This window comes from Vigna unguiculata, chromosome 9 (genome assembly GCF_037176805.1).
Source record: "Vigna unguiculata cultivar grain cowpea cultivar isolate G323 ecotype 2 chromosome 9, ASM3717680v1, whole genome shotgun sequence".
Taxonomy (NCBI): domain Eukaryota; kingdom Viridiplantae; phylum Streptophyta; class Magnoliopsida; order Fabales; family Fabaceae; genus Vigna; species Vigna unguiculata.
In genome coordinates, this window is record NC_140800.1 from 40,675,590 (window position 1) to 40,743,482 (window position 67,893).

The following is a 67,893-nucleotide window of genomic DNA, read 5'->3' on the forward strand; positions in this document are numbered from 1 at the left end:
GTGGTGCAAGAAGAATCAACGATAAAGGAAATGAAAGAAAATGGAACAGAAGATAAATGTGAAGAGAAGAAATTCTTAAAATTTATATATATTAGAGCTTTATATTTTGTAACTTAGAATCATTATTTTCTATACTTATTATGTTATATATGTTTTCTTTTTCCTCACTATGAGAGTAAAAAAGAAGCGTGTTTCAGTTTAAATTTCAATACTTGTTGTAATGTAATACACATGAACTTATTCCATGAAGTGAAATAATATATTTTTTTATTTTATTTTTATGAAATCTTCTTCAAAACATTGAATATGAACATATGTGCTACTGTTTATTAATTTAAATCATAATAATTTTATGTTATCTATTTTAATGTTTGAATTATAAGAATTATAATTATACGTTCTTTGAGTTAAAAATAGGAGAAAATCATGAAATATATTCACTCAAAATAAATTCCATGAATTTATAAATCTATATATATTAATTTTATTAATTAACTTGAATCATAATACAAAAGAAGTTATATTAGTGTATTATGAATTAAAGCATTCAAATGATATTTGATTACATGATTAAATGTTTTATATGTACTTTTATGAATTAAAAAAGAAAAAAATAATTCATTAACTTAAATATTTCCCAATTAAATAATTAAGCTATCTTTGGATTGGAGAGATGTTATAGATACTTAACTATAAGCCACTATCACATGTAGAAGCACATTATAGTGTTTACTTAAAAAATATAATAAAATTATTATTATTATTATTATAAAAAATGTAAATGATTTTTATAATTTAATTATAAATTATTTTTATTTATTGTGTAGGTAATTTTTTAATTGTACATAATTATTTTAATTTAAAAATATGATTAAATTTAAAAAATAAATTAGATAAAAGTTTAGGTTTTCTTGTTAATGTTATAAATAATATTTATTTATTTTTTCGATTAAATAATGCAACCTCTCTATTTGAGCCAATGATGAATATGGACATGATTAAGTTCCCAACAATCTTACCGTTAGTACACAAATCTATTTTGCTAGTCATAACGAAAGTTATTCATAATATGGTCAAGGTTCCAACAATTTTATCATTATTGGTACGAAACTAGTTTTCTTTTCGCTAAGTCACCATGAAAATTGTTCAAAATATAATTAAATATTTTGTTATTGCATGTCCTTCAATGTGTGGATCACTGTGTTGGAGGGAAAAAATGTAAAGCAAAAAAATATTGGGGCTCACTCTGTATTTGTTTAGCAAAAGAAAAATGATATCATTTTCCTTGGGGCTCACTCTGTATTTATTAAACAAATTTACCATTTTGGATGGAGAAAATGTTATTTATACATCTCAAGTTCGTAAAAATTATATTTTATATATATTTCACTTTAAATTTTAATATAAAAACATGTATTAAATGTCAATGTTACGAACAATAGTAAAAACACATGCATTTGTTATTTTCTAAATAATTGTTATGAAAATTATAAAATTAAATATAAATAATTTTTATAACTTTTTATTTATATTGAAGATAGTTTTATACTTAAGAAAATGATTAAGTTAAAGAAAATGGTTAAATCACTGAAATTTAAAAAAAAAAAATTAATAAAATAATTATTTCAATTTAAAAAATATTTAAAGGATAAAATTAGAAAGTAAATGAAGATTAAAAAAAACTCTTTATATACTATCATATAAAGAGATGTATTCTTTGTACATAGACATTTTATATATAAATATATATATTTTGATTAATTTTATAGATAATTTTTATTATAAATAATTATTTTAATTTAGAAATATAATCAATTTAAAAGACAACCAAATTTTAAAAATAAAATTGATAAAAGTTTAGGTCTTTTTATTACCGTTAAAAATAATAGTTTCTTTTTATTTTGGTTAAATTATACAACCTCTGTTTGAGCCAATGGTGGATGATCCAGACATGGTTAAAGTCCCAAGGATTTTTTAGCATTGAAACTCATCAGCTGTTTTGTTTTCAACTTTCAAAATATTATTAAAGGTTGTGTTAGTGCACATCCTTCAACATGTGTATCTGCTTTGGACAGACAAAGATGTAAATCAAAATATTTTGAAGCCCATCCTATATTTCTTTGGTCAGAATATAGGTTTCAGAATATAGGTTGATTTTAATAACAAACCATATCAATATTATCGTTCTAAAGACAACTTTTCAAACAAATATTGCTTAGATAACTGTAATTTATTATGATGTTTTTTATAAATACTATTATGTTTATTATTATTATTTATATATTACCTATTTATTTATTAAATTTGCAATGGTTGCCATGAGTTTTATTAAATAAATTTACCATTTTAGAAGAAGAAAATGTTATTTATAAATCTCAAGTTCAGTAAAAATCATATTACATTATTATTTACTTTAAATTTTAATATAAAAACGTGTATTAAATATTGATATTATAAATATTAGTGAAACATATATGTATTATTTTTTTATAATAAAAATAATAAAATTTTATATTATTTATTATTATTATTATAAAAAATATATAATTTCCACAATTTTTATCATGCATTTTTATTCTTTGTCATGATTTCCACCCTCATCATCCATGTGTTCCTTTTGATTGGCTTGCTAATACGATATATTTAGAAAAGAACACGATCATTTCTGAATTTGAATCTTTCATAGAGTCGAGAAAAATAAATTAGAGAAGAACGCAAAATAAGACAAAGATGGAGGACACCACAATTTAGCAGATTGATAAGTTAAGTAGATGAAAAAGTTAATATTTGATAAGAATCAGAGTTCAACTTCAATAACCAAGAGAGTCCTCCCTCAAATAATGCAAATGCATATAATATAACTCAAAAAGTGTCTATATTATTTTTTTATACCTCTATACACAAGCACAATTTTAAGAAATACTGGAAACCTTCCAAAAAGACCTGAGCCCAAAAACATAAAAACATAAAATAATTTATAAAAGAAAGCACAAAGCTCAAAAGCATACAAACATAACTAATTTCTAAAAGAAAATCAAAGTCAAAAAACATAAACTAATTTTCCTAAAAAGTATTATTCAAATGTGTTCCAAACCATTATCTTTGTATCCTTTGAATTTTCAATTGCTTGTAGTATCATGAGTCTCAAATAGATTTATTCTTTCAATTTCTTGCTCCTTGCCATTGCCATAGATCATTTTAATTGTAAAAGTTCATCTTCAAGTTCTTCTTATATATGTAATCGAGGGATAATCTTTTATCATTCTCTCCTTCTTAAAAAAATCTGTCCTCAAATTCTTAGCACTTAAAGTTTAAAAAATAGTCTTTTATCACCAGGGATAGTCCTATATCATTCATTCTTGAAGAAATTTTATTCTCAAATTACCTATCACTTGCCTATAGGTCTCAACCTCACGATTATTTTACATTGTCCTTACAATTTATATGCCAAACAAATGAAAATAGTATAGTGATTAAGATTAAATTATATATTTCAATAGTAAGTTATATAAATTTCGGATTAAAACCTACATAAATCTTATTTTTGTATTCTCTTAGGTTTAAGTTTTATTTCTTGAATCTATTTATTTTAGGAGTTATAAAACTATAAAGAGTTCACCTCTTTTTTGACAAACTTCACTGACAGATATTTAAATTTTAAATAAATTTTATATATTAGCATTTTTTAATTAAGTCTTTTTTTTCAAAACAAAATATAATTACTCTGTATGGCAGTCCGAGTTGAATTTTATCAGGATTCAATTAAAAAAAGTTAGTTTTCATTATTTGATGATAAAATCACTAGTTTAAATATTTAATATGTCTCCAAAATACTTATAAAATTACACAATAAAACCTAAACTTTAGAAGAAGAAAAATGTGCTTGAGGAAGTAATTTCTAAATTAAGAAATTTAGTTGGATGACTTATTTAAAAGAATTCAAAATACAGAATTTGCATAACAATACAGTCTTAAATTTAAATAAGAAATAGTAAATCGCATGTACCTATATATTTTTACTACCAATATAAATAGCATAACAATACAAAATATACCTATTCTTTAATAAACTTCACCAACAAATTTACAATTTTTAATAAATGTCAGTTTATGAGAAAAAAATCTAATGATATTGTAAAGTTGTTTTCTATCGTTCTCCATTTATAAATCATCGTGATAATTAAATTTGAAAATATATATATATATATATATATATATATATATATATATATATATATATATATATATATATATACACACACACACACATATACTCTTTTCATTCCAAATCAATTGTCTTTTTAAAGTTCTCTTTCTGATTAAAAAAAACGATGTCGTACGACTTACTTGAAAAAATATGAGATTTAACAAGTTAAAAAGGTACTTTTAATTAGTTTTTTACTATTTAATGTTTCCTTCCTGATCAGTATATCAAAACAGTAACTTAAAAACCATTATTGATATTTTAACCGACTATTTTAATTCTAAAATTAGTATAGTAGAAAACTGTTTTAGACTATATCAATTAATTTCTGTGCATGTATTTCTAGAAAGTTTTGCATGAAGCTTCTCAAATCTCAAATTAAGACCGACAGAAAGCCATCGTTTATTTATTTTATTTTTATCAAATTATGTTAGCTAAAGTTTGCGTCAAAGTTTGCGTCCTTGGTCACACCAGAGTTTATAAAATTATTACACCCATATTGAAGAACTACGCTATATATTTTTTTCTTTTTTTTTTCATTAACACCATTTTCACGTTACCTCAATCATTAAGCTTTCGTTTCCTCTATTTTCATCCTACCAATTCAGAAACCTCACCTCTCATATGGTTCCCCAATTTCAAAAAGTCGCCACGATAATTCAACGATTGAGTAGCCTCCAAGTATTCGTTTCGTTCCAATAGATTGCAACCACCTTCGTGTTCCTTTCGTACCCCGTGTTCGCGTCGTGCGCGCAAAGTAGCGAATCGTAACTCCTCAAATTCTCCCTCAGTCGCAATACACGCTAGCGAGATCCGAACGAATAACGTGATTAAGATCATCAAGAGAAGCAGGTATGTTTCTCCAATCGAGATTCCTCCTTCGTCGATCCGATTCTGCAAAATCATCGATCAATTCGTTGAGACGGTTAGTTGCGGAATTGTTGGAGCGAATTTGAATCGTGTTTTTTTTTTATTATTAACAGGGGATGGCGAATGACAAAGTGATTGATGAAGGTGAGAAGAACGAGAGCGGTGGTACGAATTCCTCCGAGGGTGGGAAGAAGAAGCAAAAAAGCTTTTTGTCTCGAATTTGGAACGGGATACTTAGGTTACACGGTGATGATTTTGAGAAGAGACTCCAATACATTTCTAAAGAGGAGGCTCAGGTTATGACTAGGATGAACAGCAGATCACGATCCTGGAGGAGAATTTCCCGCCATCTTATTGTGTTTTCTGTCATATTTGAGGTGTGGTAATTGTTGATAATGTTTTCCTTCGCATTCAGCATTATTTGGTTTCAATCAATGATGCATATATACCTGGTTGCTTCTCTACGTTTCATTGTGAGATTAAGGTTTTTTTCAGTTTATCGTATTTTGTCGTTTAAACATGGATGATGATAAAACCCTCGGTTAGTTAAATTCTATAATTTCTCTACCGTCAACCTATATTATATTGAAGTTTAATTTCTCATTTGAAATTTATAATTATATGAAGACTTTCTTTTTAGTCCCGGTACATGCCATTTTAAATTCTTTAGTATTTGCATGCATCGTTTTAATTTTTCTTGAGATTTAAAATGGTACGTAAAGGAGTTAAAAGGGGTGATTTAAAGATAATGTTTTTGTAAATATAGGAAATAAATGAATAATTAAACCTTTATCAAACCTTATATCGTAAACTTCTCTACCGTAGTTACTTACACTTTTACAGAGACAGGGGGGGAATGATTACTCAGAGTGGTTATTCATTTTTAGTGATTAGCGAACTAAGAGGTTAATTAGTCTCTCTTCTCTAAATAAGTTGATCTTCTGGTCCCTGTTACTTAAAATAGTTTAAACTTTCAGGTTGTTGCTATAGTTTATGCTATTATGACAACAAGATCAATTCTTATGAATTGGAAAATGAGGGCACTGCGGGTTTTGCCAATGTTTCTTTTGCCTGCACTGTCATCCGCTGCCTATGCAGCATTTGTAAGCTTCACAAGGATGTGTAAGTATTTTAAGCTTTACCATTAACATGCATATCCTGCACAAGCTGGTCACATTTTATCTATATTTAACAATCAAAGTTTTGTGTGTTCGACCGTAATTGAGTGCTGAGTGTTGCATAATTTGCAGTTGTCATCTATGTTGATGGAATTTTAACTTTATGTTCCAAGTCTCAAATTGATGTAATTAGGTGGTCCTCTTTACGGTACGACTTACTACTGTAAAGAGTTTTAATTCATCTCTGCCATTAGAACTTTTTCCAATAAAATAGGATGGACAAGTTTCAATGTTAGTCTAAGCCAAACTTATTGATTCACTTCTGTGAGCAATGCTTTCAATAATTGATAGACCCAATCTAAAATCCTGTAGTTTAGTACTTCCTAGGTGAGTGTTTTGTATGAAAGAATATCGTATATTCTTCATGCTGTCGTATTCATAGCTCCATGCAAATACTGATCACAGTAGTATATAAAGTTCATTAGAAGTTCCTGCAGTTCATGTAATCATGTTCAAACGGTTCTAATGAAACTTTTATATGAAGAAAGATGCACGCTGGAGCAGCATTTGATACTAATAAGTAATTTCTCACTGGTAATAATTACTTATGTGATCTATTCTTCACAAATCTAATGATTTTATTATTGAATTCAAATTTATAGCGCAGTTTTTCACGCCCAACTAGTGCTCAAAATTTTATAACTCTTATGCCAACTGAAAATAAAATTCCCTTATTGTTTGAATTTTAAATTTATGATGTGTGATTTTACAGGTGATCGCAGGGACCAGAAAATTCTTGAAAGGCTTCGAGCTGAAAGGCAAGAAAAAATTGATGAGCTCAAAGAAAAGACAAATTATTACACTACACAACAGCTCATTCAGGTGATTGTTTGACGCAAGGCTTGTTACATGGTTCAATATCACCTATCTTTCATTTCTTGAAACGGAAGTGGACAAAATAACTTCGGGTTTGTAGTCTGGTGGGGTTCATTAATGTTGAATCTTAAGTTGAAAAGCATAGTACAGTATTTCAAATTTCAGAACCCCATCAAATTTGATGACATAGCTCCTAATTATCAGTTACGTTGAATATTTCTTTATCCATGACATTCAATACCCATGCTTCTATTTTTGTAAAGAATTAATAATGTCAGCATGTGAATGAATTCATGTGACTGCTGTAATCAAGGTTCATTTATTTCATTGATTTAAGCTGCTGTGCCAATGTGTATACTCCAAAGTGCATTACTGAAGAGCAACTCTTGATGGTATCTGTTTGTACGTGTCTTAATATTATTGTGTGTTATGCTTATGATCTATTCAGAGATATGATCCAGACCCAGCTGCAAAAGCAGCTGCTGCAACTGTTTTAGCATCTAAGTTGGGTGCAGATTCTGGTTTGAGAGTGTACCTGGAAGATCAACTCAGTCCCGGTGCTGCAATAGGGAAGAGCAACGATGTTGAACTTACGCAGTCCTCTGGACTTCGAAATCGGAGACAAGTTCAATCTAGATGCACTAGTCCAAGGGCAGCCACACCAAATCCTGGTGATCAACAAGTTGGTCTTGGGGGAAGTTATCAAACCCAGACTTTTGACGACAATCAGCCTGTTGTTGTTGAACATCACCAACCTCAAAGTTCAAACACACAAGACGGTGGATGGATTGCACGAATTGCAGCTTTGCTTGTGGGTGAGGATCCAGCACAGTCTTATGCTCTCATATGTGGTAACTGCTATATGCATAATGGTAAGGGGGCTATATTTGATTTTTTTTTTTTTTGTCTCATGTCCTTTTGCATTAGATCATGTTGATGTGTATTTTTATCTACTTATTTTCTTTCAGGTCTAGCTCGGAAGGAGGATTTCCCATTTATCACATACTACTGCCCACACTGTCGTGCCCTAAACAAACCTAAGCAATTGGATGAGCGTATTTCTAGTCTTACTTCTCCAAACACAGGGACTCCGAAAACAGACAATAGTTCCTCTGATGCAACTAAGAATATTAGGGCTTCTGCCGCTGAGAGTATAATCGCAGGCAGTAATCCTGGAAGTGCTTCTAGCTCTGAGATCGGGGAACTAACAGAAAGGGCAAGTGTGGATGAGAAAGTTGATTAAAAGAACGGCCGTTTTTTATGATTCAGCTGTTGGGATGACATGTCTACCCCCTTGTTTCGGACACAAACTGACTATATGTATAAAGGGAAGAACTTCGCTATTAGTTTCCTTGGTTGGCTTTGCAACAGGAAGAGTGCTGAAATACTTTGATACGTCTCGTGATCTGTGGTATAGAGTACACGTATTGTTTGAGTAAAGGCAATTTTGGCTTTATTTTACCTTTTTTGTGACAGTGTTCTAGTTTTAAAACTTGGACTGTAACTAAGAAATTTTGGGATCTGGATTTCTATCCGTTCTGTTTATGGATTTAAATTCAATTCATCCATGAGCAATAATTTCATTCTTGGATACCGAGTGAAGTAGCTGATTGTTGGATTCCAATATCTTGTTTATGATACTTTTGTATATATACAATATACGTTATAATTATTGTCCATTTGTTCAAATAGTTGGTTCCGACTGTATTCAGTCAAATCTGGATCGCTCCAAATTTAGCTAAATTCGGACCGGTCCTCTTGATGTTAAAATTGGTTGAATTAGTTTTAGAAGAAATTTGGTCAAGTCCGTCTCTGTTAAAATTTGGTTGAGTCGGTTACAATCAAATTGGTAGAGTTAGCATTGGTTGACATAGGCCGACCTAAGTTGAAAGGTGAGATTGTCTAACCTAGATCAAGGGTTTCGAGACTAGTTGGACATGCTGATGATCGAGATGAGTTTGGATTGTGTCGACCCAATGACACGAATTTTAAAATAATCATTTCAAATTTTTTTTATATAAGATGAATGAGTTGTTTTCTTTTTCACCTTCAACTTTCTTTTGTGTTTCTAATTTTTTTGTCTCCAGTTTTTTTCAAAATTATCGAATTTTTAAATTTTATTAAGAAATTATCGAATTTCAAAATGTGGTTCAAGATAGTCAAGGAATTTACTAGATTTTGAGATATGATATACACACGTTTTTATATTATATTATTTTTTTTGAAAAAATCATTTATGTATTAAGAAAAATAAATAAAACATCAATTAATTTGTAAAACTGAATAAGACAGAATAAATTGATTTGTGTGAAGTATTTATTATTAGTTCCTTCACTTATCATACATACTAATTTAAATTAGAGAATGATATTATTTTATTTTATTTTATTTTATTAAATTTATTTTTTCAACTAATTTATATATAATTTGTGCTAAATTAATGAATCTCAACTCTTTCTATTATTTTTTAAGTTTCCAACAATTTCTTTCCTATCAGGTTTTTAATAAAATAACTAGTTTTTACAAATATTTTAAACTTAAAAATAAGAACAAAAGACTATTCGTGTGAATCGTAACCATAGTGTCACACAAATATAAATGTGATATAATTTTAATTAATTTGATTAAGATTTTTGACATCATTTTAATAAGCATTAAACAAATATATTATAAAATTGTTTTAATCGATGAATTGTTGTATCACAGATATGTTTGTGACAAAAAATCAAGAATAGATCAAGGTTAACATAAATACATAAATATTTTGTTTTGTTATATTGATTTTTTTTTATCGTAAATTGTATCAAAAATTCATTTTACTTTAAAAAACTAAAATAATAAATTGTTAATGTTGCACGAACAATACAATAATAAATAAACTACAGATAATCTGTTTCTTAAAATAAAAAAATAAATGGAATAGAAAAATATATTACGAAACTCCATAATACTTGTCATAAAAATTTTGCACAAATTATGATAATAACATATTACACAATTATGTATATTTAAATATTCTATCATAAATGTTTATACTTTTATTATAAAATTCCAAAAATTAATATAATAAATAAATTATATAAAATATTCTTCAGAAACAAGTAAATTTTATTTTCTACTCATTATTTTTCTTTCTTTTTTAACACAAAAAAAAAACTTTATTTTCATTAAATTTTTTAAAACATTTTCACTTTCTAATCCATCGTAAGGATAAATATATTAAGTATATCACAATATATTATAAAAGAAATAATATTTGTTAAAAAAATATAATTAAAAATTAATGAAAAAAAAACATCAATTAATTTGTAAGTTTTAATAATATCACATTTTTAAACGATAACTCTAAAACATCGATCCTTAATTAATCCTAAAAGAGAAATTAGAAAAAAATGATAAAGATATAGAAAAAACATGAACTAAATAATTAATTACATTCGAAAAGTATATAGAAAATAATCAAATATCCTATTTCATTTTAAATTCTACATGTTTATTTTTTTTTCATTTCTATTTTTAAGATATTTTTCATTTGTCAAATTATTTATCTTTTATATAATTTTTACTTTGTTTTTTAATTTCAAGACCACTTAACACACAAATATACACGTATTTATAGACAGTGGATTAATATATTTACGATTTTATTATATTCATTAATTGCTTGATATCACGATTTCTACAAAAGTACATATTTCAAGACACTTTACATTAATTAAGGTTAATGTACTTTTGAAGCCTTAACTTTCAGTGGATCTTGGAATTAATCTATTTCAAAATTTTGGACCAATTTAGTTCTTCATCTTTCCAACTATAAGAATTTAGTCATTTTAATCAAATTTTATTAACTTTATTTCGAAATACGTTTGAAATATCAAATAAACCTGACAAAATTTGATTAAAATGACTAAATTCACGTATTTCAAAAGTGAAGGACTAAATTGGTCAAAAGTTTCGAAATTGACTAATTTCAAAATTCACATAAAGTTAAGTAACCAAAAACATATTTAACCTTATTAATTATTTTGATTTGCATTTAGATAGAAATAAAGCAAATACGAAGATATCATGTGCTTATACCTATTATATTCCTTTAGTTTTCTCGTTGAAACTAAATATTATTTTGATCATTGTGTTGATTTATTAATTTTGACTCGTTAATTTTCTGCATGTGATTTCTGAACCAACTCCCGATACTGATGAATAAGACAAAATGAATTGGTTTGTGTGAGATATTTATTATTGATTCCTTCACTTATCATACGTTGTAATTTAAAATAGAGGATGAAGTTATTTTATTTTGGTTTATAAAATTTATTTTCTCAAATGATTTATATTTTAATTGTGTTAAATTAATGGATCTCAATTCTTTCTCTTATTTTTTAAGTTACTTTTAAGTTCCTAACAATTTTTGTTTTTCCAACAGGATTTTTAATACAAAAATTGTTTTTTCTAAATATATTCAACTTAAAACTAGAAACAAAAGACTATTGATGTGAATTGTTGACTATTGTGTGACACCAGTAAAAATGTGATATTCTTGTAAGTAATTTGAGTAGAATTTTTTACATCATTTTAATAAGTATAAAAAAAATATATTATAAAATTGTTTGAATTGATGAAGTGTTACGTCATCGATAAGTTTTCGATAAAAAGAACAACAATTGATCAAGATTAACATAATTAAATAAATATTTTTTTATGTGTTCATTTTTATTTTAAATTAAGTTAAAAATTCATTTTATTTTAAATAAATAAAATAATAATTTGTTAATGTTACAAGAACAAGATAATAGTAAATAAACTATAGATGACATGTTTCTTAAAAGAAAAATAAAATAAACAGAGTATAAAAATATATTACCAAACCCCATATATGTAATACTTGTCATAAAATTGATAATGTTAATTTTTACCATTATCCAAGCTATATTTCATTAGCAAAATCATCTCTTCCAAAGCTTTTAACCACCTACTTAATCCTCAATTTTACCTTACTTTTGTAAATAAATACATTTTGGGTTACATTTATCTAAATATACCACTAATCCCCATTTTTTGTGTCCTTTTTGTAGATGGGAAGCTTTGTCCAAAAATCCAGACTAATGAGTGACCCGGAATAGCAAGGAGAAGAAGAAAAATGTCAACAGGAAGCGCCTGGCGACACGAAGCAAGCGCCAGGCGGAACAGACCGCCAGTCAAGCGCCAACCAAGCGCCAGCCAGGCGCCCTTGTTACGAACCGCCTGGCGGTAACTGGACACCGCCGGACGGTAGCTGTTAGTTTTGCCCCTGTTTGCTCGATACCGCCTGGCGTTGAGACCCTTCCACCAGGCGCCAGTGTTTGCTGATGTGACAAGTTGGCTCTTTTTCTTCTGTTTTCGCGAGGGGAAACAGATCTTTGGCATTTTGGAGGCACGAAGAACACATTTGGAGAGCTTGGAGGAGTGCTAGGGCTTGTGGGAACAGCTCCATCTTCCTCTTTGTATCTCTTTCTCTTCCTTTTCTTCCATTTTTAAGCTTGAGCTCTCCATGGCAATGGAGAGCTAAACCCATTTTTTGTTGGGGTTAGATGTAGCCACGAAACTCTTGTGTAAAGGCAAATGTTTTGATTATATATATGACTCTTTCATTAATTGCTAGTCTTCTTATTTCTTCACTTAAAGCTTGCATTGATTTAGCCATCTCTTGCATGATTTTTGGTTCATTGGGTGTGGAAATATCTTTGGGAACCTAGATTTGAAATAAGAAAACTCAATGGAGCTTGTACCTAGGAATGGGGCTTGACCCATTGGTTGTCTTAAACCTTTGTGCATAAAGCAAATTTGCTTATTAGGAGTTCAAGGAATTGACTTTTAATAAAGAAATTTAGGCTCAATTTATTAAGGAATTAGGGTTTGAGTAATATTGTGGGTTGGCATTAGCATATTAATGAAGAGGATGTTAAATTGTAGTTGCATGAGAGCATAGTGGTGAATTCTAACCCCGACAATATCAAGTCATATCATTTCTAATCTTTTCCATTCACTAAGTGCCTTTAACTTCCAAAGTTCAATTTTAATTATTTATGCAAAGTTTAATTTCATACATTGAAACTCAAAATATGGATTTATTCATTAGTTTAAATTAGTCACTAATTACGCAATTAATTAGTATACACGAGTCTTGGGAAACGATATCCCGGTCTTACCAGTTACTACTTGCGCGACTTGATACACTTGTCAAAGTCATAACAAAAATCTCTCTACAAATTACGATAATAACATATTACACAATTAAGTATATTTAAATATTCTATTATAAATGTTTATATTTTTATTGTAAAATTTCAAGAATTAAAATAATAAATAAATTTTATAAAATATTCTTAAAAAAAAGCAACCCTTTGTTTTTCTTTCTCTTTTTCTGAAAAAACTTTATTTTCATTAGAGTTTTTAAAATATTTTCACTTTCTAATCAATCATAAAGATGAATATATCAAGTGTATCACAATATATTGTAAAAAAAATATAATACTAAAAATTAATGAACAAAAACTTCAATTAATTTGTAAGTTTTAATAATCTCACATTTTTAATCGATAATTCTAGGACATCGATCCTTAATTGATCCTAATTGAGAAGTTAGAAAAAAAATGATAAAAAGATATAGAAAAAATATGAACTAAATAATTAATTACATTTGAAAAGTATATAGAAAATTATCAAATATCCTATTTCATTTTAAATTCTACATGTTTATTTTTTTTTTCATTTCTATTTTTAAGATATTTTTCATTTGTCAAATTATTTATCTTTTATATATTTTTTACTTTGTTTTTTAATTTCAAGACCACTTAACGTACAAATATACACGTATTTATCGACAATGGATTAATATATTTATGATTTTATCATTTATGATTTCTACAAAAGTACATATTTCAAGACACTTTACATTAATTAGGGTTAAATGTACTTTTGAAGCCTTAACTTTCAGTGGATCTTGGAATTAATCTATTTCAAAATTTTGGACCAGTTTAGTTCTTCATCTTTCGAACTATAAGAACTTAGTCATTTTAATCAAATTTTTTTATGTTTATTTCGAAATGCGTTTGAAATATCAAATAAACATGACAAAATTTGATTAAAATGATTAAATTCACGTATTTCAAAAGTGAATGACTAAATTGGTCAAAAGTTTCGAAATGGACTAATTCCAAGATTCACATAAAGTTAAGGGACAAAAAATATATTTAACCCTATTAATTATTTTGATTTGCATTTAGATAGAAATAAAGCAAATACGAAGATATCATGTGCTTATACCTATTATATTCCTTTAGTTTTCTTGTTGAGTCAAATAAATAATTGATATTTTATTTATTTATTTCATAATTTTGTTCCTCTTGTGATACTTATTAAATTATTTTTTTTGTTCTTTTAAAAAAGATAGAATACAAGATAGTAAATTAATGTAATGAAAAGGACATTAATATAAGCATGTTTTTTATTTTAAGCTTAATGAGAAATATTTTGAATGTCAAATAATATTAAAAAGTAATATAATATAAGAATACAGATAACTAAATATTATTTTGATCATTGTGTTGATTTATTAATTTTGACTCATTAATCTTCTGCATGTGATTTCTGAACCAACTCCCGATTCCAATGAATAGACAAAATGAATCGGTTTGTGTGAGATATTTATTATTGGTTCCTTCACTTATCATACATTATAATTTAAAATAGAGAATGAAGTTATTTTATTCTGGTTTATAAAATTTATTTTCTCAAATGATTTATATTTTAATTGTGTTAAATTAATGGATCTCAATTCTATCTCTTATTTTTTAAGTTACTTTTAAGTTCCTAACAATTTTTGTTTTTCCAACGGGATTTTTAATACAAAAATTGTTTTTTTCTAAATATATTCAACTTAAAACTAGAAACAAAAGACTATTGATGTGAATTGTTGACTATTGTGTGACATCAATAAAAATGTGATATTCTAGTAAGTAATTTGAGTAGAGTTTTTTACATCATTTTAATAAGTATAAAAAAAATATATTATAAAATTGTTTGAATTGACGAAGTGTTACATCATCGATAAGTTTTCGATAAAAAGAACAACAATTAATCAAGATTAACATAATTAAATAAATATTTTTTTGTGTGTTAATTTTTATTTTAAATTAAGTTAAAAATTCATTTTATTTTAAATAAATAAATTAATAATTTGTTAATGTTACAAGAACAAGGTAATAGTAAATAAACTATAGATGACATGTTTCTTTAAAGAAAAATAAATTAAACTGAGTACAGAAATATATTACCAAACCCCATATATATATATATATATATATATATATATATATATATATATATATATATATATATATATATATATATATATATATATATATATATGTAATACTTGTCATAAAATCTCCCTACAAATTACGATAATAACATATTACACAATTAAGTATATTTAAATATTCTATTATAAATGTTTATAATTTTATTGTAAAATTTCAAGAATTAAAATAATAAATAAATTTTATAAAATATTCTTAAAAAAAAAGCAACCCTTTGTTTTTCTTTCTCTTTTTCTGAAAAAACTTTATTTTCATTAGAGTTTTTAAAATATTTTCACTTTCTAATCAATCATAAGGATGAATATATCAAGTATATCACAATATATTGTAAAAAAAAAATTGTTAAAAAAAATATAATACTAAAAATTAATGAACAAAAACTTCAATTAATTTGTAAGTTTTAATAATCTCACATTTTTAATCGATAATTCTAGGACATCGATCCTTAATCGATCCTAATTGAGAAGTTAGAAAAAAATGATAAAAAGATATAGAAAAAATATGAACTAAATAATTAATTACATTTGAAAAGTATATAGAAAATTATCAAATATCTTATTTCATTTTAAATTCTACATGTTTATTTTTTTTTCATTTCTATTTTTAAGATATTTTTCATTTGTCAAATTATTTATCTTTTATATATTTTTTACTTTGTTTTTAAATTTCAAGACCACTTAACGCACAAATATACACGTATTTATCGACAATGGATTAATATATTTATGATTTTATCATTTATGATTTCTACAAAAGTACATATTTCAAGACACTTTACATTAATTAGGGTTAAATGTACTTTTGAAGCCTTAACTTTTAGTAGGTTTTGGAATTAATCTATTTCAAAATTTTGGACCAATTTAGTTCTTCATCTTTCGAACTATAAGAATTTAGGCATTTTAATCAAATTTTTTTATGTTTATTTCGAAATGCGTTTGAAATATCAAATAAACATGACAAAATTTGATTAAAATGATTAAATTCACGTATTTCAAAAGTGAATGACTAAATTGGTCAAAAGTTTCGAAATGGACTAATTCCAAAATTCACATAAAGTTAAGGGACAAAAAATATATTTAACCCTATTAATTATTTTGATTTGCATTTAGATAGAAATAAAGCAAATACGTTGTGTGAGATGTTTATTATTGGTTCCTTCACTTATCATACATTATAATTTAAAATAGAGAATGAAGTTATTTTATCCTGGTTTATAAAATTTATTTTCTCAAATGATTTATATTTTAATTGTGTTAAATTAATGGATCTCAATTCTATCTCTTATTTTTTAAGTTACTTTTAAGTTCCTAACAATTTTTGTTTTTCCTACGGGATTTTTAATACAAAAATTGTTTTTTCTAAATATATTCAATTTAAAACTAGAAACAAAAGACTATTGATGTGAATTGTTGACTATTGTGTGACACCAATAAAAATGTGATATTCTTGTAAGTAATTTGAGTAGAGTTTTTTACATCATTTTAATAAGTATTAAAAAAATATATTATAAAATTGTTTGAATTGATGAAGTGTTACATCATCGATGAGTTTTCGATAAAAAGAACCAAAATCGATCAAGGTTAACATAATTAAATAATTTTTTTTATATTGTTCATTTTTATTTTAAATTAAGTTAAAAATTCATTTTATTTTAAATAAATAGAATAATTTTGTTAATGTTACAAGAACAAAGTAATAGTACATAAACTATAGATGACATGTTTCTTAAAAGAAAAATAAAATAAACGGAGTACAAAAATATATTACCAAACCCATATATGTAATACTTATCATAAAATCTTTGCACAAATTACGATAATAATATATTACACAATTAAGTATATTTAAATATTCTATTATAAATGTTTATATTTTTATTGTAAAATTTAAAGAATTAAAATAATAAATAAATTTTATAAAATATTCTTAAAAAAAAGCAACCCATTGTTTTTCTTTCTCTTCTTCTGAAAAAAACTTTATTTTCATTAGAATTTTTAAAATTTTTTCACTTTCTAATCAATCATAAGGGTGAATATATTAAGTGTATCACAATATGTTGTAAAAATAATAATATTTGTTAAAAAAATATAATATTAAACATTAATGAACAAAAACTTCAATTAATTTGTAAGTTTTAATAATCTCACATTTTTAATCGATAACTCTAGAAGATTAATTCTTAATTGATCCTAAAAGAGAAATTAAAAAAAGTTGATAAAAAGATATAGAAAAAATATGAACTAAATAATTAATTACATTTGAAAAGTATAAAAAAAACAATATCAAATATCCTACTTTATTTTAAATTCTACATGTTGATTTTTTTCATTTATGTTTTTAAGATATTTTTATTTATCAAATTATTTATCTTTTATACATTTTTTTACTTTGTTTTTTTTTAATTTCAATATTACTTGACACACAAATATACACGTTTTTATCGACAATGGATTAATATATTTAGCATTTTATGATATTCATTAATTCTTTGATACATGATTTCTACAAAATTTTATATATTTCAAGACACTTAATATATTAATTATTTTGATTTGTATATAGATAAAAATAAAGCATATAATAAGATATCATGTGTTTATACCTATTATACTTCTTTAGTTTTCTCCTTGAGTCAAATAAATAAATAATATTTTATTTATTTATTTCATGGTTCCATTTTTCTTGTGATACTTATTAAATTAATTTTTGATTCTTTTAAAAAAGAAGAAGATAGAATACAATATAAGTAAATTAATATAATAAAAATGACATTAATATATGCATGTTTTTTATTTTAAGCTTAATGAGAAATATTTTAAATGTCAAATAAGATTAAAAAATAATATAATATAAGAATACAAATAACAAAATATGATTTTTATCATTGTGTTGGTTTATTAATTTTGGCTCATTAATTTTCTGCATGTGATCTCTGAACCAATTTTCTATTCCAGTGAATAAGACAAAATGAATTGGTTTGTGTGAGGTATTTATTATTGGTTCCTTCATTTATCATACATTGTAATTAAAATTAGAGAATGAAGTTATTTTATTCTGGTTTGTAAAATTTATTTTCTCAAATGATTTATATTTTAATTGTGCTAAATTAATGGATCTCAAATTTTCTCTTATTTTTTTAAGTCATTTTTAAGTTCCTAACAATTTTTGTTTTTCCAAACCGGATTTTTAATACAAAAAGTTTTTTTTAAAAAATATTTTCAACTTAAAAATAGAAAGAAAAGACTATTGATATGAATTGTTATCCATTGTGTGACACCAATATAAATGTGATATTATTGTAAGTAATTTGAGTAAAGTTTTTTACATCATTTTGATAACTATAAAAAAAAATATTATAAAATTGTTTGAATTGATGAAGTGTTACATCATGGATAAGTTTTTTATAATAACGATAACAATGGATTAAGGTTAACATGATGAAATAAATATTTTGTTTTATGTGTTTGTTTTTTTTATTTTAAGTTAAAAATTCATTTTATTTTAAATAAATAAAATAATAATTAATTAATGTTACAAGAACAATGTAATAGGAAATAAACTATAGATTATGTGTTTCTTAAAATAAAAAAGAAATAAACGAAGTATAAAAATGTAACGTCCCATTTAAATAACAACATAATTAAATGAAACATCATACATAATAATAAAAGAGTATTGTCATGGAGTGGAAATGTCACTTCTTATAATTGTCCAAAATACTTGAAATAGGAAACTAATCCACACCACAATGCCATTAACAAAACAGAATAAGAGTTCAACAGTATTCAAAATAAATGCTTAGAGAGCAAGTTATTACATGGACTACAACCCTAAAAGAAAAACTCTAAAATTTCCATCACCCTTTTGACGACCACGAGGAGTTCTCACATTTGTTCACATCAATAAATTGATGATCATCGCAAAAGGAGAAATACCACACACAAACATACAAGCAAACAGAAAGGGTAAAAAATTTTAGCATACAATTGAGCATGCAACTTAAAAGTCAAATATACATAGATCAACAAGCATGTGATGACCATAAAACAAGACACCAAGACTCAATTAGCCAGATACATATAATCAGTTGGATTCACTAGATTGTGGTGGCCTCTACTGCTCTACAGAGCCATTGCTGATGAGTTTCACCCTACCACGCACAAGGTTAGCCTTCAAACATATGAGGTCATTATCCTGCCAAAGACTAAGGTCTCTTGCTACTCTCACCACTTGAGTCAGTACACGCTACGTGAAACTAACTGACTATTTAGAGTGTCAGGATGCAATCATTGCTTGAATCCTTCCTAAATTATATAACGAGGCACCACCACGAAACCTTCGTGGAATTACGTCTTAACCATGAGTCATCACCATGAGTTCCCACTAACAGGGATCATGGAATTACGTTCTGACCATGAGACACCACCACGAAACCATTGTGGAATTATGTCCTGACCAAACGAGGCACCACCATGAGATCTCACCTAGAGATTCATGGAATTACGTCCTAAACCACACCAAATCATGTCTCACTAACCAAGCATAAAGTTATCATGCATACCGATTCCATACCAACATTTATAACCAACCATCCAATCAGGTTCCATATAAAGGTCATACCAAACTCATCAATTACAGCCCATACAATCAAATATTACATGCATATTCACATACTTTTTACTTTAAATAGAGCAAACCAACAAATCAAGCAACTAACAACAATTAAGTAGGAAATCAGCACGGCCTGCATCAAGTCTTGCTCAAGCTAGGAGTCTTCGCTTAAGTGAGAGAGGTAGTCTCGCTCAAGCTGCATACTCTCGCTTAGGCAAGACTGCGAACATAGGCCCTAGAAGGTTTTGCAAACTCTCACTTAGGCGAGGCCATCTCGCCTAAGCGAGATGGTTCGCCTAAGCGAGTGCTCGAGCAAAAACCCCCTGGGTGAGCTTCTACTACTCTCGCCTAAGCGAGACCAGCTCGCTTGGACAAAAATAATAGTTCTCCCTCACTGTTCCACGCCTGCAAAGCCAAATTTTCATCCAAAACAACAACCAATGCATATTCATTTCATCATGAACACCACACAATCACCAGAAATGTAAAGCAGAACCAAAAATAGACATGATAAATTTAAATCACGAAACCCTAGCTTCCCTTACCTATAAAATGTTAGACAAGGACTCGGACACCCAAACAGTTGAGCACTATAGCTCTAAGAGTAGATTCGAGAGCTGGAAAACAACGGAATAGATTTAAGACAAGCTCACTACGGTGAACCCTAATTGAAATCACGAAAATATGACCAGAGGAAAGAGGATACAGGTAGGAACGGAGTTGAGCTAGCTTGAAGATGAAGGAGGTCCAAATCCTAGCAAAGCTTCTGAAAGAAGTTTAGAGGGGAGGAGTAAAACACTGATTTTGCAAAGTGGGCAAAAAAAGAGAGGGTTAGGCTGATTTAGGGATTTTGGACACCCCATGGGCCAGCCTTAAGCCCAACAGATTAGGGCAAACCCTTGAACATTGAGACAGAATAATAAGTGAGCCTTATAACAAAAATATATTATCGAACTCCGTATATATAATACTTATCATATAATCTTTGCACAAATTACGATAATAACATATTACACGATTAAGTATATTTAAATATTCTATCATGTTTATATACATTGATCCTTAAATTTTACATGTTTATTTTATTCATTTCTATTTTTAAGATAATTTTCATTTATCAAATTATTTATCTTTTATATATTTTTTTATTTTGTTTTTCTTTAATTTCAAAACCACTTAACGCACAAATATACATATATTTATCGACAATGGATTAATATATTTAATATTTCATGATATTCATTAATTATTTGATATCATGATTTTTTACAAAATTTTATATATTTCAAGACACTTAATATATGTATTATTTTGATTTATATATAGATAGAAATAAAGCAAATAAGAAGATATCATGTGTTTATACCTATTATACTCATTTAGTCTTCTCTTCGACTCAAATAAATAATTGATATTTTATTTATTCATTTCATAGTTTCGTTTTTCTTGTGATATTTGTTAAATTAATTTTTTATTCTTTTAAAAAAGATAGAATACAACATAAGTAAATTAATATAATGAAAATGACATTAATATAAGCATGTTTTTTATTTTAAGCTTAATAAGAAATATTTTAAATGTCAAATAAGATTAAAAAGTAATATAATATAAAAATACAAATAACTAAATATTATTTTTATCATTTTGTTGGTTTATTAATTTTGACTCATTAATTTTCTGCATGTAATTTCTGAACCAATCTCCTATTCCAATGAATAAGACAATGAATTGGTTTGTGTGAGGTATTTATTATTGTTTCCTTATAAAATGTTCTTAACAAGCAAGTAAATTTTATTTTCTACTTATTGATTTTCTTTCTCTTTCTTTTTCTGCAAAAAAAAACTTTATTTTCATTAAACTTTTTTAAATATTTTCACTTTCTAATCAAGGATGAACATAATAAGGGTATCACAGTATATTGTAAAAAAATAATATTTGTTAAAAAAAATATAATATTAAAAATCAATGAAAAAAACATCAATTAATTTGTAAGTTTTAAGAATCTCACATTTTTAATCGATAACTCTAGAACAATGATCTTTAAATTCTACATGTTTATTTTATTCATTTCTATTTTTAAGATTATTTTCATTTATCAAATTATTTATCTTTTATATATTTTTTATTTTGTTTTTTTTTTTAATTTCAAGACCACTTAACACACAAATATACATATATTTATCGACAATGGATTAATATATTTAATATTATATGATATTCATTAATTATTTGATATCATGATTTTTACAAAATTTTATATATTTCAAGACACTTAATATATGTATTATTTTGATTTGTATATAGATAGAAATAAAGCAAATAAGAAGATATCACGTGCTTATACCTATTATACTCATTTAGTCTTCTCCTTGAGTCAAATAAATAATTGATATTTTATTTATTTATTTCATAGCTTCGTTTTTCTTGTGATATTTGTTAAATTAATTTTTTATTCTTTTTAAAAAAATAGAATACAGCATAAGTAAATTAATGTAATGAAAATGACATTAATATAAGTATGTTTTTTATTTTAAGCTTAATAAGAAATATTTAAATGTCAAATAAGATTAAAAAGTAATATAATATAAAAATACAAATAACTAAATATTATTTTTATCATTGTGTTGGTTTATTAATTTTGACTCATTAATTTTCTGCATGTGATGTATGAACCAATCTCCTATTCCAATGAATAAGACAATGAATTGGTTTGTGTGAAGTATTTATTATTGGTCCCTTCATTTATCATACATTGTAATCTAAATTAGAGAATGAAGTTATTTTATTGTGGTTTCTAAAATTTATTTTCTCAAATGATTTATATTTTAATTGTGCTAAATTAATGGATCTCAATGTTTTCTCTTATTTTTTAAGTCATTTTTAAGTTTCTAACAAATTTTGTTTTTCCAACCGGATTTTTAATACAAAAACTGTTTCTTTCTAAATATTTTCAACTTAAAAATAGAAACAAAAGACTATTAATGTGAATTTTGAGCATTGTGTGACACCAATATAAATGTAATATTCTCTAAGTAATTTGAGTAAAGTTTTTTACATCATTTTGATAACTATAAAACAATATATTATGAAATTGTTTGAAATAATGAAGTGTTACATTATGAAGAAGTTTTCGATAAAAATAACAATTGTTAACATAATTAAATAAATATTTTGTTTTACGTGTCCATTTTTTATTTTAAGTTAAGTTAAAAATTTATTTTATTTTAAATAAATAAAACAATAATATATTAATGTTACAATAACAATGTAATAGTAAATAAAGTATAGATTATGTGTTTCTGAAATTAAAAAAAAAAAATAAACAGAGTAAAAAAATATGATACCGAACCCATATTGCACTAATTACGATAATAAGATATATATTTAAATATTCTATATGTTTATATTTTTAGTATAAAATTCCAAAAATTAAAAAAATAAATAAATTATATAAAATGTTCTAAAAAAGCAAGTAAATTTTATTTTCTACTCATTGTTTTTCTTTCTCTTTTTCCGCAAAAAACTTTATTCTCATTAAATCTTCTTAAGTATTTTTACTTTCTAATCTTTCTAATCAATCCTAAAGGTGAATATATTAAGTGCATCAATATATTGTAAAAAATAATAATATTTGTTAAAAAATTAATATTAAGAATTAATGAACAAAAACTTCAATTAAGATGTAAATTTTAATAATCTTACATTTTTAATCGATAATTCAAGGACATTGATCCTTAATTGATTTAAATGAAAAATTAAAAAAAAGTTGATAAAAGATGCAGAAAAAATATGAATTAAATAATAAATTACATTTGAAAAATATATAAAAAATAATGAAATATTCTATTCTATTTTAAATTCTACATGTTTATGTTTTTCATTTCTACTTTTAAGATATTTTTCAATTATCAAATTATTTATCTTTCATATATTTTTATTTTGTATTTTTAATTTCAAGATCACCTAATGCACAAATATACACATATTTATCGATAATGGATTAATATATTTAGGATTTCATGACATTTATGAATTTTTTGATATCATGATTTCTACAAAATTATATATATTTCTAGACACGTAATATATTTATTTATTTGATTTATATTTACATAGAAATAAAGCAAATAAGAAAATATCATGTGCTTATACCTATTATACTCCTTTAGTTATCTCGTAGAGTTAAATAAATAATTGATATTTTATTTATTTATTGTATAGTTTCGTTTATCTTGTGATACTTATTAAATTAATTTTTTATTCTTTTAAAAAAGAAGAAGATAGAATACAATATAAGTAAATTAATATAATAAAAATGACATTAATATATGCATGTTTTTTATTTTAAGCTTAATGAGAAATATTTTAAATGTCAAATAAGATTAAAAAGTAATATAATATAAGAATACAAATAACTGAATATTATTTTTATCATTGTGTGGGTTTATTAATTTTGGTTCATTAATTTTCTGCATGTGATTTCTGAACCAACTTCTGATTCCAATGAATAAGACAAAATAAATTGGTTTGCGTGAGATATTTATTATTTGTTCCTTCACTTATCATACTTGTAATTTAAAATAGAGAATGAAGTTATTTTATTCTGGTTTGTAAAATTTATTTTCTCAAATGATATATATTTTAATTGTGCTAAATTAATGGATCTCAATTCTTTCTCTTATTTTTTAAGTCATTTTTAAGTTCCTAACAATTTTTGTTTTTTCAACCGGATTTTTAATACAAAACTGTTTTTTTCTAAATATTTCCAACTTAAAAATTGAAACAAAATATTATGGATGTGAATTGTTGACCATTGTGTGACACCAATATAAATGTGATATTCTTGTAAGTAATTTGAGTAAAGTTTTTTACATCATTTTGATAACTATAATAAAAATATATTATAAAATTGTTTGAATTGATGAAGTGTTACATCATAGATAAGTGTTCAATACAAAAAACAACAATCGATTAAGGTGAACATAATTAAATAAATATTTTGTTTTATGTGTTCTTTTTTATTTTAAATTAAGTTAAAATTTCATTTTATTTAAAATAAATAAAATAATATTTTGTTAATGTTACAAAAACAATGTAATAGTATATTAACCATAGATGATGTGTTTCTTAAAATAAAAAATATAAAATAAACAGAGTACAAAATTATATTACCAAACCCCATATATGTAATTAGGGATGACAAAAATACTCGTGCCCGTGAATATCCGCGGATAAAATTCGCAACGGATAGTTGATACCTGCGAGTAGCGGATATTTATTACGCGTGGGTAGCGGGTATTTTAATACCCGCTTATAAACGGGTCGGGTACGAGTATCATACTATTCGTACCCGCGGGTACCCGTTACCCGCAAAAAAATGAAAATGAAAATTTAATTTATATTTTATTAAGTTAAATTTAATTAAAATTAAAATTAGCAGTATATTTTATTATGTCAAATTTAATTATAATTAAAATTTAATTTAATTTATATTTTATTTATATAATTTTATATTAAAAAATTTATAAAATATAAATTTTTTAAATATTTGCAGGTATCGGGTATCTACGGGTACCCGTGGGTTTTAAAACTATCCGCGGGTATTTTTTAAGCGGATACCCGACAGGTAAACGGGCGGGTTTTTTTGTGGCGGGTCGGGTTGCGGATAGGCACTATCTGTGCCCGACCCGACCCGTTGCCATCCCTGTATGTAATACTTGTCATAAAATTTTTGCACAAATTACAACAATAACATATTGCACAACTAAGTATGTTTAAGTATTCTATCATAAATGTTTATATTTTTATGATAAAATTCCAAAAAATAAAATAATAAATAAATTATATAAAATATTTTTAAAAAGCAAGTGAATTTTATTTTCTACCTATTGTTTTTCTTTCTCTTTTTTTTTTCTGCAAAAAACTTTCTTTTCATTAAATTTTTTAAAATATTTTCACTTTCTAATCTATAATCAATCGTAAGGGTAAATATATCAAGTGTATCACAATATATTGTAAAAATAATAATATTTGTTAAAAAAATATGATATTGAAAATTAATGAAAAAAACATCAATTAATTTGTAAGTTTTAATAATCTCACATTTTTAATCGATAACTCTAGGACATTGATCCTTAATTGATCCTAAATGAGAAATTAAAGATGGTTGATAAAAAGATATAGAAAAAATATGAACTAAATAATTAATTACATTTGAAAAGTATATAAAATATAATGAAATATCCTTTTTTATTTTAAATTTTACATGTTTACTTTTTTCATTTCTATTTTTAAGATATTTTTTATTTATCAAATTATTTATCTTTTATATATTTTTTACTTTTTTTTTTAATCTCAATATCACTTAACGCACAAATATACAAGTACTTATCGACAATGGATTAATATAGTTTGGATTTCATGATATTCATTGATTCTTTGATATCATGATTTCTACAAAATGTATATATATTTCAAGACACTTAATATATTAATTATTTTGATTTGTATTTAGATAGAAATTAAGCAAATGAGAAAATATCATGTGCTTACACCTATTATACTCATTTAGTTCTCTTGTTGAGTCAAATAAATAATTGATATTTTATTTATTTATTTCAGAGTTCTGTTTCTTCTTGTGATACTTATTAAATTATTTTGTATTCTTTTAAAAATGATAGAATACAACATAAGTAAATTAATGTAATAAAAATGACATTAATATCAACATGTTTTTTTATTTTAAGCTTAATGAGAAATATTTTAAATGTCAAAGAAGATTAAAAAGTAATATAATATAGGAATACAAATAATTAAATATTATTTTGATCATTGTGTTGATTTATTAATTTTCTGCATGTGATTTCTGAACCAATTTCCTATTCCAATAAATAAGACAAAATGAATTGGTTTGTGTGAGGTATTTATTATTGGTTCCTTCACTTATCATACATTGTAATTTAAATTAGAGAATAAAATTATTTTATTATGGTTTATAAAATTTATTTTTTCAAATGATTTATATTTTAATTGTGTTAAATTAATGGATCTTAATGTTTTCTCTTATTTTTTAAGTCATTTTTAAGTTCCTATAACAATTTTTGTTTTTCCAACCGGATTTTTAATAAAAAACTGTTTTTTCTAAAAATAAAATACTATTGATGTGAATTGTTGATCAATGTGTGACACCAATATAAATATGATATTCTTGTAAATAATTTGAGTAAAGGTTTTTACATCATTTTGATAACTATAAAAAAAAATATATTATAAAATTATTTGAACCAGTGATGTGTTACATCATGGATAAGTTTTCCATAAAAAGAACTACAATTATTAAGATTAACATAATTAAATAAATATTTTGTTGTGTTGTGTTATTTTTTATTTTAAATTAAGTTAAAAATTCATTTTATTTTAAATAAATAAAATAATAATTTGTTAATGTTACAAGAAAAATGTAATAGTAAATAAACTTTAAATGATCTGTTTTTTAAAATAAAAAATAAATAAACGGAGTACAAAAATATGTGATGAGTCCCAAATAAGTTGTACTTCTCATAATTTTTTTGCACAAAATAAGTAGTAACAGTATTATACAATTAGGTATATTTAAATATATTTAAATATTCTATCATTAATGCTTATACTTCTACTATAGTGCTTGAAATTATTTTTTATTTTAAATTAAGTTAAAAATTCATTTTATTTTAAATAAATAAAATAATAATTTGTTAATGTTACAAGAACAATGTAATAGTAAATAAACTTTAGATGATCTGTTTTTTAAAATAAAATAAAACAAATAAACACGGAATACAAAAATATGTGATGAGTCCCAAATAAATTGTACTTGTCATAAATTTTCTGCACAAAATAAATAGTAACAGTATTATACAATTAGATATATTTAAATATTCTATCATTAATGCTTATACTTCTATTATTGTGCTTGAAATAATAAATAAATTATATAAAATTTTATTAAGAGGCAAGTAAATTTTGTTTTTTACTCATGATTTTTTCGTTTTTCTTCCCAAATCAACCTTCTTTTCATTAATTTTTTTAAAATATTTTCATTTTCTAATCAATGGCAAGAGGGAGTATATAAAGTGTATTGCAATATATTGAAAAAGAAATAATATTTGATAAAAAAAGTATAATATTCAAAATTAATGAGAAAAAACATCAATTATTTTTAAGTTTTTATAATCTCATTTTTAATCGATAAGTCTATGATATGGATGCCTTATTTGATCTTAAATGAGAAATTAAAAAGTTGATAAAAAAATATAAAATAATAATTAAATAATTATAATTAGAAAAAAGTTTAAATTTTACATATTTATTATTCTCATTGTTATTTTTAAGATATTTTTCTTTTATCAGTTTATTTATTCTTTTATTATTATTTTTTTTCAATACCACTTAACACATAAATATACAACTATACTTATATTTATAGATAATTGATTAATATATTTAGAATTTACTCGATGTTTATTAATCATTTAGTATCACGATTTCCTACAAAACTGTATATATTTCGAGATATTTGATATATTAATTATTTTGATTTGTATATAAATAAAAATAAAGATAAAAGATAAAAGAGAATAAAGTAATAATAAGAAGAAGGAAGATTATGTATACTAGAAGTAATATGTCAATAGAAAGTAAGATGTAGTTATTCATTATTAATAGTTTATAGTGTTTATTTATAATGTCAATTATTTAGTTTATTGTAATAAAAATGCTAACATTAATAAAAAATTTAAACATAAAACATTAACATATTTTTATTTACAAATATTATGTGCTTATTCTTATTATACTCTTTTAGTTATTTTCTTGAGTTAAATAAATAATTAATATTTTAATATTTTATTGTTGTATTTATTAAATCAATTTTGTATTCTTTTAGAAAAGATAAAATATAAGATAAATAAATTAGTATAATTAAAATGACATTTATATAATTTTTTTTTTAATTTTAAACTCAATGAGAAATATTTTAAATTCCAAACAAGACTAAAAGTAATATAATATAAGAATACAAATAATTTTGGTTATTAATGTTTTGCATGTGATTTCTGGACCAATTTTCTAGTCAATAAATAAGACAAAATGAATTGGTTTGTGTGAGGTATTTATTATTGGTCCCTTCACTTATCATACATTGTAATTTAAATTAGAGAATGAAGTTATTTTATTCTAGTTTACAAAATTTATTTTCTCAAATGATTTCTATTTTAATTGTGCTAAATTAATGGATCTCAATTCTTTCTCTTGTTTTTTAAGTCATTTGTAAGTTTCCAACAATTTTTGTTTTTCCAACCAGATTTTTAAGGTTAACATAATTAAATACAATAATTGATTAAGGTTAACATAATTAAATAAATATTTTGTTATATTGATTTTTTATCTTAAATTATATTAAAAATTAATTTTATTTTAAATAAATAAAATAATAGTTTTTTAATGTTACAAGAGCAATGCAACAACAAATAAACTATAAACAATGTGTTTTATAACAAGAAAAAATAGTAGAAAAATATTTGACAAAATCCTCAAATAAATAGTACTTATGATAAATTCTCTGCACAAATAAGATATTATTTGCACAGTACGTAGCGATATTAAACAATTAGGCATGTTTAAATATTTTATTAATTTTTATATTTTTATTATAAAAATCCAAGCGATAAAAATAATAAATAAATAATAAAAAATATTATCAATAGGGATAAGTAAAGTTTTTTTCTGCCTATTCGCTTTTCTTTTTTCTTTTCAAACAATCTTGCTTTGCATTATTTTATTTTTAAATATTTTTACTTTATATATTTCTATCCTATCCCAATAAAATGTAAGAGTGAGTATACAAAATATATTAAAAAATATATATTATTAAAAAATTAATGAAAAAAAACATTGATTATTTTGTAAGTTTTAATAATTTCGTTTATAACCGATCACACAGGATAATATAACTAAATAGATAATTTATATGTTATTTTTCTAATGTTTTCAAAATAGTTAAAATTAATAGTCAACTTGGTGCACCAATATTTGAATTGGATTAGGTTAATTTTTTTTATATAAATTTTATTATTAATTATAAATGAATATGATTTTTTAAGAATTTTACTCACTCGAGTTGTCTCACTAACCTGAACATAGAAATAAAAAACCATGACACTATTGATTGCTTCTTCCTACATCTACAATTTTACTTCCTGCACCTTCCATAAATTCTTATATCAAATAATCTTACCTATGATCAAATTATATTTAAAAACCCTAGGTGGTATAGGATGTTTTTGGATAGTAGGTTAAGTTGGACTAATTTTTTTTTAATTCACTAATAACTGACCTAAATTTAGTTTACTTACTAAGTGACTAATTCGTAGTGGATCGGATCAGGTCAGGTGACCTGTTTTAAAAATTCTATCATTTTTCCTTTTACTTATCCTTATATGGGGTAAGCAATTTTTAAAAAAAAATCTTGTATGTTATTGAAAATGAGACACATGTTAATTTCTTACAAGTTTAATGTTTTATTTATATTTTTGGAAAACTCAACAGTCAGAGGTGAATAAGGTATATGCCATTATGAAATTCCTACAAATTAATAATAAACAATATATGTCATTATCAAATTCCTACAAATTCTCAAAATTTATGTCAAGATTATCTAATACTACTTATGGATTGGATAAGTAATCATTAAAAGTCTAGATTCTCTGCTAGATATGTCACTAAGTTCTCAAATTGTCAGAGTTAAGTTACCACCAATATAACCTACACTACATGTTGGATAAGTAATCATTATGATTCTAGATTCTCTGCTAAATATTCCTACAAATTCTCAAAATTTATGTCAGAGTTACCACCAATACAACATAAGTAATCATTCAGAGTCTATATTTGATTGGCAGATATTTTGATATTGTCTCCTGCTGAACACTAAAAACATACTAAATGTTGATATATTAAAAGTATTTTAAAACATTAAAATTAATGTCTACTATTTTAAAGACACAATAAAAAAACAACACAAAAATTAACAAAGAATCTAAATTCAACTATCTACACTCATTTGTTATTAAACTCAATATTTATTGTTAGTTTTTTTTTTGACATTATTGATATACTTATGACTATAAAACTGTCAGAGTTACCACCAATATAACCTACACTAAAAGTTAGACAAGTAACCACTATGAATTTAGATTCTCTGCTAAACATTCTTACAAATTCTCAAAATTTATGTCAGAGTTACCACCAATATAACCTACAAGTTGGATAAGTAATCATTTATAATCTATATTTTGTGAATAAATATTCTAGTATTATCCCCTGCTTAACACTAAAAATATATTGTTGACATATTAACTTTTCTTTAATGTATTTTAAGACATAAAAATTAATATCTATTATTTTAAATATAATAAAAAAATAACAAAAAAATAGTAGAGAATCCAAATTCCATAACTCTATTATTTTTGATTGAATTCGATGTTTCTTAATGATTTTTTCATTATTTTAAACATTATTAATAGATTTATGACTAGAAAAACTTATTAGAATACATTTTTTCTATATACTAAAGTGATGTTATTAAATATCTCACTCAAAATATTTATAAAAATACCAAATTTAGGTTGATGAAAGAAACCATACTTACACCAACTTTTGGTTTCAGTAATTTAATTAACTGATCAAATATACTACCCTATCAATATTTTTTAAGTTGAACACTTTTTTATTAGTATTTATCATCATAAAATTTTTAAATTAAGTATATTTTACGCTTTTGTTTTTGTTAAATTTGTGACACAAGCATCACAAGAAAACCTATGTTTATAATCTTTACTAAACTATTGTATAATCCAAACAAATAATTTACACAAGAACATGCATTAGTAAGAATTAGAATTTAGGATTATAATTGTAATTATATTATACAATAGTGATTAAAATAAACCTTGTTTAATATTATTATATTTATTAATTTAGTATGAATCTCTAATAATTTTCGGTGATATTTTCAATATAAAAAACCTCTAAAAAACCATTCTCCCCGATAAACATGTACAAAATAAATTAAATATTCACTTATTTAGTATATAAAAACATATAAATTTTATAATAAAATGTGAAGTATGATGACATACTAAACAAAATAAGATAAAATTCAACCTTCAATTCTTTCTCTTATCCTCAACAAAATCAAACTATCAAATTAATTACAACAAATTAGAAGAAGTACGATAGTACACTGTTCATCAAAATTATTTGTTTATATATATATATATATATATAATTTCATTCTATGAAATTCTCGTTATTAATTTATTATTTAATAATGTATTAATGAATCTGTTCATCATCACTTTTTTTAAGGGAAAAAAAAAACATTTTAAGTAATAATCATTATTACGGTAATAATAATAAATAATAAAAAACTAGTGATAACGTTGAAGGGATAAAAAGTGATTATGTAGGGGTAACCTCAGGCACAGAAGCTGAGCCCCTCTGACTCAAACTTGACCCATCAATTTCCCCCTCTTCTATGTTCTGACATGACATTGGCATCCAAACCCAGCCACCTCTGTCCCCATTCAATTCCGTTTCTCTCTCCTCTTTCTCTCTCTATATTCACTCTCTCTCTCTCTTTCGCTCACTCGTCCTTCGTCTGCTGTTTCAAAGGTAATTATGTATTTCTATTTAATTCACATTCAGTAATTTCCAACAAAAGTAAAAAAAAATAATAATAATTAAATTTCTTCTTACTCTTATATCTTCCCTTTCTCCACAATCCTGAAGTGTGTTTTGATCTTGCAGTTCATAGCAGTTTCGTTTTTTTCTCCGTTCTCTCTCTCATATCTGTCTCTCAGGTAACCTCGCAGAAATAACTTTCCTCCCTTCTTATCATTCATTCTACCAACTTCGGCTATTTGTGCTGTCGATTCTGATTAATACCTTGTTGTGTTTTCAAACACTGTCATTTTTTTTGGTTGATTAGATAGAAAATTCTAGGGTTCTATGCAGCAGCGGTTTTGCCGAATTTTGTTTATGTCTTTTTTTCAGCGGTTCAATGATCGCCAAAACTTGGGTTTCGGTAATGTGTCTGCTTAGACCTGCTTAGACCGAACCGATGATAGCCATTACTTCCTTCTTAGACTTTTTTGTAATGCGATTTATGCTATCTTATGCTTTAAGTTTAAGTTATGTTGGTTGCATGTATGCTCCAAGTGTTGCATGTGATATATCTGATATGAATATGATGTTCAGTTGACATATTGTTTATTTTCACGGAAATCTTAGAATGGATATGGATTTTTGAATCGGTATTTATTAGTGTTTCATCCTAATATGTCAGGACTAGGTTGTATTTGTACTGTAGAATGAGTAGACCAACAACACGAGGTAAAAATAAAAGGCACAGACAAGGGGATGATGGCAACTGGAAAATGGAAATATGGAGGTACCGACTTTCTACCTTCTACTCCTACTTTCTAATCCGTAAAATGAAAAAAAAAAATAAATTAATGCTAGCTTTTTGGCTTATTGATTGTTTTAAAATGTCTTTGCATAGGAAAATTCACAATAGTGGTGCGGTAACTCAGGATGATATGAATCAGTTATATATGATCTGGAAGCCAGTTTGTTCAGGCTGTCGGGTCAATAGCAAAGATAACCCAAATTGCTTTTGTGCATTGGTTCCACCTCTAACTGGATCTCGAAAATCTGGCTTATGGCAGAAGATGTCCGATTTTCTTGAAGGTCTTGGCCATGATCCGTCCAAGGATCTACGGGCATCTGCCAATTCTCCTGCAGGTCTCACAAATCTGGGTGCAACATGCTATGCCAACAGTATACTTCAGTGTTTGTATATGAATCAATCTTTTCGAGAAGGCATCTTTTCTGTAGAGCAAGATGTTTTACAACAACAGCCTGTGCTGGATCAGCTCACCCGACTTTTTGTGCAGTTGCATATTAGCAAAATGGCTTTCATAGATTCATCTCCTTTTGTAAAAACTCTTGAATTAGATAATGGAGTTCAGCAGGATAGTCATGAGTTTCTGACATTGCTTCTCTCTTTGCTCGAGGGTTGTCTAAGCCATTCGAAGGTGCCCCGAGCACGAACCATAGTTCAAGATCTTTTCCGGGGAAGTGTGTCTCATGTGACAACGTAAGCATCATTATATATGTACAACTTATTTATTGATTGACAAATTTATTTTTCTTGTAAAATTATACTTAGCCTTTTATATATTTGCCATGTATACTATAGTCTACACTCTTAATCTTGCACCCTTTCATTCCTTAACCTAATAAACAATCATAAATTATACTAAATATGTAATATGATTGTTTGTTTTAGAATCTTTACAAAATGTTAATTTGGGTGTATTTTCTGAGAAAGTGTATTTCTTATTTTCTGTATTACTGTTATTTGTAATATACTTCTACACACTTATTTTTTTTATAACCAATCAGAATGCAGGAGTAACACCAGTGATCTGTGTACATATGATCACAAATATGGTCTTTATATTAAATTCTGTCCGTCCAATAGTGATCTTGTTTATGATTCTCACATTTCTTATGCTTTAATGACTTGTTATGTAGGTGCTCACAATGTGGAAGAGACTCTGAAGCTTCTTCCAAGATGGAAGATTTCTATGAACTGGAGTTAAACGTCAAAGGGTTGAAAAGTTTAGATGAGAGTCTTGACGAATATCTAACTGTTGAAGAGCTTAATGGAGACAATCAATATTTTTGTGAGTCATGTAAAAGAAGAGTTGATGCTAGTCGCAGCATCAAGCTGTGTACACTGCCGAAAGTACTTAATTTTCAACTTAAACGATACGTCTTCCTCCCTAAGGTATTGATATAGTATATATATGAGCATTGTGTCTTTTTTATTTTTATTGCAAGCATTGTTTCAACCAAGTTGTGTGCATTTTTCATTCTTTATAATTATTATTTTTTGTTTCATTTTAGTTTTGTAAGCATGGAAGAGGACACCGAGTTGATAAAAATAAGCAATAAGCATCTGACAAAGAATGTTAAGAAATTTATCCAAAATAATAAAAATTAGTAGTAATGAAAAATTATTAATCTGTTTGCTTATTTTTATCAGTTTTGAAAGGGTAGGTTGGATATTATTCCTATGTATATTGCATGTACGATTTCTGTCCTTTTAAGAAATTGTATTCCAGTGCAAAAGTGTTCAGGAAATATTTTTTCTAAAATATTCTGTCCTGATTACAAATCTTAGATAATCTTAATTGGATAAAAAAATCTCTCTAACCCCATGTCTTGTTATTTAAGCAGATATCTTGTTCTAAAAAGAGCTCTGGAAGTACATTGGTTTGTTTTTTTTGTTGTTCTTAATATGTACTTTCGTTTTTGGTTTTTCTCTTAATATCTTTTCCTTTTACTCTTGTTAATCTATCACTTCTCTAATCAAATAAGTAAACAAAAGAGGAATTTTTTGAATGGTTTAGGAGTATTATTTTTTACTGTTTGTTAACTTTTTAATATTGATTATCTGAAGTGTGAATCTATCTTAATAGTTACATTCTTTAGAGTAAATTACACTCCTTCTCCTCGAGAGATTGTTAAATTACAGTGTTCTTCATTCGGTTTTGAAAAATTATGCTAATAGAACTTAAATTAAATTAAATACCAGAAATACTAACCAGGAAACAAGAATGTCCTCATGGTTATTAATTTAGTCCTCAAATTGTGATTGCTCTCAAAAAAATTAGTTTCAGGGATTTTGAGAAACCTGTACTCTCCCATCCAAAACCATTGCATTTTTTTACCCTAACTACCAATAACTTCCCTTAATGATAGGATTTGCTCAAACTGACAGCTGACTCCACTAACTATTACACATTATAATTTATTCTTATTTCTTATTTGATACGCACATTTAATAGAAGATTTTCTTGTTCTATCAATACTCTTCCTTTCAAGTGGAATATTGTCCTCAAGGTGGAATTGAGGAAACACTTGTTGAATCTCAGATGCTAACTCCCAATTATTCTCACATGGTGGAAGTTGTTGCCATTTGAGCAACACTTCTACATCTCCCTGAGCTTTTTGTTTGGTACCGAAGACAACTTGTGGAAACATTTGGAGCTTCCTATCTTCAGTCAGAGCAGCAGGTAAACCTTGTTCCGTTGACAAACCTCACAACATGCCACATAGTTCTTAATATCATTTTTATACCCATCTAGTATACTGCATTCACCACCCTTTTGTAAGTCCAAAAAAACCAGAATGTCTTCCTATTGAAGAGTCATGTAATATCTGTAGAATGATAGAAATTTGACCAGGTTTACTAAATCTTGGTAAATCTTATAGAGATGTAGATCTTGAATAAATTTAGAATCCCATTCAGGACATTTTTCACCATGCATCACTAAAGTAAACCGTATAGAAAGAGCATCAAGAACTATTCCCTTACCATCTATATTGAATATCAAAGTCACAGCCAATCAATTTAGTAATCCATTTAAATTGTTTGTTAATCCGCATGCATCTAATTATCTTGCTTCAATACTAATAAAGACAGGAAGGTATTACTCATAGATGCATGTTGAAATCTCTCCATTAATGCACCTTGAATTCTTCTCAACCCAAATTAAGGCCGCAAGATTACCACCACCGAAGCCACCCTAACAAATCACCTTCTAATGTCACCATAACCATCTATGTCTTCTCAGCAAGCACAACCCCCTATACAAAAATAATGTTTGAGTTTTGTTATCTACCAAACCCGTGTCTTCTCTGCAAAGCATTGGGATGTCAGGTTTCTGCCGTTTTTCTCTTCCACCTGAATCTGCCATTATATCATCTCCTGATACTTAATGCTATTCTCACAATTTTCATCTGTTTTTAATATATTTTTTTATTTTTTAGAGTGCCTTTCCCACATCCCAACATTTTTTTCCAACTTTGATTCTAACCTCCCAAAAAAAAAAAAATCAATTCTAACCTCATTAATTGTGATTCTTGCTCTGAAGTCTTGCTGATGTGGTTGATTGATTCTCCTATATGATTTTCTCCAAATTGTCAACACGTCCCTCTATGGTGTTCTTTCTCTCACTCATGTGCAGCATCCATAAAGCTCTTAAGATTGGAGTCTGGAATCAGATTAGTATCTATAGAAACCGTAGCCAAAACAAGAATGTCTTTATTGTTATTAAAGAATTCCTCAAACAGTAACAACTCTCAGAAGAATTAGTGTCTATTATTTTTAGGAACCCGAACCTTCCCACACAAAACTATACAATTGTATTTTTCCACCTGAAACTGTTAACAACTTCATCTACTAATAATGTATGCTCATGTAACTGACAGCTGATACACATGTTTAGTAGAAGGAAGGTTGTCTTGTTTTATCATATGTCCTCATCCCTTAATGACCTACACTGAAAAGAAGGCTAATTTCTAATATATAACGCACTGGGACACTGCATATGAGTGTGCGTTTGTCCCCCATGTATGTATATATAGAGAGACTGTAATGGAATGAATAATGTACAATGAATCTAAAGTGATAATCAATATTTATATCTTGTATACTAAGCCTTTTTGAAAAAAAGGGTATATTCACCTTTCCAAATCATTTACTTTTTGTTTGGTACGATAATGAGCCCTACAAGAAGAGGTGAGAGGACATTATTAGTTGTCCTCCTTCTAATTGGGGGTGCTAAGGAGGTGTAACTCTTGGAAATGTATCTGCCAATATTTCACTTCAAGAAGTTGAGGTGCCTTTGCTTCATAGCTTGAAACTTTATTTCGTCTTCTGATGTTTGTTTGTCAGTTGGAGGTATTAAAACAATAGTTTAGTGGCGTGCATAATTTCTAAGAAAAATTGACTTGGAGGGTCTCAAAATTGCCAAAGAAATCTATTTACATTCGAACAATGCATAACACAGTTTCATCTCTCGAAGAAGGGAGCATGATTTGCCATGTTTATTTCTTAAAATGGTGGTTTTATAATGGTGTTTCCCTATGTGTGCTGTCATATTTGTTTCTCTTTACCCTTCATTTGTGTTCTGATAGTGTATTTGTTTATTTATTTGTGTTGACAGACTACAACAAAGAAGAAAGTTAATTCTGCTTTCTCATTTCCTGCTGAACTTGATATGCGACATAGAATGTCGGAGTTGTCTCAGTTTGATTTGGTGTATGATCTGTCAGCTGTACTGATTCACAAGGGAACTGGTGCTAATAGTGGTCACTACATTGCACATATTAAGGATGTAAACACTGGGCAATGGTGGGAATTTGATGATGAGCATGTTACTAATTTGGGTTGTCATCCATTTGGTGAAGGGTCTTCAAATTCTACCTCTAAATCGATCAAGACTGAGGTAATTCAGTCTGAAAATTCTCAAGCGATGATAGCTGACAGTAATGGAAATGGTTTGAATACCTCTCATTCACAATCTTCACTTGTGGAGACATTTTCGTCTAGTGATGCGTACATGTTGATGTACCATCTTAAACATTCGAAAAATGTAGGTGAAAGTGGGAATGTAATTTGTGGCGCTAGGCATAATGAAAGAGAGGGAGTTGCAGTTGCTTTGCAAAATGGCGATTCTCTTCTGTGTCATATTTATGATGAGATTCAAAATTTTAATTCATCATATGAAGAGGCTTGTATGCAGTACACTAAGATGAAAGAGTTTGAAGTGGGTCGTATTACTGGGAGGAGACAGGAGGTTCGATCTGTTTTAGCTGAGGCTCCTGTTCAACCTTTGGAGCAACCATTTTACTGGATTTCTAACGAATGGCTTCGCCACTGGGCTGACAACATTGTTCCAATGTTAGTGCTTAATCCTTTCAAATAATTATTAGAGTCAGGTTAATTGATGTATTTTTTAGGATGCTTACTTTTCAAGATATATGCAGTCCTCTTGACAACTCGCCTGTCCAATGCCCACACGGGAAAGTCCCAGTTTCAAAGGTTACCTCAATGAAACGATTGTCTCCCAAAGCATGGGATATGCTGTTCTCCAAGGTAATTTTGTGTTAGTCATCTATTAACATTTTTTGTGGATTATTAATTTCTACCTGCGGTATAATGCCATTAGGGTTTGTTTGGTGTTGAAGATGTGATAGGATAACACTGGGACTAAAACAATTTATGATATAAATAGGATTGAATCCAAGCATGATAAGCTTAACCGTGTCGTGTACATGGTATACCTTAGATGATTGTATAACTCAATTGTGTTACCTTTTCCTGTATTCGACATGGACCATGGACCAAACAATGGTATGATGATAAAAATTTTGTTCTCGTGACAAAATTACACACACACACACATATATATATATATATATATATATATATATATATATATATTTGATTGCTTTCTAACTTAGTTCCTTCATCTGAGGATAAGAAATGCTTTCCACGGTTAACAATGATTATGTCTTGGGGATGGTCAAAATTCACAAGAAGCTCTCTTTCAATCTATTTTTATAGTTTGGGTTGGACAATACTGGTATGAATGTTGAAAAGAAAATTTAACAGATGTAGGGGCCATAAATCTTGTTCTATAAGTGAACTTTAGAAGTTGAGCGAGTAGTTGTGTTGACCATGACCACATTTCTTATGGGGACTGATGGAACAGACACTTTCTCAGAGGAGGAAAATGCTGTATACTTAACTGAATTAATTACAGTTTCTGGTATAATTAAAAGGAACTGCATGCTCTGCTGAACAGGTGTAAATAATGATGATTTTCCTTCTGATGGTTTATTTGTGTATCTCCCCCATATTCTTGTTCCGATTGCTGCTTCCGCTCTCACCATTTGCTGTAATAATAATATCAATGATGTGTTCCCTTTATTGACTTTTGATATTCAGTATGGTGGGGGGCCAGCATTATCTCATGATGACCATTGTTTGGATTGCCTGATTCATGGGGCCAAGACTGTGGTTTCAGCTGACACCTATCGGGATAGAAGAGAATCAATGAAATCACTTGCAAGAGATATTCTAGATGGAAACTGCCCGGATGGAAAGTTTTACATATCCAGACCATGGTATGATAACAATTTTCTCATGTCATTGCGGTTCATGCTGGGGATTTTGGGGTGGGGGACTGTGTTCTATTTCTTGTACTTAAGAAACTGAAAATATATGAACTTACTGAACTCTATCATCATTTATCGGTGGCTCCAATTTCTTCTTCACTGTGCTATAGGCAACTTATAGTTCAATAGTTTGTCCATAAACATAATTTATGATTGTATGATCTATGCCGCTAACCACACCTAGTGGAGTGATTTTTTTTTTCTTCACTACACTAATAGGATGGTTTCAAAGTAATGGTAATATCTTTTCATGGTGAGGAACATGCTTTTGTAGGTTGCAACAGTGGTGGAAAAGAAAAGTTCTTGATGCTCCATCTGAAGCCGATGCTGGGCCAACAGCAGCCATTAGTTGTCCACATGATCAACTGATGCCTGAGCAAGCTCCTGGTGCTAAGCGGGTGCTTATTCCTGAGAGTTTTTGGCTCTTCTTACATGAAGATGCTGTTTCTGTAAAGCCTGATGATCCTTTGGGTGGCCCAACATTTTCTTCAGATTCAGAAGAGTGTTCCCTATGCAGTAATGAATTATCAGAAGTAGCATGCTTGGAGGACTCCTTGAGGTTTTATCATTCATTCATTGCCACTAATGCAGAGTATGCAGACAAATTTCAAATTTTAAACTGACTTCGTGTCTTTATGCTGCAGATTAGTTAAACAAAAGCAACGTCAGAGTCATGAGAAATTATTCCAGGCTAAAAGTCTGCCACTTTTTCTAAACTGCAAGTATTTCTTGGTGCCTTCATCATGGATTAGTAAATGGCGAAATTACATCAATCCAACCTTGAAGAATTCTGATAAACCTGAAACTTTAGATGGGGCAATTGATTCATTTTTATGTGAGAAGGTACATTGTTACTTAACCTTGATTATCTGTCATATTTTGTAATTTTCTTCACAGTATGCATTGAGTTTGCTTCAGTTATTAAATATGATTTTGACTGGTGTTTGGTTAAATTTGAGAAAAAATATTTTTGCAACTGTTAAGAGGAGATTTATTGCTAAAAGGTATCCTATCCAGTATGCAATAGGTACTTTTTATTAGCAGAGATTACTCTTGAACTGGCAGAGTGATTTGGTCTGCACACTGATAACCTTTTCATTCTTTCGAATTTAATACTTAGGAAATTGATATGATGAAATTTGTGTCTTTGTTTTGTATCAGCACTCACAGCTTCTTGAAAGACCTCCTGAATTGGTTTTCAGACGCGGTGCCATATTCCAGAAGGAGTCTTCTGTAAGTTGATCAAAGTAACATTAATTTCTGTAATTTCGTCAAGCAGTCCTAGTTTTTTTTTTTTTTTTTGTAATGAACAAGTATGATGGTTCAAATCCCTTACAAAGTTTAAGCAAGTAAATTATGTCTTCTTGTCATTCATTTGCTTCTTTCTCGTTTTTCACATTTTAATGGAGTTTTAGTTACTTTGAAGTTAGATTTCCTGCCTCTGTCAACTACATCAATTTTGTGTGTTCTAGGTTGGTGGCTTAACCATTGTATCTGAGAATGATTGGAAAAGCTTCTGTGAAGAATGGGGTGGTATTGAGACTAAAGGAATCTCTGCAACTATTGATCATACTAATGATCCGGACAATGTTTTGGCTGGATCCAGTGAAGAAATGCTGACATGCAAGGATCAGTTGGGCACAGCAGATAAAATGAATTATGAAAATGGAACTGGACAAATCTTCATCAAGACTTGTCCTAAGGTAATCCAAAATTCTACCTTAGTTGTGTAGTTATACAGATGGGCCCCATGTCCAATTCTTTCACAGTAGTCACTAGAAAGCCGTATTGTTGGTTTTCCTATTTTTCCCTTTTGCTAGCTACTTTCATCTCATTAATATCACAATAACTTTTTCTTTGAGAACATTTGATTCTTTAGGTGTTCCCCATTTTCCATTGTCCCATAATTCTATAATGTACTCTCTGTCATCACATTTTTGCTTTTAGTTTAGTTCATTCTTATATTCTTGTGCTAAACTATCTTTCTTTTATTGGATAATATATTTTAATCCTTCTTGAACTATAATTTTTCCAGGTTTGTGAAAATTGCATTGGAGAAAAAGAGAGCTGTAAGCTAATGCAGAAGCTTAATTATTGCAACGAGGACATATGTGTTATTCTTGTCCGTGGTAAGGAGGTACCAAGATCAATGTTGGAGGCTTCTAAGGGGTCTGTTGAAACAGATAGGAGGGTTTCCAAGCGCTCCCGTAAGACTAAAAACGGCAGTTCAATTAGTCTAAAAGTTTCTGCTTCAACAACTTTATATCAGCTGAAAATGATGATATGGGAATCCTTTGGGGTAAGTCTAAGTCTATATATGTATATTGTTTTATTGTGTTTAAATGTTAGAACTAAGCATGTGCTGAAAATGACTATAAGGAGTTTCTGTAATAGTTGAGGATCATGTCGTGTGCATATTATTATATATGTTATATGTTAAATGATTTTCTACCAAAGCATTAAACCATTCTTCGACGTTTGCTACCACACACAGGTTAGTATTGAGATTTTAGCAATGCAAATTGGAATTCATGTAAATTTTAAAGAAAATGTAACGGCATTTTATTTCTGAACACTCCCAAAATGGATTATAAATGAAGAAAATGAGCAGAAGTAATAATTCAGTTCATCTTTTGACATGAAATGGATGAACATGTTGGTTGCTTCCCCTTTTTCTCCTTATTTACTGTAAAAGATAACTGCTTCATGATGTTTATATTTTTGTTCATGAATCTTATTAATGATAGTTGTCCTGTCAGGTCGTTAAGGAAAATCAAATCCTGTATAAAGGTGATATGATGATTGACAGTGATAATGAATTTGTTACCCTTGCGGATGTGAACATATTTGCTGGAGATCAGATTATAGTGAGAGACTCTGAGATTCATGAAAATCGAGATATTGCTGGTAAGCTATTTGCTGGTGGCAATCTGGTTTTTCATTCTATTAATGTTAATAAGAGGCTGACACAGGGAACATGAAAAATAGTGTTTTTTATCTTTTGAAGTGAAAGTCTGAGTTGCATAATTATGTTAATCTTTTTGCAGATGAGCTTTGCGATGATAAGAAGGATCTGCAACATACCGAAGAAGGGTTCCGTGGAACGCTACTTACAGCAAATGTTTCATCCCAGGTTGTTTAAGAACCGCACTTTCACGAGCTGATATATCTCTGTAACATCTTTTTGTTGCTGTATATATCAAGAAAAGCTGGATGAAGCAGTCCATGTGCCTGGTGCTTTTCAACTGTCAACAGCTATTTTATCCTTCAAAGCCTGGGTAAAGGCAAATTTTGGAATGTATTAATGTGCTAGTAACGTATGGTACTTCTGTGGTTATCTGAGTAAGTGGTTATTTCTGTATGAGTCTAGAAAAACAATTGTTGTTTTTAGTTTACTTATTTATCATGAATATCTTTCAGTTAAACATTAAGTCCGTGTCTTTTGTTCGAGTACATTATCTGAGGAATAGTTCCAGTTCAAAAATTGCGAATTATCAGTTATTGTTGGGGTTACATCAGTTTTTAACATGAATTATTTATTGTTTTTTACCAATTGGTCGAGTTGTATGTTTGGATTCGCTAGTTTTACTCTTGCTTGGAATGCGTATGATATTAAAATCACTCAAGGAGTAAATGTTATTGAATTTTATTGGGAAATTTGATGGATTTTGTTCTCAATCAGGCACGTTTCACCAAATATTGATGGTTGTTAGTTTACCATCTATAGCCTTTTTCAAAGTACATAGTTTTCTTTTTATTTTACTTCATATAAAATTGGCATTTTAAATATGCTTGACAAATGAATAAGCAAATATGTATAATTTTTAACTATGTACAAAAAGGTACACTTATGCGGTGTTTTCGTTTGTTTGTTTGTTTTTAATCTTACACTCAATGTTTTAAAGTTTTGAATAATTGTTTATAATAAAAGTATAATTTTTTAGTTTTACTTTTTTAATAATTATTTTTAATTTAAATAATTATTTGTTATAAAATTAATTTTTACTTGTATCATCCTTAACTAAATATAAAGGATACATTTCTTTATGTACTTTTTATTTTTTTAATTTTATCATTTTAATTACTATTTCTAAAATTTAAATAATTATTTATAATAAAATAATTATTTTCAATTTTATCATTTTAATATATTTTTTTTAATTTAAATAAATATTCATTATAAAAATCAATTTATACTTTTATTATATTACTAATTATTTTTCAATTTTAAATAATTATTTTATAATAAAATATTATTTATAATATATTTTATTTCAATAATTAAACATTATTTGATCTATAGTTATATGTAAAGGAAATTGATTGTTGTAACTGTCTATTTGGTGTATACATTTTATTTTCGGTTTTATATTTTATTACAATAAATTATTCTATAATTTTACTCTTTAAATTTTATAATTATTAATAAAATTAATTAATTAATTACAATAAAAAAAATCTGCAATTATTAATAAAAAGATTTTTTATTTTGGTATACATACTTTTTTTAGGTAGTATTTTTTTAAATTAAAATAATTATTTTTATCATTTTTAATCTTTAAATGTCCGTTTATTTATATTTAGCTATTTTTTAAATTAAAATAATTATTTTACTACTTTATTTTTTAATTCATTATTTATTTATTTTTTACTAATAATTTTTTCAAATTATGTAAATAAAAATAAGATAACAATTATTTACAATGCAAAACAGTAATTTTTTAGAAATTTAAAAAAGAACAATTATTTTTAGTTTTTTAAATAAGTAAATATTTATGTTGATGTTGGATTACATCGATTTGTCCGAAATGAATAACATTAGTTAACTGGATAGACTCTAATGAAATCAGTTTAATCGATTTTATGGTGACATTAACTTCTTTTTAATATGTATAAATATTTATATTAGTGTCAAATTGATATTGGTCTAGTGGATATTGATTAAAAAAATATTAAAATAGGTTAAGAGTAGTTAAGTTCATGTTAATCTTTTTTTTTTAGTATGTATATCATAAGAATAATAAATTACTTTTATTCTATAGATATGTATATAAAGATGACAAATTTTTCTGGTTATTATTTCTTTGACTTTCTATACATAGATCTCCTATCACTCATCTCTTTTATTCATGATTGTCAAACTTCTCACTCTGATTTTTGACACTTCTTTAGTGTTTTCTTTTGTTTTTTTAATTTTATCATTTTAATATTTACTTTAAAAATTTAAATAATTATACATAAAAAAATATATTTTTCAACTTTATCATTTTAATAACTAATTTTTTAATTCAATCAATTAATCATTATAAAAAATTAATTTACACTTTTATATATTAGTAACTACTTTTCAAATTTAAATAATTACTCAATATAAAATTAGTTACACAGTATCCCATATAACATCATCTTTCTTTCAACAACTATTATTTTATCATAACTAAATATTATATTTTATATATAATTATACGTAAAGAGAATTTACACATTTCATTCCCAATTTTATCCTTTATTATTATAAGTTATTTTGTAATTTTACTTTTTAAATTTTATAATTATTTGTAAAATTAATTAATTACCTGCAATAAAAAAACTATCTACAACTATTATTTTTAAAGAATTTTTTATTTCCGTGTACATAATGTTTTTCAATAATTTGTTTCTATATAACAATATCTAACAATGCGCACATAATGTTTTCCAATAATTTGTTTCTATATAACAATATCTAACAATGACGTTGTTGGAAAAAAAAAGAGAATTTTTCTCAGATGAGATACTTGTCTGCTCTTCCAATAATTGGTTTCATTACATTACTACAAAAATTCGATAGACTTTTCTTTCTCTTCATCTCAGATATTCTGTTTTAAAAATCATATTCCGAAAATGTTTCAAAAATTCTGTTCAGAAAACAGAAATTCCAAAAGCGAAAGATTGCAAAATATGTATAACAGAAGTAACTGACAGTTCCCACTATTATTTAAAAAACAATCCTATTCTCTCAGCAACATTATGATCGTTGTGTTGAAATTATCACCTGCTGCAGGGGATAATTGTTTGAGAAAAGTGAAAATGTTTTTTGAGTTAGTTATAATGCATATCATGGTTTAAGGCATAACTTGGATTGTGTTTAGTAAAAAATAATATAAATAATGCGGGTGCTATAAAACTACTTACATTAGATAGATGCATTAAGAAGAATACTAGCAAACAAAAAGTAGCTTATTGTACAACAAAATTTCCCATAATGAATTGAAATGATAATATTTCTCTACAGAATACATGGGGCTCTCATCTAAAGCCCAACCCAGTATGAACGTCCATTACTATTGTGAATTGGGGTCGACGAAGGAGAAGTAACACCCCACTCATACCAAACCTGTTTTAAGATTCCACAAGAAAATAGTATCAGTGTTTATTCAAAGGAAAAAAAAATGCCATGGGAAGACAAGAAAAATTACGAAAAGTCAGAAGCATGTGAAATTGTATTAACCTTGGTAGAACCACAACAGCGCCAAAAATGAACTTCGAGAGTAGAACCAGGGCTTACACAAATGGGTGCCCTCAATGGGAAAAATATTGCAAACCTGCAAAAGACGGCCAAGAGAATCAGCGTTTGAGAAATTGATTTGTATTTCCTGATCTTAAGGGTCCGGTATAAAAAGACACAACTATTTTTATTAGAGCTCATCCAAATCAACAACTTACATCAAGTAAAACAAACTACACATTATACAAAGAATGACACGATTTACAAAGTCACGTAGCAGGCCGTACGTAGAAAGGATTAAAAATCGGGTAAAATTTTCTTAATTGAGGTGCATAGCATGTACTTTGATCTTTTCTATGTGTTCCTTAGGAGGATATATTATCCTTTCATATTTTTCTTTCCGATTTGCTACTCCAAAATAATTACTTCTCAACATGGAACAAAGCAAACAGAAATTTCAATACCAACTGAACATGTTTGGTGTTGCTGTTGAAGGTTCAATTCCAAGATGCACATCCTTGTAAAGTGTCGCATCAAAGTAACCAGCAAATCCTGTAATCAAGGAGAACACAACATCAATCTTATATACAAAATTTCCCAAAATTGGATTCTAAAGATTTGAAATAATAGAAACATATCACACACCGTGTACCATTGCAGATCCAGTGTCACTTGGAATCTCAAAACTCAACTTTTTATAACGCTGATTGTTTTCATGTTCAGAGCGTTTTGGATGAGTAAATGTAAAAACCTACATATAGATCAAGAAAATGAGCATAAAAAATTACTGTAAAATTCACTAGAAAGAAAAAACCAATAGTATATTGATATCTGAAACAGTGCAAGGCCTTAATTAATACATAGATCAGTATCAGTCGGCGTAGATTCAAGAAAAAAACAAGACAAGAATTGTGTATGAAGAAACTCACAGATTGCGATGGTGCAAGTCTGGCAACATTGTGTAATTTCACAACATAAGCAGTTTCAAAATGTACAAGATCTTTATGCGCCTTAACCTGAAATACAATCACAAGACAATAATATGAAGTGCTAAGTTTCTAAATGTTAATTAGAAACAATTAGAAACTACTAGATATATACATCATTATACAACTTCGACGCTGTCACTGGTTGGAGGAAACTTGTATACCTGAAAAAAATCCAAAATACATACATTAATCACTAAGAACCGCTTGAAACACTCAATTTATACTTACAAAACACAAGTGAAACTCCATCATTGGCAAATTTATTAGCCTCAACAGATTACAATAATTAGCTGAAACAACTTTCAAATGGAACATTCTGACCCTGAAATTGTTTTGCACTGTCACAAATTGTGACCAAAACTACAGAAAATTACCATTTTTTTACTTGAGACTGAGACTTTAAAATATGAGTAGTGGACAACAGTACCACTCTCTTCCTCTTCTATTTATAGTGAAGCAAGCACGTACATATGAAAAGATATGAAAAGACTACTCTAAGATACTAGGCATGATTACATGCAATAGTAGATATGGCAGTAGGTAGTTTCCCACACTCAACACCCTACACATAGGGTTAATGATACAATAGGTATAGGTAATAATTCTAACACTCCCCCTCAAGCTGGAGCATACAAATTGTATGAACCAAGCTTGGAACAAATGAACTCAATCCGAGGTCCCTTTAATGACTTGGTCAACACATCTGCAAGTTGGTCATTTGACCCAACGAACTCAGTACAAATTTCCTTGGTCATCAATTTTTCTCGAACAAAGTGGCAGTCAATTTCTATGTGTTTAGTTCTCTCCTGAAACACTGGATTTGATGCAATGTGGAGAGCAGCCTGGTTGTCACAATACATCTTCATGGTCTGAATTTCACAGAAGTTAAGCTCTCGAAGAAATTGCTTTACCCATATGAGTTCACACGTGAGAGACGCCATTGCCCGATATTCAGCTTCAGCGGTGGATCGAGCCACTACATTTTGCTTCTTACTTTTCCAAGAGATAACATTTCCTCCAAGGAGGACACAATATCCCGTAGTAGAGCGTCTGTCAATAGGAGAGCCTGCCCAATCAGCATCACAGTACCCAGAGATTTGAACATTTCCTTTATCTTCATATAGCAAACCTTGTCCTGGAGCCTTCTTGAGGTACCTTAAAATACGGATGATGGCATTCCAATGTCCAAGACATGGAGTCTGCATAAACTGGCTAACAATTCCAACTGCGAAAGATAGATCAGGCCTCGTAATAGTGAGATAAATTAACTTTCCAACGAGCCTCCTATATCTCTTTGGATCGGAGAATAATTCGCCTTCTACTGTTGTTAACTTCTGATTCGGGTCCATAGGACTCTCTACTGGTCTGCAGTCAATCATACCTGTTTCTTGTAATATATCAAGAGCATAATTCCTTTGAGAGATTACAACTCCATCTTTTGACTGAGCTACTTCAATGCCCAAGAAGTATTTGAGGCTTCCAAGATCCTTGGTTTGAAAATGTTTACACAAGTGCTCCTTCAGTTGAGATATTCCAGTAGTATCATTTCCTGTAATAACAATTTGCATACCATACCAGACTCCCCCTGAGCAACAAACCCAGGAGGTTGCTCCATGTACACTTCCTCCTCAAGATCACCATGAAGCAAGGCATTTTTGATATCTAATTGATGAAGAGGCCAGTGACGAATTGCTGCCATTGCAAAGAAGAGGCGAATAGTAGTCATCTTGGCCACGGGAGAGAAGGTGTCACAATAGTCAAGGCCATAAACCTGAGTGTACCCTTTTGCAACCAATCGGGCTTTGAGTCGATCAACCTGACCATCAGGGCCAACTTTAATTGCATACACCCATCGACAACCAACAGCCTTCTTACCCAAAGGGAGGGGCACGAGCTCCCAAGTATGATTGCTTTCAAGAGCCTGCATCTCTACAATCATGGCTTGTCGCCATCCAGGATGATCAAGTGCTTCATTCACATTTTTGGGAATAACAACAGAAGACACTGAGGATAAAAGTGAACAATAGGAAGGCGATAATCGGTGATAGCTAAGAAAATTATAAATGGGATGTGGATTTCGAGAGGAACGAGTACCTTTTCTGAGAGCAATGAGCCAACCTGAATCACCTTCATCAGGAGTCGTGGGATCAAGAGACGAGGGAGAAGAATCTGAAGTAGGGGATTCACCATGTTCTTGAACAACTGGACTATTCGTCGGCGTCCTGTGTTGGAGAGAGTCAATAGGTGGAGATGATGGCTCAGGAGGACTTTGGTCGAGACTTGGAGGGACAGGGACACTGGAAATATTGTACTCAACCACGGGAATAGGAAGGACCTGCTGGATGACATGGACATCTTGAACAGATGGAGAGAAGTAAGGGGTCTGTCCAAAAAATGTAACATTGGCAGACATGTAATATTTCTTGGTTTCAGGAGAGTAACATCGATACCCTTTTTGAAGTCGTGAATAGCCCAAGAAAACACATTTGAGAGAGCGAGCAGAAAGCTTGTCTAACCCGGGAGACATGTCATGAACAAAACATACACAACCAAAAACTCTAGGAGAAATGTGAAAGAGAGGATTGTCTGGAAACAGAATGGAGAAAGGGACCTTATGATTGAGAGAGGAAGATGGCATCCGATTAATAAGAAAACCTGCAGTTAAGATGGCATCTCCCCAGTGATGGACAGGAACGTTGGCACTAAGCAAAAGGGTACGAGCAATTTCAACTAAGTGTCGATTTTTTCTTTCTGCTATACCATTTTGTTGTGGCGTATGAGGACAAGTAGACTGGTGCAGGATACCATGGGAACTCAAAACATTAGAAAGAGCAGACGAAAAATACTCTTTGGCATTGTCACTTCTTAAGATTTTAATTACTTGACCAAATTGATTCTTGATTTCATTCAAAAAGGATGTGAAGAGGGATAATAATTCAGAACAATCTTTCATAAGATAAACCCAAGTACATCTCGAATATTCATCAATGAAAGTAACAAAATACCTAAAGCCAAAAGATGAGACACGACTAGGTCCCCAGATATTGGAATGGATAACAGAAAAACTAGAAGTACACTTTGATTGAGATCTTTTAGGAAAGGTAGATCTAACATGTTTTCCTAGTTGACATGACTCACATTCTAAAGTCTGGAGATGACTAAGTTCAGGAAACATTTTCTTTAACTTGGACAGGTGAGGGTGACCAAGCCGATCATGTAACATTTTAGGATTAGGGGCTGCAACACATGACACACGTGGACAAGATCCAAAATGGTATAATCCGCCCGCTTCATATCCTTCTCCAATCCGTCTCCCCGAGCCACGCTCCTGTATAACAAAAGATTTGTCATCGAAGGTTACAGAGCAATTCAATGTTTTGGTTAACTGACTTAAGGAAATTAAATTGAAAGGACAATTAGGGACAAAAAGGACAGATTTTAGATTTAAGGACGGAGATAAGATGGCTTGACCGACTCCATTTGAGGATGTTTTAGAACCATTTGCGAGGGTTATAAAATGAGATTTTTCTTGGAATGAAATGGTTGAGAACAAGGAGGTATTACCAGAGTCAATTACCCATGAATTGTGACCTTCCATGGATTGAGAGATGCAAACAGTTGATGTACTTGGAGCTTGAGATGACTGTGCCAAGTTGTTGGATTTGAGGCGTAGGTACTCTTGATAATCGTCCTCGGTGAACTTGGAGTCAGTAGTCTCTGCCTGGGAGACATTGGCTGTTTTGGCAGGAAATCCATGTAAAGTGTAGCAGTTTTCTTGGGTATGACCCATCCTTTTACAATACGTACACTGAGGACGCCCACGACCTCCACGTCCACCTCCTCTAGTTCCACGACCTCCTCTTCCTCGGGTGGCAACCATGACAGATGGTTCCATTACAGCAAGAATTTCTGGAGTTTGAAGAGTTGGAACACGTATCATGAGGGAGATCAAAGTTTCCATGAAAGGAACCTCATGAGAGGTCAAAAGCTGATCTCGGATATGATTAAAGTCTGGGTGTATAGCGCGGAGGATCATTACCATATAGTACTTGTCAAGCTTTTTCTTCATTTCATCTAGAGAGTCGACTTCCAAGAACATTCGAAGTTCTTCCACAGCAGCTTGAGCGTCATTCATGAATGACATCATATCATGGTTAGTCATTTTCATAGATGCCAACTTGTTCGCCGAATCATAGAGGCGTTGAATATCATTTGCATAGATATTCTGAGTTCGCTTCCAAAACGAGTGGCAAGTTTTGAAGGCCCGTAGGGACATCAAAAGTCGTGGTTCCACCGATTGCCACAATAGAGCACATAGTTGGAAATCCGCTTGTTTCCACTGTTCAGCTTGTTTCCATAGTTGGCCATGATAAAGAGAGGATCTCGGAGAACAGTAAAACAGTGACGAAAACAGTGAAACAGTGATGATTTTCGACTTCGAAAGGGACGATTTCCACAAGAGGTGCTACTGAACTTCGCGCGGAGAGGCGGTTCAGATCCGGACGGAACTGCGTCGGTGGACGACGGCGGACGGCAGCGGACGGTGGCGGACAGCGGCAGAGGACGCAGACAGTGGCAGATAGTGTTGAGAAGTTGTTTGACAGTGTTGGGTAGTTCAGAAACGAGGTAAATCGAACTTAGACAGCCGCGGACAGCGGCGGTGACTAACGGCGATCAACCGCGGACAGCGGTGACGGACCAGCTGAGACAGAAACCAGAGCGGGATCGACCCGCTCTGATACCAACTTGAGACTGAGACTTTAAAATATGAGTAGTGGACAACAGTACCACTCTCTTCCTCTTCTATTTATAGTGAAGCAAGCACGTACATATGAAAAGATATGAAAAGACTACTCTAAGATACTAGGCATGATTACATGCAACAGTAGATATGGCAGTAGGTAGTTTCCCACACTCAACACCCTACACATAGGGTTAATGATACAATAGGTATAGGTAATAATTCTAACATTTTTCATTTTCATTTCTAATCCAAGGAAAAACTGGGGACAAAACAAAGAAAATGCATTGATCTTTGGGGCATAATGAAGCCCTAAAAATTTTCTTTAATTCCAAGATTTAAAATGACCAGATAAAACTTCAGCAACTAATTTGACCATATACTTAAAGTAAATTGCCCAAAACAGATATAAAACAAAGATCCGTGCACAAAAGATAAATCAGTAACTACTGGAGTGGAAGCAATTTACATACGAAGATGGTATTGAAATTCCATCTTGCTTTAGAAACCTTTGGGCTCCATCTAGACACTCGGGAGAAAGTTCATTGTCACCAAAAGAACCTAGCAATTCACTAACCTAAATTCAAAACAAGAACAATCAGACACTGGAATATGCACAATAAAAGTCAAACGATTGAGTAGTAAGCATTCAAAATATACCAATATGTCAGCTTTTTCAGCGGCATTCCAATGTCGCATGTCACATGAGACTATGGTGACAGTGTCCTCCCATCCTTCTAACTTGACCAATGCCTGTTCTAACAATAAAGTGACATGGAGTAACATTCAAAAATAGAAGTCTTATACCAAAAGAAAAAGAATTTTTTCCACGAAGATAATCTAAATCAATAGGCGGAGAAAAGGCAAATAGCTTAAAAATGTAAGAGCACCAACCCTCAACACAACAAAGAAGAGCCAAAAAACAATGATAAAGACAAATGGTGTTAAGAAAATAAAATTTATTATTCAAAAAACAAAACAGAAAGCATAACAAAGAGTATGACACACATTCAAGCCCGTTATAAATATATTACAAAATCTAAAACTTGATAATAATTAGGTCATGTATTTGAATTTAGCAAATACAGCAAAAAACAAATAACATTACATTAGCACATGAATTCATGGAATCAGCATAGATGTTGAAAATCCAGAACTTACATGCAGGGTAACAACTGCATTTGGATTCTTTTCAACTGCATAAACTTTGAGCCTCCGCCCAGTTTCTTCAGCGGCCTACATATGAATGTGACAAAAATCACTAAGGAATAGGATATAACAGATTCTACATTTCACAGAATGTGTTCAATGGGAAAGAATATGCAAAAACTCATCAATTTAAGGGACAAAATCACACCTGCAATGATGCCCGCACAAGAGGCCCACGCCCTGCCCCAACAACCATCAATACCTAGGCACGGGAACAAAAACAAATAATTTTCAGGTTGATGCTGGTGTATATATCACACCCCCAAAATATCAAAATTAAAAAGTAAAGACACTGACAAGAAAACTAGAAAAAAGAATATTACAATGATTTTAGCAGATGCCTCTTCATCAGGAACCCTGTCCAATAATGCTTTACTAACTGCTCGCTGATACTGTCAAAAGGAGTGTTGACTATTAGTTTACATGTACGAAAGAAACCAAAAACATAATATACACACCAACAACTTGGCCTTCATATTCCAGTGATACAAAAATCGCAAGTACTAAGGTCATTTCCAAACATGTATTGACAAAACCCAAACATCTTTGTAAGTGCTAAGGTTATTTCTAAACATGCATTTACGAAGCACAAACATCGTTGTAAGCTTATGATAATGAAAAACTGAATAAAACACATAAATAAGATCCCTTATATTCTATATACCTTCTTTTCCAACAAATTTTGAAAATCAAACCGTTCATGAAGATCATATAAATAAAACACAATCTATATCATCCCAAATTTAAAAAAAAAAAAAAATCTTTGGATGAAGAATAGGATAAGACATTTCATGATGTGAGATAAACAGAAGTTCTAAAACTAATCAACTCAGGCAGAAAAATTGCTCAGCAAGTACAATTTAAGGGGAACAGGAAACATATTCATCAAATAGATACACTCAGTTAAGAATATCATGCATACACTGTCATACATGAATGTATTTCACCGAATCTTTCTCAAAAGTCTCGTAAGTCTGAGCTTCCAAATTATCCATCAAAGGCTGCAAAATTATAAAACATTCAAAAATTATTTATCTGAAAGTGCAGCATAATATGATAGTAACAAGACAATAACCCAGTAAAAATAAGGCAATGCAAAAATAATGCTTACTTGCAAGGGTGACTGTAAAAAATCCCTGTAACCAAGCTGGCATAAGATGCTGAGAGAGTCAAGAGGAATACAATAACATACAATCCTATGCCATAAATTCAACAAATTTAAAGATAGATACCTCAAAACGTTCTTGCTCAGGAAGAGGATCCATTCTTTGGTATAGATATCCAACGTAGTCCAGATAGGGCCGCAAGGGATGTCTTTGTGAATCTGACAGGCAAAAATACGGACTTTAAACAGAAGATTATAACAAAGGGCTACGAATATGAAGAAACAATGGAGCACCAAATAACAGCTTCTAGTCCCAATTTAAAGGTACAAGCTATGTAAATATGTCGTATTACATAGAAAATAGTTGCTGCTCTAGTAACCTAAATGCAAGACAAAAAAAAGAGGGTTTCATATCAGGAAAACATTGAAAAACTAGTTTAATGGGAAGAATAAGATATTCTAACTATTGATCTACAAAATTGAGATAACAAACTCTATAAACTAAGAAAGGTACTTACTTTTATCAGAAGTGTCATTTGCATCCATACTTGCGTTTGGATGAACAGAATTTCCGGATATAATGATCTACAAAATTGTTTCAGATTAGCTCAGTACCCTTTTGAACTTAAATTACATTCCCTTTAATCAATCAAGGAGCAACGCAGTATCGAGGGGGGAAAACACGATGATGTTGTCACAGAAGAATAGTATAAATCATTGCAAAAATAATATTTACAATACAATAATATTAAAAATAAAACTTAAATGGTGCACCTGTATAGAATGGTTAAAAAACCCGGAAATTAACCTCTGGTGACGCTTGGAGAGGCATGGACACCCATGAGAATTAGTTAGGAAGCACTGGAAAAATTCCAATCCAAACCATTATGATACTAATCAAAGAAACAACAATACTGTTTGAAAAACCACAAGTTATCCTTACATCAGTATTTAATATAGCTGCTCTAACAGGCTCCCCAAACCAACGCCCAAGTGAATTTGTGGATGGAAGAGTACTCCTAATGAAAAGGTTTCAAAGAAAATTTAATAATATTCATGAAATTAAATAAACTCACAAAAATATAAAAAAACATTGGACCTAGGAATATAAAGCAAGCAACAAAATCCAAGATCAGGGTAAAATATACGAGTGAGGAATGCTAGCAACACTATCTTAAACACCAAAATGTATGACTTCAAACAAGTTCAAATCTATAGCAAAAACAAAGTTGCTAGCGTTCCTCAACTATAATGGATGAAAGGAATAAAGTGTAGACCACTCACAAAATATCAAGTGCAACTGAGAGTTGACTATGATGCTCGCACAGCAGACGAAATGAATTCCAAGATTCCCAAGAGTCGTCCTAAAAATCAGGATCACAAAGTTTAGAAACTTCATGCCCAAACAATTCATCTCATTTAATCATCAACAAATACAGGTTAAACAAAAATAAAAATATATGGATAAACACCATATAAATAGAGGGTCGTGTATAATTGAACTTAAGAACCAACAAGTTCACTATCAAGCAGTTTGACTCTTATAGTAAAAGTCTTTTCATCAAGAATTTAAAAATCAAGATAAATTTGTTAAACTAAGTTTACAATCAAAAAAATACTTAGAAGTTATTAACACAAATAAAAAACTCTTACCCAACTCACAAGCATTAATGTAGCATTTAACTTAAAAAAGTAACAAAGTAAATATAAAAACTTGCATTTTATAGTGAAAATCACATGTAAACCCAAAATCAGAAACTTAATGGAGGAATTGAGTTTAACCATTCTGCCAGAGCTCACATGTGTCTTACACAGCTAGTGTCCTGGGATGGCATACTTTTATAATTCAAAGCATGACTAGTACTACCCACACCAAGTACCCACCAAACACGAAATAATATCAACAAAAAATTCGAATTTTACAACCAAAATCATGTGTAAACCAAGATCAGTTTTACAACTTTGTCAGAGCTTATGGGTCAATTGTTTGTTGTGTACTAAAAATATCTTAAACTAGTAGAAGGCAAAATTTAACTCAAATTAACAACAGAGAAACTCTCATTAAAGAAAGAAAAAAAAAAGGATGAAGGGGGTACATGCATGTATAAAGGGCAAGTGGTGATAGATACATGATACAACATAGCTGTACAGAATAGAAGACAAGGACCTCACAACATAAATTTACATATGTACTCACCAAAGTAACAGATTTTTCATCCATAGAGTCGACATCAGGCTTAACCAATGGAATCCTAAGCCACAGCTGCATTACAAAGTCACAGAAAATAAACAGAAGATTGGAGAAAATGAAATTCATGAAATAATAGAGAGACAAATAAACCAGACATTAAAGTTGAACATATAGTCACACCTGAATATTATTTGCACCCTGTAAGATTTGATTAACACATCTAGCATAATTGGCACAAGAAGTTCCTTTGGGAGAAGGAAGCAGGCAGGCCTGCAAAATTTTAAAAGGAATTAGCAAAACCATACACATGTCAGCCAATGAAGAATATTTGTGTGGGTAATCCAAAAAAAACGTTAGCCACCAGTCACAAGTCATTTTTCAACAATGTTTCCATAGTTTGGTGAATAAATAAAGCATGAAACAGATACAAAAACCAGCAATTCAGAAACATAAATTTACATAACCAATACAAAATGTGTTCGTTTCTCCCCTTAGTTAAGGATATTGTTTGCATACCAGCAAATAAATTTTGGCTTTCCCAGATAGTATACCTTAGGCATGAGGGTGTTTCAAGAAACTTCAGAAAATCCCCTGTCTAACACTGTAGTTCAATACAGATACTGAAATTTCCCTGGGCCATGACTCCGGGCTGCAAACTATTCTGCCCAGTCACGTGTCGCAAGGGTTTTCTCATTGGTTTATAATGTATTCCAATATTTTTCTTCTTAAAATTTGGCAAAAAAGTTCAATGAAATATTACATAATATATCACTAAATGCATCTGTTCTTTTACATTTTTTCATTTAAAAAGTTAAAATGGGATACTGATAGAAAAAAATTAATATCCAAAGTAATACATACACACACACACACTCCTACCATATCCACATCCTAATTTTAAAAAAATTGTCTTACTCCATATACATACTTCAAACCAGTTCCAGTAGTACAATGCCAGGTACCATAACCATATCCATGCAACATAAGAACAATAAAGATATCATAGATAATCAAATTTGTTAAAGCTCAAAAGAATATTATTTTGTGTGGAAGTAAATGACGATTAAGCATTTGTGTGATTCTAAGAGAATAATCAAAGTTCAAAACTCAAGCAATGAACAAGAGTGGAATTACTGATCTAAACCGTTCAAAGTAACAATATTTAAAATTGAAGTTTCGTCAATTTGGTTATACCAAAGCAAACCTGTAAAGAGAGATGAGAAGCCCAAGCAATTTCTTGTTTAAGTGTAGTTTCAGAATCTATTCTCAGGGTTTCATCCTCTGAATCCAGGTCTATCCATGAGCTAATTTTTCCTGATTACAATGTAGTTAACAGGTGAGAACATACATGGCTGTGAATCAAACAACATTATCAATGAAGTGTAGAGAATTTACTAATGACCAAAAGATTTTAAAAACCAAAAGAAGCAATGGAAAATAACCAGGCTCTACAAATCTATTACGTATCATATACATCCTTGAAAAATAAATATGAATTTATAAATGGAACTATCTAAAACAAAACTTGAATATAACATTCTAAAATTGTAGTAAAAAAATAATCACAATATCGAAGACATACAGCAGGAACACAATAACATTTCCACATTGATGACACAATAAGCTGAATACCATGTTTTAGCTTTTTGTTATGTCATATCTATTCATGTAAGAAATTGCCCCGCCTCTGACAGGGTGAAAGGTGTTTAAGGAATAAAAACGAACACATTCCATTATGTAATGGCAATACACAAAATAGACTGAGAATAAAATTTATTTTGGTTCGTGAATTTCAAACTTCCAACCCTGCAAAATTCACAAATAAACCAATGTGATTTCAATCCAAGATATGAAAAGGGGTAGGTAGACTACATATCGTGATAAATATGCAAAGTTCATAACAATTAAAAGTGAAAATGTTAACATAATAGGTCATTCGTACCCACTACATGACTACTCCATTGGGATGGACTCAAGACCAAATCTGACCCAGCAAATGGCAGAACACCAGACCCCACAACATCTTTTTGCACTAAACTTGGTCGATAAGAAGGATCCATCTGAATCGTATGGTGAAATCATATAAGATAAACAGACAGTAGGAAACTATATAAACAAAAGGATCATTTCTCATCACATAATGTTGTACTTCAACAATGTATATGTTGTTAATAGATGACAACATGTATAAAAAGTCAGCAGTATGATAGACTACACGCTAAATAAATCATATGAAAGGAAATAAAATGTTCATTAAGTACCATTTCTTTAAAACCAGTTACACATCACTTTTTGGCATCACAGGAAGTTGCAAAAAAAAATGCAGATGATGTGGTCACATTGTGTTCTATTTGAAGAAATTTAAAAAAAAAAACTTAACACATCATCCAAAATCAAGGATTAGTCAAGTTTTTTATATAACTTTCATAATATCCTAAGTCCCTCGAGAGCGCACGGGGTTGGAGCATCATTAAAAGCCCATGCAAGGTTTCAAAAGTGTAGACTAAAAGGCTCTTAAGTGAAACCGCATTGAAACAGCTTCACAAGTAAACCTCGAGACATTGTTAATTTGGGTAAGCTTACTGACCAGACATATATGTAAAATGCAACAAGAAGCCGCCACATGACTGGCTAATTAGCTACCATAGCAGCAAACAAACACACCTAACACCATTACAACCTTACAAGTCCATTCAAACGTTCATAATAGGAAGTTTAAAATTTAAGAAAAGAATTGCAAACTGATACCAAGGGAGATTTTAACTTTGAAAGGTACGACAGAAACATGCGTTGAAATGTAGTTCAGTAGAGCCACACAATGAATCCCCAAAAGGCTCGCTGGTGAAGCGGTTTCACTGTAAAAGGCCCTATGGAGCAATTTCGTTTAGGTGAGCTTACTGACCAGTCACACACAAAAGGCGCAACATGAAGTTGCAGTGTGAGTGGCTAATTGGCCACCATTAATGACCTAAATTCACTACAGTGCACACTTTCAATTCACTCATCACATTAATAAAACGCACAACATGAAAACCAAATCTTCACTTGTCAATTCACTTCACTGATTTGTGATGACAAAATATTACAATGCATCAAGAGATGAAGGAGACGAACCAGAGGAGCAACAACGAAATCGAAGCTTCCAGTATAGAGGTTGAAGTGGAGGACGTGTGGCATGTCATCGTTGAAATCGGTCTCCACACCGCAGTAGCGAGACTCGCTCTTATCCCCTGACCTTTCTCCGAGAGGCATTTTCGCTGATCAATTCTCTCTAACACCGATAAATGGATTGAGTTTGGGGCGGTATATATACTGAGGTCAAGCGATTTCGAACATGGTGTATGGTGTGTTCAGAGAGAGTTGGTGGAGGGTTTTGGTAGGGTTTTGTAGAGGAAGTAGTTACTGCACCCAACCCTAGGGTTTGTTTTCGGATACAATGGGTGGGCTTTCTGGAACTATGATGAGTATTGCTTCGTGCACCTCTAGAATGACTAACTGCACCTCTCGAATATCTCACCACACTATTACTGTTATTATCTTCGCTATACCGCTACTGCAAAGGAAGGAAGAAGAAGAAAAGAAAAACGATGCAGATGAAGCAGAAGAGAGAAGAAGGTTTCTTGGAACTATAGCAAGTAATGAGTATTGCTTCGTGCACTTTTTTAATTACTAACTACACCTCTCTATAATCTGTAATGATAAGAAAAAAGTTTAATTAGTCGGATGATCAGTTTGATATCTATTTTTAAAAATGTGTCAATTTAGTTCAAACTTTTAAATAAGTATCTTAATCAGGTTATTTTTAAACAAAAATTATTAAAGTCATTAACTTAATTCATAATTTTTATCACTAAATCTTAATATAAATATCAATACTTAATGCTTTAAGTCATTTTAAATATTAATACTATTAATGATATTAATATTTTTTTTCTTTTGAAAATGACTAATTGAAGTATCTTTTCAAAAATTGAACTCAATTGACATTTTTTTAAAAATAAATATCAAACTGATACAATTAAATGAAAGTGAGTCTCATCCAACTAATTAAACCTAATTAAAAACTCGAACAAAGACACCACACTGTTACTGTTACTATCGTCCCGTTACCAAGAAGAGGAAACAGAAGAATAAGAGCTGAGAAAGCTGTACAGGAAGAATAAGAGATAATTGTAGAAAAGAACATGTTTAGAAAAATTCTTTTTGAAACATGTTTCATGTGTTTTGAAAAGCACTTTCTGAAATATAGTAAGATCTATTAAATGAAATGGAAAAGTAACACATTTTTTTTCACTAATTTTACTTAATAATGAATAATGTATTGAAAAACGTGTTTTTGACGTTATTTAAAAAAAAAAAACTTTGTAGAACAGTATGAGTCACCGATATATTTGAAATTAAAAATGTTATATTGTGTTTTCATTATGTACTTGGTATTAAAATTTGGTAAAAGCTCGCTCTTTGCTGTAAATCAATACACTTTTACATATTGTTAAGAGAATGGTTCCTAAATATACAAGAAAAAAAACGTTATCATCGTATTTTTCTCCCTTAAATTCTCGTCATTTTGAGTTAACACATGTATATACAAACATGTATATACAAAGACTTATTAATCAAATTATAAATAACTCTTTTCGGTAACCATGAAAGAACACAAATACTTATAAATACTTATATGCAGGAATGTCAATGGGACGGATAAAGTACGGGTAAGGTACGGGCAGTAACTCTCCCGTATACTATCTGCTGGATAAATATGTTCCGTATTCGTATTTATATTTGTCAGATATCCGTTATAATTTTTTAATATTCACAGATATCCACGAGTACTCACGGGTATTTACAAAAAAATATAAATAAGTATTTAACAACATATTTTAATCATAAATTCAAATAAAATACAATGCATAACATTCATAAATTGTAAACAAAGTTCAAATAATCCATTTAAATAGTGTTGAATGACAGTTTATAAAGAAATGATTTTTTTTAAAACTAATTGATAAAAAAATAATTCATTCAAAATCAATATGTTAATATTTTAATCATATTTTCTATTTATTTTTAATTTAAATAAGAGTATAGTGGGTTTGGGTATCCACGTGTACGAATATTATGATACCCGTACCCGTTTCGTTAACATGTGGGTAGTAGAAATACTCGTATATGTTATCCGCGTATATCCATTTGCAATATGTTATCCGCGTATATTCATTTGCAATATTCATTTCCTACCCGTTGCGAATTTTATTCACGAATACCCGCGGGTACGGATTTTTTTGACATCCCTACTTTATATTTATATGTATTAATTTTAGATCCTTTCTAACTCTTTTGCCGCCTAATTTTCTTAAACTCCCTTAATGAAATTCTTTAATTTCGTTAAATTTCAGGGTTCAAAAATTTGCTTTACTCAAGCTTATATATTCGTACTTCAAAATATAACATTAATTGTTATATTATAAGAAGATCCTGATTCCCCGCACCATTTACATATGTTGCAGTATTGAGTTTAAGAAAATCATCAACACCATAAATATTTTTACTTTCAGCAATTACCTAATCATTCTAGAATAAAGATAGAAGTTAAATTCGCATAAATAAAGGTGCAACATGACCTGAAGAATAAATCTAATTTTCATTTGCGCTCTGAAAGTTCTAATAGATTTTACTACAATTTTGTTGGATTGTTCATTTGAGTACTTTTCATAATAACTCCAATCGCAACTCGGCGTAAAATAATAATAAATGAATCTCCTTATCAAATATATTTTCATCTATATTTCATCACATTTTGAAAATAATTGACAAATTAAGTATGCAATATGATGTTTCTAGGTATAATATTGGTAAAATACAACCTGGGCACTTACATTTCTATATGATCATTTGTACATGTTTGGCACGTGAGGGAAGTTAAACATCAACCTTGTCATCGTTATCTAGGAAAGGCAATGAAAAAAACTCATTTAGTGAAGGAAACTACGTTATAAAAGTGATGAAATTAGTAATAAAGTATAAACTGGTAGGCTACACGGGAATATAGAGTAAAATCAATCTAGTATATAATCTTTTGTATCATATTATTCGTACTACCCAGAGGATACAAAGATGTTTCATATGAAAATAAAAATGGTATAATAAAAATGTTTTATCATTAATAAGTCAACTTTAAGTTTAATTCAATTTTACAAAATTCGTTTGTGAGATAAGATGTGTTAAGGATTCAAGTGTGAGTCTAAGTTTTTACATTAGATAGAAATGAGAAAGTAGATAATTGTATTAAGACAAAGATCCATAAATTGATTATCTTAAAGTTTGTGTCAATTTCTTATATGTGAGTTGAGCTCATATCTCATATGCGTTGTATCTCTATGATCCTCTCTTGAAAAATCCAACCGTATGCACTCACTTATATACTAAAAAATCATTTTAATCTCCTAGTAAGAGTTACTAAATAAGTTTAATAAACAACAAATTTTGTTACGATAGACTCAAATTTGTGGATCTAATACTATATTAAGAAATAGGCTTTAAGTCTAACTCAAATTTGAAAATTGTATTAGTTTATGGGATCTATAATACATTTTATTGTATATTTAGATTTATTTTTATAAAAAATAGATAAAAATAAACGAAGTAAAAAGAAAAATCATATAAACAATTGTATCACAAATCACACGTGATAGGTAAAATAAAGCAAGAAATACATATGTATCACATGTTACACATTGATATTTTTATAATGTTGAATTACAAATTAGTTAATATCTCTAATCGTGTGGACAAAAGTGTATGCATTATACTACTGTTATGTCAGTAACCAACATCTACTTTGATAGAAATCATGCAAACCGAAAATATTTTCCTCTAGGAAAGTATACCCACAAACAAAAAATGTAAATAAAAACATAATATATTTATCGTGACCCAAGGCCGTCTACACAATACAAATTGCAATTTCTTCCTATTATAGTATGAACATGGACCTTTTTATCATTAAGGTGAATTTCATTATAAAATTACAAAAAGGATGAAGGTTTTAAAAAAAAATTGAGTTTGGACAATTCGTATATTTAAACATCAAACTTAGATAAAATCACCCTAAATTGTATATTTATGAAATCTTCCAAATCTCCCAAGGATATCCACACAATAATATCTTTCTATCAATTCGTTTTTTAAAATATTGGATTAGTCTATTTAAATGCAATCTTATATAAAAATCACCAGAGAAAATATACACTACTACAAGTGCTCATCTACTAAAAATAGATCATAAATTATTGGAAATTTATTTTAAATTTTGTATTTATTTATCCATGGAATTTCATTTGTTTGGTGTTTATATTTATTTTTCAAATTTATTCTTTGAATATTTTTTGAAAATTAAAATAATTATTTTATGTCTTTTAAAATTTGTTTATTTTCGTTAATAGGAGTATTTTTTTAAAATTTAACCATTATTAATTATAAAATTATTTATAAAATAAATAAAAATGATTTACAAAAAAATTATAAGAGTTAATAATATTTAATTTTATAATTATAATAATAAAAACATAACAATTACGATAATGATTTTATGAATTTTTATTATCATATAAACAATCGTATAGTTATGATTATGTGTTTTACTCCTTTGTATAATAATATAAAATAATTTAACTATGGGATGCTCTGTAAAAATATTAGTGGTTTATTAAAATTAAAAAAATTATAATATTTTAATATTAAAATGTTAAGTTATATAAAGCCTTTAATAATTAAAATTCATTTTTATAAAACCATCATCTCTATAACCAAATATTTTAAACTCTCTTTGACTTCTTTCTAACTTTTCTCATTCGTCTTTCATTTTTTATGATCAAGAATTAGTGTTGTGATACTTGTGAGAAGCTTTACACAATCATGCGATCAAAGAGTCCAAATGAATAAGTCACTTTTTATCATCTTTTTAAGTTTTGAGCTTTAGAGTTGCACTTGGCTTTAGAGTCATGCATGTGACTCAAGGTGTCTCTTGGTGACTCTCTATTGTTATTTAATCTTAATGGCGAGGTTATAACTCTAACTATGGTGTTCGTTATTTGTGTAGGGGATCTTGTGCATTTTGGATGTTTTAGGGAAACATCTTTGGCTAAGGTGATGAAAGCTATAATTGTTTTTACTATTGCTTGATGAATTTTGTGTGGGTTTGATTGTGTGTGATCGTGTGTTAATTTATATAAATGGTAGCTCATATGGGGTTGTTGATTTTATTCCTTATAGTATGAGGCAGTAAATCTCTCATATTACATGTCTTATGTGCATGTGTTATGAAAAATTGAGGTTTGTTGAATGCATGTTAATTGAGAAGATTTTGAATCACTCAGAGGATGTAACATGTTTTGGAACTCCTTTTGACTTGGTATAATTGAGTTTGGTTGTTCTGATATGTTGGGTAGTGCTTAAACTGTAGAATTTGAGTTTTTGCGTAATACATACTCACTAGGTGAGCCTTATAGTTAATTGGGCGAGTAGTGAGTGCCAAAACTGACTTTGGTAGAGAGGAAATTTCGCTGGGCAAGTTGGGTATTCCAACACTTAGTCTTATTGGGGAAATTGGGATTCCCACTTCATTAATCATCAAATTGAGTAAAAATTTTGATAGCAAATATTAAACACACGAATTGTTACTCTTACCGGTGGGATCTTTAATTTAATGTTTGTAGTTAAAAGAAAAACAGTCCTTTATGTTTGTCCTATTTGTTTTAGTTTCTCTTTTTGTGAAAAACATTTCTTACATGATATTGGTTTGATCTTGGAATAAAATAAGGTATGTAATTGTTTATAGAATTTTCAATGGATCCATTTATGAATATGCACGAATATAATGATGTATGAAACTATGACGGACTTGTTAATAGATATGAGCATGTATGGAACTATATGATGATTGTAGTTTATCACAAACATGATATTACTTAGGATGGATGAATACAAACACGGGTGATTTTTGGAATTTGAAATTTGATGTTGAATTAAGAGTGTGGACGAACATGCGTGTGGTGTAATTGGGTCTTGTGTGTAAACTCTCTAGTAGCGTATGTGTTTGGCGTAATTTCAGGGGTCTCGTGCATGGATTATTTGGTGGCATATGTGTTTGGCGAAATTTCAGGGATCTCGTGACTAGATTATCTGGTGGCGTATGTGTTTGGCATAATTTCAGGGGGTCTCGTGCGTAGGTTCCTTGGTGGCATACATGTTTGACATAATTTTAGCGGTGTCGTGCGTAGACTCCCCGCGTATGTGTTTGGTGTAATTCCAGGTGTTTTGTTTGTAGATTCTCTACTGGCGTATGTGTAGATTCTATGGTGACACTCTTTTGGCTAATGCAGATAATTGAATCTTTTATAGTCTTCTCTTGTGGATTGTATATGTGTATGAATGATTTATAGAATCCTATTACATGAATTATATGTTTTAAATATGATATTCATTTTGTGAATTAGTTTACTCTCTTTTGTTTGTTTGTTTTGTATTTTTTGTGTTACGTTCTTTATTTACAATGATCACCTTATTGATGTAAGTTGATAGTTGATGGGGATGTAGGTGAAAAAGACACCTCTTGTGGTTGAGAGTCAATTGTTTGGACAGTTTAGTTGTGTCAAATCATGTTAGGTATAGTCTTGTATAAGGATGACAAAAATACTCGTGTTCGTGGGTATCCGCGGATAAAATTTGCGACAAATAGTTGATACCCGCGGATAGCAGTAGTTAATATTTTAATACCCGTTTATAAACGGGTCGGGTGTAAATATCATATTATCCGTACATGCGGGTACCCATTACCCCACAACAAACTATAATTAAAATTTAATTTATGTTTTATTAAGTTAAATTTAATTAAAATTAAAATTTAATTTATATTTTATTAGATTATATTAGATTTATATTTTTATTTAATTAAATTTGTATTTATATGTAATTTGATTTTAAAATATTATAAAATATATTTTTTAAATATTCTCAAGTATCTAGAAGCATCCGTGTGTTTTAAAATATCTGCGGGTATTTTTTAAACGGATATCCGGCAACTAAACAGATGGATAGCAAATGATTTTTTTTGTTGTGGGTCGGGTTATGGATAGACAATATCCGTACCTAACTCGATCCATTGTCATCTGCGGATATTACTATAGTCTTATCCTGTAAAACTATATGATATACATTGAAATATTTTGTTTATGAATATTCATAATGAAATTTTTTATTTTAAAAATATTGTGCTATTAAAATGAAATGTTAAACTATAATCGTAAAAGTAAATATAAATAATTTTTATAATAAAAGATATTTTTAATTTATTTTAATGATAATTTTTGTTTGTAAATAATATTTTTTTTGAAAATTAGTTAAACTAAAAAACAATCAAATCGGAAAAGAAATAATCAAAATTGATAATTAATTCCTTAATTTAAAAAATAATTGTTTATTAAAGAATAAAATTCAAAAAACGATTCGTTTTGTATAATGATATAGATATAGAAAATATAAATGTACAAAATCTGTATTTTCAGAGGCTACCATTGCAAATAAATATTGTGAGTTTAAAGTTAAATTATTTATTAAATCTTTTGTTATTGTTTCAAATGACTAGAAAAAATTGTATTTGTTACAAGATCGTTCCCATATATTTTATTTTTTTCAATTTAACTTCAATGTTTATTTTCCTGCCCTTCAGTTTTAACTCCAATTTTTCATTTTTTAATGATAAGTTCTATAAACGGTTGTAAGTTATGAAACACATCCATCCAAATAATTTTTAAAAGAGAGTAAATTCTCTTTTTTCTCAATAACTTTTTAATTTTTAATAATCTTTAATGGTTTTGTAGTTGAAAATTTGATTTTCAAAAATTGAAAGTTGGTTGAAATGGAAGAACACGCGTATTCTGAAATTCCATATATCTATACTATTATCTATAGTAATATATTATATTATACTAGTGTAAAC

At 28.8% G+C, this 67,893-nt stretch overlaps 4 protein-coding genes across 4 annotated transcripts in view; 3 read left to right on the top strand and 1 right to left on the bottom strand.

The window, feature by feature from the left end:
• The window catches only part of CRY3 (cryptochrome 3), a 4,591-nt gene extending 4,305 nt beyond the window's left edge, over nucleotides 1-286 (top strand). Inside the window, exon 13 of the mRNA XM_028086535.2 lies at nucleotides 1-286. This exon is cut by the window's left edge and continues 160 nt beyond it. Within this exon, the coding sequence (XP_027942336.1) occupies nucleotides 1-56 (56 nt within the window). The 3' untranslated portion in view covers nucleotides 57-286.
• A 4,433-nt stretch (nucleotides 287-4,719) lies between these two features.
• Nucleotides 4,720-8,659, top strand: LOC114163768 (uncharacterized protein At2g24330-like). Its single transcript, XM_028048072.2, has 6 exons — nucleotides 4,720-5,056; nucleotides 5,188-5,451; nucleotides 6,052-6,196; nucleotides 6,965-7,074; nucleotides 7,517-7,940; nucleotides 8,037-8,659. The coding sequence occupies exons 2-6, from the start codon at nucleotides 5,191-5,193 to the stop codon at nucleotides 8,309-8,311; spliced, it is 1,215 nt and encodes a 404-aa protein (XP_027903873.1). The 5' UTR covers nucleotides 4,720-5,056; nucleotides 5,188-5,190; the 3' UTR covers nucleotides 8,312-8,659.
• Nucleotides 8,660-32,562: 23,903 nt separating this feature from the next.
• Nucleotides 32,563-43,728, top strand: LOC114163005 (ubiquitin carboxyl-terminal hydrolase 26-like). Its single transcript, XM_028047047.2, has 15 exons — nucleotides 32,563-32,750; nucleotides 32,886-32,938; nucleotides 33,424-33,528; nucleotides 33,640-34,236; nucleotides 34,677-34,932; nucleotides 38,159-38,895; nucleotides 38,982-39,090; nucleotides 39,946-40,124; nucleotides 40,450-40,734; nucleotides 40,820-41,018; nucleotides 41,337-41,408; nucleotides 41,648-41,878; nucleotides 42,211-42,474; nucleotides 42,935-43,082; nucleotides 43,223-43,728. Exons 3-15 carry the CDS (start codon nucleotides 33,449-33,451, stop codon nucleotides 43,315-43,317), a joined length of 3,252 nt encoding a protein of 1,083 aa, XP_027902848.1. The 5' UTR covers nucleotides 32,563-32,750; nucleotides 32,886-32,938; nucleotides 33,424-33,448; the 3' UTR covers nucleotides 43,318-43,728.
• Nucleotides 43,729-46,331: 2,603 nt separating this feature from the next.
• On the bottom strand, nucleotides 46,332-60,298 carry SKB1 (SHK1 binding protein 1). Its single transcript, XM_028048113.2, has 23 exons — nucleotides 60,012-60,298; nucleotides 58,840-58,957; nucleotides 58,102-58,211; nucleotides 57,078-57,167; nucleotides 56,904-56,969; nucleotides 55,991-56,070; nucleotides 55,650-55,725; nucleotides 55,481-55,567; nucleotides 55,225-55,291; nucleotides 54,834-54,925; nucleotides 54,713-54,748; nucleotides 54,534-54,602; nucleotides 53,925-53,993; nucleotides 53,750-53,803; nucleotides 53,554-53,628; nucleotides 53,053-53,145; nucleotides 52,866-52,969; nucleotides 47,764-47,812; nucleotides 47,592-47,678; nucleotides 47,308-47,413; nucleotides 47,127-47,214; nucleotides 46,666-46,759; nucleotides 46,332-46,551 (listed from the first exon to the last, which is right to left on the bottom strand). Exons 1-23 carry the CDS (start codon nucleotides 60,147-60,149, stop codon nucleotides 46,468-46,470), a joined length of 1,932 nt encoding a protein of 643 aa, XP_027903914.1. The 5' UTR covers nucleotides 60,150-60,298; the 3' UTR covers nucleotides 46,332-46,467.
• Between the last annotated feature and the right edge of the window lie 7,595 nt (nucleotides 60,299-67,893).

What these genes read in the sequence shown, in the direction of transcription:
- LOC114163768 (XM_028048072.2), top strand. Translation starts at nt 5,191, where the DNA reads ATGGCGAATGACAAAGTGATTGATGAAGGTGAGAAGAACGAGAGCGGT. An exon ending in CTACACAACAGCTCATTCAG is followed by an intron (nt 7,075 to 7,516) that starts GTGATTGTTTGA and finishes TGATCTATTCAG; the next exon opens with AGATATGATCCAGACCCAGC. An exon ending in TAACTGCTATATGCATAATG is followed by an intron (nt 7,941 to 8,036) that starts GTAAGGGGGCTA and finishes ATTTTCTTTCAG; the next exon opens with GTCTAGCTCGGAAGGAGGAT.
- LOC114163005 (XM_028047047.2), top strand. Translation starts at nt 33,449, where the DNA reads ATGAGTAGACCAACAACACGAGGTAAAAATAAAAGGCACAGACAAGGG. An exon ending in AGTGTGTCTCATGTGACAAC is followed by an intron (nt 34,237 to 34,676) that starts GTAAGCATCATT and finishes CTTGTTATGTAG; the next exon opens with GTGCTCACAATGTGGAAGAG. An exon ending in ATTCATTTTTATGTGAGAAG is followed by an intron (nt 41,019 to 41,336) that starts GTACATTGTTAC and finishes GTTTTGTATCAG; the next exon opens with CACTCACAGCTTCTTGAAAG.
- SKB1 (XM_028048113.2), bottom strand. Translation starts at nt 60,149, where the DNA reads ATGCCTCTCGGAGAAAGGTCAGGGGATAAGAGCGAGTCTCGCTACTGC. An exon ending in TCAGTTGCACTTGATATTTT is followed by an intron (nt 55,726 to 55,990) that starts GTGAGTGGTCTA and finishes CCTTTTCATTAG; the next exon opens with GAGTACTCTTCCATCCACAA. An exon ending in GACTTGCACCATCGCAATCT is followed by an intron (nt 47,414 to 47,591) that starts GTGAGTTTCTTC and finishes ATCTATATGTAG; the next exon opens with GTTTTTACATTTACTCATCC.